General features: G+C 35.1%; 3 protein-coding genes, 3 long non-coding RNA genes and 1 other non-coding gene across 7 annotated transcripts; 4 read left to right on the top strand and 3 right to left on the bottom strand.

Annotated features, from left to right (window-relative positions):
- The first annotated feature begins 22,397 nt into the window (after window positions 1-22,397).
- On the top strand, window positions 22,398-22,501 carry LOC127899478 (small nucleolar RNA R71). Its single transcript, XR_008051355.1, has one exon. It is a non-coding gene; the product is annotated as a small nucleolar RNA R71 (small nucleolar RNA).
- Window positions 22,502-25,549: 3,048 nt separating this feature from the next.
- On the bottom strand, window positions 25,550-27,560 carry LOC112497024 (uncharacterized). Its single transcript, XR_008051165.1, has 2 exons — window positions 26,192-27,560; window positions 25,550-25,785 (listed from the first exon to the last, which is right to left on the bottom strand). It is a non-coding gene; the product is annotated as an uncharacterized LOC112497024 (long non-coding RNA).
- A 36-nt stretch (window positions 27,561-27,596) lies between these two features.
- On the top strand, window positions 27,597-29,877 carry LOC102631286 (geraniol 8-hydroxylase-like). Its single transcript, XM_006487386.3, has 2 exons — window positions 27,597-28,802; window positions 28,874-29,877. The coding sequence occupies exons 1-2, from the start codon at window positions 27,909-27,911 to the stop codon at window positions 29,465-29,467; spliced, it is 1,488 nt and encodes a 495-aa protein (XP_006487449.2). The 5' UTR covers window positions 27,597-27,908; the 3' UTR covers window positions 29,468-29,877.
- Window positions 29,878-44,415: 14,538 nt separating this feature from the next.
- Window positions 44,416-46,488, bottom strand: LOC127899201 (geraniol 8-hydroxylase-like). Its single transcript, XM_052432495.1, has 2 exons — window positions 45,557-46,488; window positions 44,416-45,492 (listed from the first exon to the last, which is right to left on the bottom strand). Exons 1-2 carry the CDS (start codon window positions 46,441-46,443, stop codon window positions 44,886-44,888), a joined length of 1,494 nt encoding a protein of 497 aa, XP_052288455.1. The 5' UTR covers window positions 46,444-46,488; the 3' UTR covers window positions 44,416-44,885.
- Window positions 46,489-50,644: 4,156 nt separating this feature from the next.
- On the bottom strand, window positions 50,645-51,811 carry LOC127899203 (uncharacterized). Its single transcript, XR_008051163.1, has 3 exons — window positions 51,672-51,811; window positions 51,129-51,490; window positions 50,645-50,947 (listed from the first exon to the last, which is right to left on the bottom strand). It is a non-coding gene; the product is annotated as an uncharacterized LOC127899203 (long non-coding RNA).
- A 5,680-nt stretch (window positions 51,812-57,491) lies between these two features.
- Window positions 57,492-58,687, top strand: LOC127899284 (uncharacterized mitochondrial protein AtMg00820-like). The gene is made up of 2 exons (XM_052432632.1): window positions 57,492-57,881; window positions 58,673-58,687. Exons 1-2 carry the CDS (start codon window positions 57,492-57,494, stop codon window positions 58,685-58,687), a joined length of 405 nt encoding a protein of 134 aa, XP_052288592.1.
- A 12,387-nt stretch (window positions 58,688-71,074) lies between these two features.
- Window positions 71,075-71,814, top strand: LOC112496845 (uncharacterized). The gene is made up of 2 exons (XR_008051164.1): window positions 71,075-71,223; window positions 71,363-71,814. It is a non-coding gene; the product is annotated as an uncharacterized LOC112496845 (long non-coding RNA).
- Window positions 71,815-72,089: the final 275 nt, after the last annotated feature.

The raw sequence follows: 72,089 nt of genomic DNA, 5'->3' as shown, positions 1-72,089 counted from the left end.
TGGTTTTTATAGACGTTTTATTAAAGATTTTAGCAAAGTTTCTAGACCCTTATGCAATCTACTTGCTAAGGATGTACCTTTTATCTTTAATAATTCATGTCTTGTGGTATTTGAAAAATTAAAGCAGTTGTTGACATCATCACCCATCATTCAGCCCCCAAATTGGAGCTTACCATTTGAGCTCATGTGTGATGCATCTGATTATGCAGTAGGAGCAGTTTTAGGATAAAGAGTTGATCGAATTCCCCATGTTATTTACTATGCTAGTATGACATTGAATGATGCACAGTTGAACTATTCAATTACTGAAAAAGAAATGTTAGCAGTAGTGTTTGCATTAGAAAAATTTCGATCTTATCTCATTGGTTGTAAAATAATTGTGTTCACAGATCATGCTACTCTTAAATATCTTCTCACAAAAAAATATGCAAAAGTTAGACTAATTCATTGGGTGTTACTTTTGCAGGAATTCGACTTGGAATTTAAAGATAAGAAAGGCATAGAGAATGTTGTGGCTGACCATCTCTCTCGTCTCTATTTTGACACAATTATAGAACCATTAACATTGAATGAGTCATTTCCAGATGAACAATTGATGAGTGTGGAAGTATTACAATGGTATGCTGACATCGTGAATTATCTTGTTACAGGTCAACTTCCATATCATTGGACCAAGGAAAACAAAGCCAAATTTTTTGCAGAAATAAAGAATTTCTTTTTAGATGACCTTTATTTGTTCAAGTATTGTGCATATCAAATTGTTAGACGATGTGTCCTAGAAAATGAAATTCAGAATATTCTTTCATTCTGCCATGAACAAGCTTGTGGAGGTCATTTCAGTGCTAAGAAAACAACGACTAAAGTTTTACAATGTGATTTCTATTGGCCAACTATATTTCGAGACACTTACATTTTCTGTTCTTCATGTGATAGGTGTCAACGAATGGGGAGCATTACACGAAGGAATATGATGCCACTAAATTCAATTTTAGTGGTTGAGATTTTTGATGTATGGGGTATCGACTTCATGGGACCCTTTCCCCATTCTTTTGGCCATCAATACATATTGGTTGCTATTGACTACGTATCGAAATGGGTAGAAGCAATTCCATGCAGAACCAATGATCATAAGGTGGTGATAGGATTTTTGAAAAGCAACATTGTTTCGCACTTTGGATTCCCTCGAGCAATAATCAGTGATGGTGGTGTCCACTTTTGTAACAAAGCATTCAAAGCTCTTTTGACAAAGTATTCCATCACTCACAAAGTGGTGACCCCATATCATCCGCAAACCAGTGGCCAAGTTGAGATCTTCAATCGAGTAATCAAGCACATATTAGAAAAGACGGTGAAGCCGGACAGAAAAGATTGGTCATTAAGACTTGATGATGCATTATGGGCATATAGAACGGCTTTCAAGACTCCGATTGAGATGTCACCCTACAGGCTAGTGTATGGAAAAGCTTGCCACCTACCTGTAGAACTCGAGCATCGTGCATATTGGGCCATCAAGAAATTCAACTTTGACATGCAGCAAGCCAGCTCAGAAAGAATATTACAGCTGGCAGAACTTGAAGAAATTCGCAATGATGCATACGAAAATGCCAAGATTTACAAGCAATGAATGAAAGTCTTTCATGACAAGCAAATTATGAGAAAATCGTTCACTCCAGGTCAGAAAGTGCTTTTATTCAATTCTCGCTTGCACTTATTCCCAGGTAAGTTACGCTCTCGATGGTCTGGTCCCTTTATTGTTCATACTGTTTTTCCACATAGGGCAATTGAAATTAAGGACCCAAAGAATGGTGTCACGTTTAAAGTTAATGGTCAAATATTAAAACCATATCTAGAGTACCAACCACATGGAGAAGACACCGAAATAAATTTGAGTAACCCACCAGATTTGAATTGAGTTTTTTTTCTTTCTTTTGATGGTTTGATTTTTTTTCTTTCTTTTTATTATTCTTTTGCTAATTGAAATTATTTTTGCATAAGTGTGTTTGTTTAACCATTAAGTTCTCTCCTATCATTATTAATCATGAGTACCATAGATAAACAGTTCCTCCCGAACATTCTTAAACCACTTCAATGTGTAAAATCTCATCTCAAAAGACAGATTCGATTTTGTAAAACACATCGTATTTGGGCTCTGCAACCACTAGAGTTAGTATCCTATGTTGAAGATTTAGAAAGTCAACTCAGAGACATTGAGAGAAGTGTCTACAACATCCAGTTGGAGTTTGAGGTAAATTCAATAAGAGGACGATTTTAATTTTCTTTGTGTGTTTTAATTTGTTTTTTTATTTGTGTGCTTTAGTTTGTTACCCCGGTGAAGTGGCAGATAACGGTACTCCGTGACAATCAAGTCGGTTACTTCAGTTTCCCATAATAACTGATATTCTAAGGTGAAGGTATGGACAGAAATAAGATTCTAGAAAAGCTTCACAATCGATTCCCTTCACTTCCTCAGATTGCCGTCTATACAATCTTTAAAGCTCGGTATGAATGCATACGATTGCTCATGAGAAATAACATACCTACTAACATCCATTGGTTAATCGAGGCTAAAGTACGATTGGCAAGTGAGTTACCTCCAAAATTTATTGCATACATGCCTGGTTGTGGTAAAGGAAATTATGCAAGAAAACGAAGAGCTCGAAGGATTTCTGTTGCTTGTCATAAGTGTGCTAGAATGAGATGCAATAAAAACCCATGTTCTTTAGGAATGGTGTCTGATAATAGAGAAGATAAGATTCAATTCATTAGGGATGGCTTGAATAAGGAGTCATTGGATGATATCCTTTTGTCTCTTGAAACGCATCCCAGTGAATATGTGCAAGGAGTAATTCTCCAGTTATGGCCATTATTCCAGAAAGAGCATGCACGATATAGTCTCCGGAATCTGAATATAAACAACCCTGTTTGCCAGTTTATAAGAAAACTGGATGGGAAGCATATATCAACCCATAGAGGGCATTTAAGCCGTTTCTGGACGTAAAACTAGAGGAAGATGTGAGCCACAGTCGCAACTACCTGTAAATATCCTTTTACTTCACTTTTATTTTATTTCACTGTTGTATTATCATTTGCATTATTGTCTTTAATAATTTTATTTTATCATTGTTTCTTTTTTCTTTTTTTACTATTTCCTTTTTGACTCGCGAGCCATGTACTTTACGCGTTATTTGACACTAACATGCTACCCCATACACAACTGTGACCTATTGTCACCAAGATTCTTAAATGTGATTTTTTTTTTCAAGCACTCACAAATTATTTTTGAGAAGTATCCCAATGGCAGCTACTCCCAATAGACAATTTAAGAACATTTGTGTGCTTTCTGGATTTAACTATGGCAAACATAAAGAGTTCGTTAAGGCAGCCGTAGATCTTGGTCGAAGCATAGTAGAGAGAAAATTACACTTGGTGTATGGAGGAGGTAATCGAAGATTATCAAAATTGGTCTCAGAAGCTGCTTTTGTCAGAGGAAGTCAAGTATTAGGCATTATCCCAAGAGCCCTAAAACCTTTGGGCAATTTGTCTGACTCATCGACCGGAGAAGAGTTAGTCATCTCAGGTATGCAAGAAAGAATAACTGAAATGCTTAATCATGCTGGTGCTTTTATTTTCCTTCCAGGAGATCTTGCAACACTAGAGGCACTTATCACACTAGCATCTTAGGCCCATCTGCACATTCACCAAAAACCCATTGGTTTGTTAAATGTCAATAACTTTTATGATGGCTTCATCGCATTTCTTAACCATGCAATAAAAAACTATTTCATTCCTTCCAATGCGAAAAAGCTTTTTATTTGTGCTCACACTGCTAATGAGCTACTTGATCTGTTACAAGCTTATGGACCGGAGCCAAACCCCTGGACCTTTGTGTTGCAGCGTCCAAATAATAATGGTAACAGTAGCCGCAGTAAGAAGTACAAATTAGATTTAACTCTCTACCTGTAAATATTTTCTTCTGTGTTGCACCACCCAGGTGATGTCTTCAAACCTCTACTTATTTCCTTTAAAACATTGAGGACAATGTTTCGTTCTGATTGGGGGGAGGGAATAGTCGACAATTGTGAAATCTTGGTTAAGTTTTTACTGATTTTTTGTTGTAGAAACTAACTGTTGCTAACTTTTTGTGTTGAAGATGGCTGAATATGGAGTGTAGTGACTCTAGAAACAAATCTTCATCGTTTGAAAAAAAAAATTAGACATTTTCTTTTTCTTTTTCTTTATTAAGCTTTGAAATTCATTTTTCTTCCTCTTTTTAATTTCTCCTTTATAAATATATATTTTTAAATTTTTGAGTCGAAGATGGCTGAATATAGAGTGTAGTGCCTCTAGAAACGCATCTTCTTAGTTAAAAAAAAAATCATTTTCTTTTTCTATCATTTTAAGTGTAACTTTTCTAATTAGTTTTTCTGCATCATTTTCACATTTCTGCATGCATATTTTCCTTTCATGTTTAGAATAGGTTGGGGGGTAGGATGTTGTTTAAAAAAAAATTGTGTGATTTGTTTTAACATTTGATGACATGATGAATTTCAAATTTTAGTATATGTATTATCTTTGGTCTTAAGTGATGTAATGCTATGTTTGCTACTCTACATGTTGATGTCGGAGACAATATGAGTTGCTTGAAGGAATGAACATGTCATAATAAGTACCAAATGAGGTCTTGAGCTTATCATTTTTCTTGGAAAGTAACCATTTTGCCCATTCTTTATACAGTTTAGCAGTTTATTATTTTATACAGGATCTCTAGATTTCTTTTGAGTTAACCCTTAAAAAAAGTTGTAAAATTAAAAAAAAAGAAAAAGAAAAAAATGTGTGTTGCTACATTTGGAGGCCCATCTAACTAGTAGATATGGAAGATTATTTAGAGCCCTAAAAGACGATGGAAAGGCCATCTTTGATCTGTTTTAGCCTTTATAGCCATCCCTTTTGTGAAATATCCATAGTTAACCCTTTTGAGCCTTTAAAAAAAAAATTTCTTTGTCACACTTATCATCTTGACCCACTCTAATTTGGAGTATTACTCGATATCTCACAAGTTCCATCACCTATTTATGTTTGAGAAAAATGTAAATAATTATTTTGTTCAGTGAAGTTGTGCCAAACAAAAGCAAAAAAAAAAAAAAAAACAACAACGAAAGACAAAAAGTATTGTTGTTAAAAAAAATAATAATAACAATAATAGGTGAAATCCACCTTGCAACTTCTCAAAAAAAAAAATCTCTGCATTTTTTTTCTCAAAAATACACTTTATTTTCCTTATTTCCCCTCCTTTGTTAGCCATGTCCCTAACTTACATTACGTCCTAATAAAAGTCCTTCTTGATTTTAGAGAATTATAATATGAAGTAGAAGCTAGTTATATGGGCTAAAAAGATATAGTGGTGCATAAAAGAAATTAAAAAAAATTAAAAAAATAAATAAAATAAATTGGGTTGACTAGCATTTTTATTTGACTTGAGATCGTATTATTTCTAAGCTGAGGGCATATTTCTTTCATCTTAGTGAGAGCAGGAGATATCACTTCTTTATTATTTTCTCTCAATTACCATTCATTGGAGTGACTATTTTTTGGGTTTAATTTCTTTGTGAGAGTGTCACTACTTCCAGTGAGATTTTGGGGTTTAACATGTCGTTCTTGAAAGTAGCTATGACAAAGTCTACTGGGCTGATTCATGTGGATGTGATGTTGCTTTAGACTGGAGATAATGCTTATACTTTTATTTGATTACTATCATTAGTCTAATTGAATAAACATGATTGTTAAACAAAAATTATTTTGGATTTAAAATTTGTTTTCGCTTTATTTGCTAGGGACTAGCAATAATCTGGTTGGGGGGTGTGTTGAGTGTTAGACAATGTATATTTATAAAGGAGAAAATCGTCATTTTACACTTCAAGTTTTACTAACTCCCTTACTTTTATGTATTTAACCTTCTTATGATTTAATTAAGAGTGTTTTATTTTAATTAAGTATTTTATGTATTTTAGGGGCATCATAGTCATTTCACAATGAACGAGAGATCAAACGAAAAAACGGACATCACTTTTAAACTCAGGACGATCGAAAACCTTAGGAGGAGCATAAAAGGAAAAATGGCAATGTTCACATGTACGGTTTTGTCTACGTTACTGTTCACGACATTGTTCACATAGATGGATTGATGATGTGGCATTGACCGATGATATGGCATTTATTGATGAGGTGTCACGATCCTGTTGGACTCAAATTCTTATGTACTGTTGATCGATGACGTGGCAGCATATCAGTGGACCAAAAATCTCGCATACGGTACATGCATTACACATGATTATTTTCAACCAAACCGCATCACTGTTCAAGCCGGATCAAACCATATTACTGTTCAAACCGCGTACTGTTGACCGATGACGTGGCGCAATCCTGAGCGTCCGAAATGTTTTTGATCCGATGGCCATGATTTACTAATGTATTTATAAAAAGGGGGCTCTCCCCCCCTAATTTGATATCTATGAATCCATTTTTGGGCTCCATTTTCTGTAATTCCTTCTCCATCTTGTATTTTCTACGTATTTTAATAAATTCTCATTTTGCCCCTAGTTCAATTATGAGTAGCTAATTTTCTTTCAAGCTTGGGTTGAAGGTGAACTCTCAACGTGTGTCATGGGCTTTATTTGGTAAATTTATTTTCGCTTCCCCTCTAGTTTTTGTGGATGTTTTGACTTCTCGTCGACAAATAATAATAATCTTGTCTAGATACCGCCCTGGTTTCACCGGCTCCCTAGTACAAGGTTATTATTGTTTGGCACAATAAGCCCTTAGCACCATATTGATTAGAGTGTGGTTCATGAGGTGTGGATTTCCCCCTCATGATTTAAATTGCACTAATAAGGAATATTTAGCCCATGATGCATGTTGATACGGATCCAGATACCCGAGTGTTTCATTTCAATAGATTTCTCTTCAATTTATTCTCGCCATTTCAATTCCAATTTTAAGATAATCTAAGTCACTTTCACCACAAATCCAACCACCCTCATATAAAATTAATTCTACATATAATTAAAATCCACCTCCTCGTGGGATCGACACACACCATTAATCTATTCTACAATAGATTCGTGCACTTGCGAGTTCAATAAAATTTGCACAACAATGCCCACCACCCACACCACCACTATTACACAAGAAAGGTTGGTACTGTTATACGATATTGTTAGAGGGCTTCCCATAGATGTGGGAAGCATTATCAAAAAAGAAATTCGAGATTGTGCCATGAGAAACCACAAAGTTGCTGCCTTGCTATTTCCTTCACTCATCACCAGCATTTGTGTTGTATCAGGCGTTCGTCTTAATACACATGATGAACATGTCAAGAATGATGATGCCCTTACTACATGCATGATGTAGCGTAAGTTTAAAATTCAAATATTTCGTTGATTCTAGAGAATGCCAGAATAAAAGAACAACTAAACTCACTTTGATTCAAAAGAATGCCGTTAATTTAGGGGTTAAGACTCGTTGATTCCGTAGAATACCGAGAATTAGCCGAACTCAAATACTCACAAAGAGATTTGAAAATTGAAAATATTATTGAAATCGAACATCTGCCTGTAAAAGCTACAAAAGACACTTATTTATACTAACTAAGACTTATCCTAATATAATTAGAAAATCTATTTTAATGAGACTTATACCTAAATTAGGAATATTACCCAAATAAGCAATGCTTAAATAATAAGACTCTAAATAGGAAACCAAATTAAAATAGAATATAAATTAATTAAAATATTCATAAATATTATACATTTAAATCTAATTAGGATTTCTTCAATTTCTTGCTCTACATCAACGCACCATTGAGAGAATTTCTGGTGAAATTGCTGGAGCAACAACTGAACCAACTGCTATAACAGGGGCGAGACGCACTATTGGGCTAGAACAGAGAATACAAGCACTGAGCACCAGCATCACTCAATGTGCTGAGGCTCAGCAGAGGGAAAACGATCAGTTTTGGAGCTACTTACAGCACCTGGAAAGCCACCTACACCAATTTGCTCTTTAAATGAAAAGCACCCACAGGAATTTCCCTGATTCATTACTCCAGTAGTACAATTTTGACACCAACACTACCGATGCTCCAACAGAGGTCAGTGAAGAAGCCACTGACACAGATGAACCAGAAGAAGAAGCTGTAGTAGACCCACAAGCAGAGGCTGACTCAGAAGATGCTGAACCATCTGACCAATCTGAGGAAGAAAGTGACAAGTCTGCAACTAACACTTCACCAACAGAGGCAGAGGAAGAGTCTGAGAAAGAACGTAAGGAACCCCCAGTTAGGACCTTTTCCAAGCTCAGGAAAAAGCACATTATCCAAGAAGAGGAAAAAGATGAACCTGAAGAGGAGCCCCTCATTCCAGTCCTTTCGAGAAAAGGCAAGGAAAAAATAGCTACCCATCTTGCCTCTGAAGATGAAGCCGAGCAAGTTGATGCAGAGCTGGAAGCTGCAGCAACCAGAGTCACTCGTACACCCACAGAAGCTAAGCAGCTGCTTGACATCATTGCTGCCATTACAGTTGAGGGACATGCAGCTGATGCACCAGCTCCAGCTCCTCCACAACAAACTCCTAGCAAACCTGTCCATGCTAGTCCTAAAGGATCCAGCAAAAGAAAGGGCAGCACTTCTGGAGGCACTGCTGCAACAACCTCACCAGAACAAAAAAAGACCAGATCGGTGTCAACCAAGGAAGCTGCCCCAACTGCAACCCCTCCCACCAGCCCATTGAAGAAAAAGAAAAAGACGTTGCCAACCACCTCCCCACAAGAATCCCCAAAGGATAAGCTGCGAAGTGCATCCAAAAAGCGCTGATGTCATTACACCATGTTGCAGTAGTGCCCAAACAACAGAGGAGTATCCCCTTCTTGCTAGTCATTTTATTCAATTCTGAAAATTTTTCTTTCATTATGTTTTCATTTTGTGTGGTTTATTTTCTAAATTCCTCTTCCATGTCCTTGTCGGGTTGTGTGAATTTGTTGTTGTGTGCTTGTGAGGACACAGCACCATTTAAAGTTTGGGGGGAATAGATGTTTCTGGGTATTTTGGATATGTGTTTATGTATGTGTTGTGTGAAGCTCTACTATCTAATATTTGTGTATGGATTTGAAAACCTAATGAAGATAAATTGAGTGTTAATTAGTGATTATAAGAATGCCGAGTAGAGATAGTTATAGATAGATAGTGAAATTCTATCCTGACACCTAAACTTTGGTGGAGTTTTATGAGAATACTGTAGCAGAGCCAAAAGAATAGAAATTATCTTAAGTTTGGGTGAAAATTTTGCTGGACTGTGCTTGCTATGAAATAAATTCTGCTCCAATGGCTCAAGTTGCTAAGTAACAAGAGCCAAAAGAATAGAAATTATCTTAAGTATGTACCCCATATACAGATTTGCGTCCAAAGGCAACAAGAGTTATGAGCAGTGTTGTAGCATCTGCTATATTGATTGCTGTATAAAAAAAGAAAAAAAAGTGAGACAATAATAAGATGAAGTCCTCTGTCTCGGATATTGAGTAGCTAGATCTGTTCATGAGCCACATGTTCAGCCTTGAGTTAAAAGATATCTCTAGATAAAATTATGTTACAGATATTGCTACAACAACTCTGATCTGTGCATGGCTTGAGTAATTGGGTGTCATCATTACAATTGATTGGCATTCACATGAAAAATAAATATTGCAGTAAAGAGGGTTGAGTACTCTTAAATTTTCATTCTTAACGAGAGCACAGTTTGAGTATGTGAGATTTATGCTACCCCATATGTGAATAAAATTGTGCTACCGTTGAATTACATGCAATTTTTTGGTAATGTTGTAGCATTTCTAGAATTCAATCAAAGTAGCACACACACACTTTGGACAAAAGGAAGCTTAAGTCTAGAACTGATTTACTATGGTCATTTTGCATGATTGAGATTGTGATCTGAAGGTGGAAGAATCGTTGCAAATTTGATAACAGTGCTAAGTTGTGTGTTGCATGATTGTGTGCGTGAAGTGTTAGTATATTGTCATTACTTGAGGACAAGTAACGGTTTAAGTTTAGGGGCGTGATAACTCTATAAAATGAGAGTTATTACGGCAATTCTAGACTTAAATCAAGACCACTTAGAGAGTAAATGATGCGTTTTTATTATATTTTGGTTATGTTTTGCATAAACATCCATTTTAGTTTAGTCTTAATAAGTTTTGCTTGATTTAAAGTAATTTCTGCTCAAAACATGTGCATAATTGTAGGTTTTCAGAAGTTTATAATCCATGAAGGGATGCTGAGATATTAGGCTAGCAAGAAGAAGAAAAAATATGGCCGTAAAAGAAATGAAACACAACCGAAAATAATACAGTGTTATAGCCGTTGCTGGAGCGACCATTGCTGGACACCGAGGGAGAAAACTTAGCGCGGATTAGCTGCAGAATTGCAATCTATAGTTTCCTAATTTGACTCATGTACGCCTGAGGGTTTTGTTTGCCCTAGTTTTTAATTATAAAAATAGGCGCGCATCACATAAAACGGCGGCAAGGAATTATCCTTGGGGAAATTGAAGAGAAAAAGTAGAAGAAGATTAGAATTCAAGAGAACGGATACAGCATCATTGAAGAATCCAGCAGAGTTATTTGGATTCACTTTTTTCCATTCTCAACTTATACCTTTCTTCACTCTTTGACTGAAATAATGTATTTCGTGACCAATATGTTGCTGTTTGTTTTTCTCTTTCAGAACATGAACTAAACTTGCTTGTAGTTGAGTGACAAACAATCTAATGGGTTCTTGACTGTTCTTATGAGTTGCTATATAATTTTTGCAGCATTTTACTCTAGTAGCTATTATTATAACTGTTATTTTGGTTGACCACCCATTTAATGGTTCAAGTTAAGATAGAGCCGTAAAATGGCATGCCGTTGTGGATATTATTAGAGTAATACTTGATCTTAATTTAAGTTTACTGGATCAAGTTTATCTTGAATCCCATAAGGGTCATACTTGAAGTTAAGATTTGTCATAAACTAGACATAGGTACTCACCTTATAGGGTGGAGAGAATGGATGTTCATAGTATCATGTTGTAGGTAGAATAGCAACTGGTCATTGCTAAGATAATTAAGAGTATGAAAATTCCAATATGCGATAGCTGATGATGCAAAATAATTCTGCCCAATGCTATAGAAATTACTGTAGCAACTGGTGTTAACTTGATGAAAAGCAGTCAGCCCATAAAGGGAGTTTGATCATTCAACTACCTTATTCTCATTTGATTCTTCGACGCATTTTATTTAATTTATTTCATCACTGCATTGTTTTATTTTATTCTCTCACAATTATCAATTTCAATAGTAACAAACTTTACATTTGTTCATCTCAGAATAAAGTTAGATTGCACTATTGTGATTAATGTAGCATTTCTAGTAACATTAATCCCTATGGAGACGATCTTGAATATTCATCACTTTATTACTTGTGTACACTTACACATTGGCATCAATAGCATTTGTCCTAAAAGAGTCTTTCAAAGAAACCGGATAAAAAGTCTCTTTATAGTCGATGTCTTCTCTCTACGTAAAGCCCTTTGCGACAAACTGCGCCTTGTACCTATCTACATTGCCTTTTGAATCCCTCTTGGTCTTAAATATCCATTTGCAATTAATAAGTTTCGTACCTTTTGGCAATGGGACGAGATCCCATACGTCATTGTCTTCCATGGACTTCATTTCATCATTCATGGCATCAATTCATTTATGAGAGTTAGAACTTTCTATGCCTTGACGAAAATTAATCGAATCATCTTCCATCACATTGATGTCTACCTCATGTTCTTGGAGAAATACAATGTAGCCTTATAGCACTACACTTCTCTTTTCTCTAATGGATCTCCTTAATTGTATAGGTTTTTAAGGTGTTAGAGTTTGTTCTTCCAAAACAACTTCTTGTATGGGGTTTCTTAACATTGTCTTGATTTGTTGTGTCTTCAATAAAGTCAGGAATGAGACCCTAATCAATGCCAATAACACCTATAGGAATATCAACATATTTCTCTTCAAAGACAAAGTCCTTAACCATATCTCCTCCCTACAAGCTCTACATCCTTAAAGAACGATGCATTTCCTGACTCGAAAATCAACTTTGTCCTGGCATCATAAAACTTGTACCCCCTAAATCATTTAGAGTATCCAATAAAATAACAACTTATCGTCCTTGAGTCTAGTTTCTTCTCATTAAGCCTATAAGGCTTGCCTTGTTGTGCAAATTTTAATGTACTCGCAAGCGCACGAATCTATTATAGTATAGATCAATGGTGACGAGTGTCGATCCCATGAGGAGGTGGATTTTAATTGTGTAGAATTAATTTTGTGAATAGGTGATTGGATTTGTGGTGGAAATGATTTGGAATATGCTACAACTTAAATTAAAATGGCGAGAATAAATTTTAAAATTGGTATTGAAATGGCGAGAAGAAATTGAAGAGAATTCTATTGAAATAACGTACTTGGGTATCTGGATCCGTATCAACATGCATCATGGGCTAAATAATCTGTATTAATGCCAATTAAATCATGAGGGGGGAATCCACACCTCATGAACCACGCTCTAATCAATATGGTGCTAAGGGCTTATCGTGCCAAATAATAATAACCTTGTACCAGAGGGCCGGTGAAACCAAGGCGGTACTAGACAAGATTAGTATTATTTGTCGACGAGAAGTCAAAACATCCATAAAAACTAGAGGGGAAGAGAAAATAAATTTACCAAATTAAGCCCATGACACATGTTGAGACTTCACCTTCAACCCAAGCTTGAAAGAAAATTAGCCACTCATAATTGAACTAGGGGCAAAATGGGAATTTATTAAAATACGAAGAAAATACAAGATGGAGAAGGAATTACAGAAAATGGATCCCAAAAATGGATTCAGAGATATCAAATTAGGGGGGAGAGGCCCCCTTTTTATAGATACATGGAGTAAATCATGGCCATCGGATTAAAAACAGTTTGGACGCTCAGGATTGCGCCACGTCATCAGTCAACAGTCCACGGTTTGACCACGCGGATGAACAGTAACACGGTTTGACCCGACTTTGAACAGTAACGCAGTTTGGTTGAAAATAATCTTGTGTGATGCATGCACCGTACGCGAGATTTTTCGTCCACTGATATGCTGCCACGTCACCATCAACAGTACATAAGAATTTTAGTCCAACAGGATCGTGACACCTCATCAGTCAATGCCACATCATCGGTCAATGCCACGTCATCATCCGTCTATGTGAACAGTGTCGTGAACAGTAACGTATACAATACCGTACACGTGAATAGTGCCGTACATGTGAATAGTGCCATTGTTCCTTTTATGCTCCTCCTAAGGTTTTCGACCGTCCTGAGTTCAAAAGTGATGTCCGTTTTGCCGTCTGATCTCTCCTTTATTGTGAAATGACTATAATGCCCCTAAAATACATAAAATACTTAATTAAAATAAAACACATGTAATTAAATCACAAGAAGGTTAAATATATAAAAGTAAGGGTTGTTAGTAAGACTTAAAATGTAAAATGACGGTTTTCTCCTTTATAAATATGCATTTTCTAACACTCAACACACCCCCCAACCAGCTTATTGCTAGTCCCTAGCAAATAAAGCGAAAACAAAATTCAAATTCAAAATAATTTTTCTTTTTGTTTTAATAGAAACACTCGTATTTATTCCATCAGATTAATGATAGCAATCAAATAAAAGTATAAGCATTATCTCTAGTCTAAAGCAACATCACACCCACATCAACCATCCACATGAATTAGCCCAGTAGACTTTGTTTTAGCTACTCTCAAGAATGACATGTCAAACCCCAAAATCTCACTGGAAGTAGTGACACTCTCACAAATAAATTAATCCCAATAAAAATAGTCATTCTAATGAATGGTAATTGAGAGAGAAAATAATAAAGAAGTGATATCACATGCTCTCACCAAGATGAAATAAATATGCCCTCAGCTTAGAAATAATACGATCTCAAGTCAAATAAAATGTTAGTCAACCCACTTTATTTATCTTTTTTTTTTATTACGCATCACTACATCTTTTTAGCCCATATAACTAGCTTCTACTTCAAACTATAGTTCCCTAAAATCAAGAAGGACTTTTATTAGGACGAAACGTAGGCTAGGGACATGGCTAACAAAGAAGGAAAATAAGGAAAACAAAGTGTATGTTTGAGAAAAATGCAGAGAATTTTTTTTTTTTTTGGAAGTTGCAAGGTGGATTTCACCTATTTTTATTCTTTTGAAACAACAACTTTTGTTTTTGTTTTTGTTTTTTTTTTTGCTTTTATTTGACATAACTTCACTGAACAAAATAATTATTTACATTTTCTTAAACATAAATAGGTGATGGAACTTATAAGATATCGGGTAATACTCCAAATCGGAGTGGGTCAAGATGATAAGTTGACAAAGAAAAGGTTTTTTTTTTTTTTTTAAAGGCTCAAAAGGGTTAACTATGGATATTTAATAAAAGGGATGGCTTGAAAGGCTCAAACGGATCAAAGATGGCCTCTCCATCGTCTTTTAGGGCTCTAAATAATCTTCCATATCTACTAGTTAGATGGGCCTCCAAATGTAGCAACACACTCTTTTTTCTTTTTCTTTTTTCTTTTTTTTTTATTTTGTAATTTTTTTTTAAGGGTTAACTCAAAAGTAATTTAGAGATCGTGTATAAAATAATAAACTGCTAAGCTGTATAAAGAGTGGGCAAAAGGGTTATTCTCCAAGAAAAATAATAGGCTCAAAAACTCACTTGGTACTTATTATGACATGTTCATTCCTTCAAGCAACTCACATTTGTCTCCGACATCAACATATAAAGTAGCAAACATAGCGTAACATCACTTAAGACCAAAGATAATACAAATACTAAAATTTGAAATTAATCATGTCATCCAATGTTAAAACAAATCACACATTTTTTTTTTAAACATCATTCTACCCCCCAACCTATTCTAAACATGAAAGGAAAATATGCATGCAGAAATGTGAAAATGATGCATAAAAACTAATTAGAAAAGTTACACGTAAAATGATAGAAAACGAAAATGATTTTTTTTTTTTAAAAGAAGATGCGTTTCTAGAGGAACTACACTCCATATTCAGCCATCTTCGACTCAAAAGTTGGAAAATGTATATTTATAGAGGAGAAATTAAAAAGAAGAAAAATAAACATAAACACATAATAAAGAAAAAGAAAATGTCTGAATTTTTTTTTTTATAAACGATGAAGATGCGTTTCTAGAGTCACTACACTCCATATTCAACCATCTTCAACACAAAAAGTTAGCAACAGTTAGTTTCTACAACAAAAAATTAGTAAAAACTTAACCCAAATTCCACAATTGTCGACTATTCCCTCCCCCCAACCAGAACGAAACATTGTCCTCAATGTTTGAAAGGAAAGAAGTAGAGTTTAGAAGACATCACCTGGGTGGTGCAACACAGAAGAAAATATTTATAGGCGGAGAGTTAAATCTAATTTGTACTTCTTACTGCTGCTACTGTTACCATCATTATTTGGACGCTCCAACACGAAGGTCCAGGGGTCTGGCTCCAGTCTATAAGCTTGTAACAGATCAAATAGCTCATTAGCAGTGTGAGCACAAATAAAAAGTTTTTTCACATTAGCGGGAATGAAATAGTTTTTTATTGCATGGTTAAGAAATGCGATAAAGCCATCATAAAAGTTATTGACATTTAACAAACCGATGGGTTTTTGGTGGATGTGGAGATGGGCCCAAGATGCTAGCGTGATAAGTGCCTCTAGTGTTGCAAGATCTCCTGGAAGGAAAATAAAAGCATAAGCATGATTAAGCATTTCAGTTATTCTTTCCTGCATACCTGAGATGACTAACTCTTCTCCAGTTGATGAGTCAGACGAACTGCCCAATGGTTTTAAGACTCTTGGGATGATGCCTAACACTTGACTTCCTCTGATAAAAGCTGCTTCTGAGACCATTTTTGATAACCCTCGATTGCCTCCTCCATATACCAAGTGTAATTTTCTCGCTGCTATGCTTCGACCAAGATCTATGGCTGCCTCAACGAACTCTTTATGTTTGCCATATGTAAATCCAGAAAGCACACAAATGTTCTTGAATTGTCTATTGGGAGTAGCTGACATTGTGATACTTCTCAAAAATAATTTGTGAGTGCTTGACAAAAAAGAAATCACATTTAAGAGTCTCGGTGATAGTGGGTCATGGTTGTGTATGAGGTAATATGTCAGTGTCAAATAACGCGTAAAGCACGTGGCTCGCAAGTCAAAAAGAAAACATTAAAAAGGAAAAAGTAAACAGTAATAAAATTATTAAAGACAATAATGCAAACAATAAGACAATAGTGAAATAAAATAACAATAAAGTAAAAGGATATTTACAGGTAGTTGCGACTGTGGCTCACATCTTCCTCTGGTTTTACGTCCAGAAACGGCTTGAACGCCCTCTATGGGTCGAGGATATGCTTCCTGTCCAGTTTTCTTATAAACTGGCAAACAGGGTCGTTTATTGTCAGATTCCCGAAACTATATCGTGCATGCTCTTTCTGGAATAATGGCCATAACTGGAGAATCGCTCCTTGCACATATCCACTGGGATGCGTTTCAAGAGACAAAAGGATATCATCCAATGACTCCTTATTCAAGCCATCCCTAATGAATTGAATCTTATCTTCCCTGTTATCAGACATCATTCCTAAAGAACATGGGTTTTTATTGCAACTCATTCTGGCACACTTATGACAAGCAACAGAAATTCTTCGAGCTCGTCGTTTTCTTGCATAATTTCCTTTACCACAACCAGGCATGTATGCAATAAATTTTGGAGGTAACTCACCTGCCGATCGTACTTTAGCCTCGATTAACCAACGGATGTCAGCAGGTATGTTATTCCTCATGAGTAATCGCATGCGTTCGGACCGAGCTTTATAGATTGTAAGGAGGGCATTCTGAGGAAGTGAAGGGAATCGCTTGTGAAGTTTCGCTAGAATCTCGTTTCTGTCCATACCTTCGCCTCAGAATATCAGTTATTATGGGAAACTGAAGTAACCGACTTGATTGTCACGGAGTACCGTTATCCGCCACTTCACCGGGGTAACAAACTAAAGCACTCAAACAGAAAAACAAATTAAAACACACAAAGAAAATTAAAATCGTCCTCTTATTGAATTTACCTCAAGCTCCAACTGGATGTCGTAAACACTTCTCTCAATGTCTTTGAGTTGGCGTTCTAAACCCTCAACATAGGCTACTAACTCTGGTGATTGTAGAGCCCAAATGCGTTGTGTTTTACAAAATTGAATCTGCCTTTTGAGATGAGTTTTGACACGTTGAAGTGGTTTAAGAATGTTCAGGAGGAACGGTCTAAGTATGAGACTCATGATTAAAAATGATAAGAGAAAACTTAATGGTAAAATAAACACACTTATGCAAAAACAATTTCAATTAGCAAAAGAATAATAATAAAAAGAAAGAAAGAAAAATCAAATCAACGAAAAGAAAAAAAAAATCAATTCAAATTTGGTGGGTCACTCAAATTTATTTCGGTGTCTTCTTCATGTGGTTGGTACTCTAGATATGGCTTTAATCTTTGACCATTAACTTTAAACGTGACACCGTTCTTTGGGTCTTTAATTTCAATTGCCCCATGTGGAAAAATAGTATGAACAATAAATGGGCCAGACCAACGAGAGCGTAACTTACCTGGGAATAGGTGCAAGCGAGAATTGAATAAAAGCACTTTCTAACCTGGAGTGAACGATTTTCTCATAATTTGCTTATCATGGAAGACTTTCATTCGTTGCTTGTAAATCTTGGCATTTTCATATGTATCATTGCGAATTTCTTCAAGTTCTGCCAACTGTAATCTTCTTTCTGAGCTGGCTTGCTGCATGTCAAAATTGAATTTCTTGATGGCCCAATACGCACGATGCTCGAGTTCCACAGGTAGGTGGCAAGCTTTTCCATACACTAGCCTGTAGGGTGACATCCCAATCGGGGTCTTGAAAGTCGTTCTATATGCCCATAATGCATCATCAAGTCTTAATGACCAATCTTTCCTGTCTGGCCTCACCGTTTTTTCTAATATGTGCTTTATTTCTCGATTGGATATCTCAACTTGGCCACTGGTTTGCGGATGATACGGGGTCGCCACTTTGTGTGTGATTGAATACTTTGTCAAAAGTGCTTTGAATGCTTTGTTACAAAAGTGGGCACCACCATCACTGATTATTGCTCGAGGGAATCCAAAGCGTGAAACAATGTTGCTTTTCAAAAATGCTATCACCACTTTGTGATCATTAGTTCTGCATGAAATTGCTTCTACCCATTTGGATACGTAGTCAACAGCAACCAATATGTATTGATGACCAAAAGACGGGGGAAAGGGTCCCATGAAGTCGATACCCCATACGTCAAAAATCTCAACCACTAAAATTGGATTTAGTGGCATCATATTCCTTCGCGTAATGCTTCCCATTCGTTGACACCTATCACATGAAGAACAGAAAGTGTAAGCGTCTCGAAATATAGATGGCCAATAGAAACCACATTGTAAAACTTTAGTCGCTGTTTTCTTAGCACTGAAATGGCCTCCACAAGCTTGTTCATGACATAATGAAAGGATATTTTGAATTTCACTTTCTGGGACACATCGTCTAACAATTTGATCCGCACAATACTTGAACAAATACGGGTCATCCCAAAAGAAATTCTTTATCTCTGCAAAGAATTTTGCCTTGTCTTGCTTGGTCCAATGCTCAGGAAGTTTACCTGTAACAAAATAATTAACTATATCAGCATACCAAGGTAATACTTCCACACTCATTAATTGTTCATCTGGAAATGACTCATTCAATATTAATGGCTCTGTAATTGTGTCAAGATGGAGACGAGAGAGATGGTCCGCCACAACATTTTCTGTCCCTTTCTTATCTTTGAATTCCAAGTCAAATTCCTGCAAAAGTAACACCCAACGAATTAGTCTAGCTTTTGCATCTTTCTTTGTGAGAAGATATTTAAGAGCAGCATGATCCGTAAATATAATTATTTTACAACCAATGAGATATGATCGAAATTTTTCCAATGCAAACACTACTGCTAGCATTTCTTTTTCAGTAGTTGAATAGTTCAACTGTGCATCATTTAATGTCATACTAGCATAGTAAATAACGTGGAGAATTCGATCAACTCTTTGTCCTAATACTGCTCCTACTGCATAGTCAGATGCATCACACATGAGCTCAAATGGTAAGCTCCAGTTTGGGGGCTGAATGATGGGTGATGATGTCAACAAATGCTTTAATTTTTCAAATGCCACAAGACATGAATCATTAAAGACAAAAGGTGCATCCTTAGCAAGTAAATTGCATAAGGGTCTAGAAACTTTGCTAAAATCTTTAATGAAACGTCTATAGAAACCAGCATGCCCAAGGAAAGATCTTACTTCTCTGACTGTTTTGGGTGGAGGAAGATTAGAAATGAGATCCACCTTGGCTTTGTCAACCTCAATACATTTGCTCGAAATGATGTGACCGAGAACAATACCTTGTTTTACCATAAAATGGCATTTCTCCCAATTTAAGACCAAGTTCTTCTCGATACATCTCTGCAGAACTAGTGTTAGATGATGTAAACATTGATCAAACGAATCACCAAAGACACAAAAGTCATCCATAAAGACTTCAAGGAATCGTTCAACCATATCAGAAAAAATGCTTAACATGCATCGTTGAAATGTAGTAGGTGCATTACATAATCCAAATGGCATTCTCCTATATGCAAATGTGCCAAAAGGGCAAGTGAAAGTAGTTTTCTCTTGATCTTTTGGTGCTATGGGAATCTGATTATATCCTGAGTAGCCATCTAGAAAGCAATAAAATTCATGGCCTGCTAATCTATCAAGCATTTGATCGATAAATGGTAAAGGAAAATGGTCTTTACTTGTGACAGAATTCAACTTTCTATAATCAATGCATACACGCTATCCTGTAGTTACTCTAGTGGGTATCAATTCATTATCAGCATTCGTAACTACTGTGACTCCTGACTTTTTGGGGACAACTTGTACAGGACTGACCCATGAACTATCAGAAATGGGGTAAATGATACCTGCGTCTAATAGCTTAAGGACTTCTGTTCTAACAACTTCTTTCATGTTAGGATTTAACCGACGTTGCATCTCCCTAGTAGTTTTAGCATTTTCATCAAGGTGAATGTAATGCATGCAGTCTACTGGGTTTATACCTTTAATGTCTGCTATGGTCCATCCTAATGCCCCTTTGTGCTCTTTTAAAACATCCAACAACTTACCTTTTTGTTCATCATTGAGAGATGATGAGATGATTACTGGCAGAGTACTTTCTTTTCCCAAAAATGCATATTCCAAAGTGTTGGGCAATGGTTTGAGCTCGAGTTTCGGTGGTGATTCTGATGATGGGATGAGTTTCTTCTCTGATGGTGCTAGTTGTTCAACTCTTGACTTCCATTTATTAGTATCCATAGATGGTGCTGAGTCAAGCAAGGCGTTGACCTCATCGACTGATCTGTCAATATCAAAATCCAAACCAAAGTGAGTTAAACATGTTTGTAAAGGATCATCACTAAGGTTTGAAAGAAAAGTATCATCAACTAATGCTTCAATTAAATCCACATCCACAATTCCATCACCTGCACTGTGAGGTTGTTTGGCAATGTTGAAAATGTTTAGCTCCATAGTCATGTTGCCGAAGGACAACTGCATATTTCCAGTCCTACATTGAATGTGAGCATCCGCAGTTGCCAAGAAAGATCGGCCTAGAATAATGGGGATGTGCTTCCTTGAATCCTGTATTGGTTGAGTGTCAATTACAATGAAATCAACAGGAAAATAAAACTTGTCTACCTGGATAAGCACGTCCTCCACAATACCACGAGGTATTTTTGTAGACCGATCTGCAAGTTGTAACACCACTGGAGTTGGGTGTAATTCTCCAAGTCCAAGTTTCACGAATACAGAGTAAGGCAAAAGATTTACACTAGCTCCTAAATCCAACAAAGCATTCTCAATTGTGTGGTTCCCTATACTACATGAGATAGTGGGGGAGCCTGGGTCTTTGCATTTTAAAGGAATTTTATGTTGGAGTATAGAACTAACGTTTTCTGTTAAAAATGCCTTCTTTTGAACATGCATATTTCTCTTTTTAGTACAAAGGTCTTTAAGAAACTTGGCATAAGATGGAACTTGTTTAATAGCATCTAGCAAAGGAATGTTAACACTTACCTGTTTGAAGATTTCAAGAATCTCACCTGTGGATTTTCCCTTCTTTCCTTTCGCTAACCTCTGAGGAAATGGAGCTTTAGGAATATATTCTCGTGGGTTGGTTTCTTCTTTTTCCTCCGGTGGTGAGTCCTCAACATTCACAGGTACGATTTGATTTTCTTTTGTCACCGGCATCTCCACTTTGTTGTCGACTTCTTTTCCTTTTCTCAAGGTCATGACTGCTTTGACCTCTCCATGCTGCTGTAGTGAACTGGTACTTGCTTCACGTACTCCTTTAGGATTAGGCACTGGTTGACTTGGAAATTTGCCTTTCTCAACAGTCATTGCCAATGTCTGAACTGAAGAAGCAAGTTGTCCCACCATCTTCTCGAGGCTTGAAACTGATTGAGCTTGTGAGTTGAAGCCTGCTCTCAACTCATTTCGTAGTCCATCAATGGTGCGGTTCTGTTGCTCAATCGTAGAGTGAGTAAGATTCTTGAGATTTTGGAATGAATCCTCCCATGGTCTGAGTTGAGAGTAGTTCTGGTTCTGATTGTATGGTCCAAATGGGGGCTGAGAGGCTTGAGGATTTTGAGAAATTTGTTGCATTGGTGGAGCTGGAGCTGCTGGTCCATTCTGTTGGAATCCTTGAGACCATGAAAAATTGGGGTGGTCTCTCCATCCAGGGTTATATGTGTTGGAGTATGGGTTGTAATTCGATGGTTTTCTCATTACACCTATGGCATTGGCTTGATCTGAGTATGAGTCATGGTCATGTGGCTCTGTTGATTTAACAGTCGATAACGATGCTATTTGTCGAGCAAGACCTTCAACCATCTCCTTGACTTCTTTGATTCCCGAAGTTGACTCGCCAATTTGAACCTCATTTACTCCTTTAATTCTTCTAGTATTCCTAAGTGATCGACTCTGTTGTTGGGAATTATCCGCTTGTCGCTGGAAGAATTCCCAAATCTCGGATGCACTTTTTGACATTAGCTCTCCTCCACTTGTTGCCATTAGCCATTCTTGCATATTTGGCAATAATCCCTCCAAAAAGTATTGGCATTGGTGCCATTTCTCGTACCCATGATGTGGACACTTCAAGAGTAGCCCATTGAATCGCTCCCATGTTTCGAAAAATTGCTCGTCATCTTTCTGGGTAAACTCCGAGATTTCCCTGCGAATAGCATTGGTTTTATGCACTGGGAAATATTTATTTAAAAATTTTGTAACCATTTGTTCCCATGATGCAATGCTATTAGCAGGCAATGTATTAAGCCATGAACGAGCTCTATCCTTTAAAGAAAATGGGAATAGTCTAAGTTTAACATCATCGTTTGAAAATTTTTCATATTTAAAAGTTTGACAAATGGCATGAAAATCATTCAGATGATTATATGGATCCTCATTTTCTAGGCCATAAAATGTGGAGAGACAATTTAGCACACTAGGTTTTAATTCGAAACTCCTAGCAGCTACATTTGGGTATCTTATGCATGATGTACTCAAATTAGCTAAGGGATTGAAGTAGTCCTTAAATGGCCTCTCTTGTGGTTGCAAATCCATTTCAAATTTATTTTTAATGTGCTTTTGTGTGCGAAGTGTTTTTTCTAATTCAAGGTCGATAGGTTCAAGATTAGGTAATAATGACCTACGACCATGCATGCAAAACAAATAAAATAAAAAATAAAGATGGGAACAAAACAAATAAAAATAAAGAAGAGGGAGAAATTACAATACTAACCTTATTGCGCTATTAAAACCTTTCTATAAAAATACACAAAAAAAATACATTAAATAAATTAAATAAAAATTAAATTAATAAAATAAACAAAAATTACAAAGAAAAAAATAACTTGAAAATTAAATAACAGAATTTTAAAGAAGAGAAAAAGAAAAGAAATACTAACCTTTAAATGTAGATTCACTCTTTTTTTTAATAATAAAAAATACAAGAAAACAAATAAAAGAAATTATTCACAAAAATTAATTCTATGAATTAAAATTACTTACCTCCCCGGCAATGGCGCCAAAAACTTGTTGTGCAAATTTTAATATACTCGCAAGCGCACGAATCTATTATAGTATAGATCAATGGTGACGAGTGTCGATCCCACGAGGAGGTGGATTTTAATTGTGTAGAATTAATTTTGTGAATGGGTGATTGGATTTGTGGTGGAAATGGTTTGGAATATGCTACAACTTAAATTAAAATGGCGAGAATAAATTCTAAAATTGGTATTGAAATGGCGAGAAGAAATTGAAGAGAATTCTATTGAAATAACGTACTTGGGTATCTGGATCCGTATGAACATGCATCATGGGCTAAATAATCCGTATTAATGCCAATTAAATCATGAGGGGGGAATCCACACCTCATGAACCACGCTCTAATCAATATGGTGCTAAGGGCTTATCGTGCCAAATAATAATAACCTTGTACCAGAGGGCCGGTGAAACCAAGGCGGTACTAGACAAGATTAGTATTATTTGTCGACGAGAAGTCAAAACATCCACAAAAACTAGAGGGGAAGAGAAAATAAATTTACCAAATTAAGCCCATGACACATGTTGAGACTTCACCTTCAACCCAAGCTTGAAAGAAAATTAGCCACTCATAATTGAACTAGGGGCAAAATGGGAATTTATTAAAATACGAAGAAAATACAAGATGGAGAAGGAATTACAGAAAATGGATCCCAAAAATGGATTCAGAGATATCAAATTAGGGGGGGAGGCCCCCTTTTTATAGATACATGGAGTAAATCATGGCCATCGGATTAAAAACAGTTTGGACGCTCAGGATTGCGCCACGTCATCAGTCAACAGTCCACGGTTTGACCACGCGGATGAACAGTAACACGGTTTGACCCGACTTTGAACAGTAACGCAGTTTGGTTGAAAATAATCCTGTGTGATGCATGCACCGTACGCGGGATTTTTCGTCCACTGATATGCTGCCACGTCACCATCAACAGTACATAAGAATTTTAGTCCAACAGGATCGTGACACCTCATCAGTCAATGCCACATCATCGGTCAATGCCACGTCATCATCCGTCTATGTGAACAGTGTCGTGAACAGTAACGTATACAGTGATGTCCGTTCCGCCGTCTGATCTCTCCTTTATTGTGAAATGACTATAATGCCCCTAAAATACATAAAATACTTAATTAAAATAAAACACATGTAATTAAATCACAAGAAGGTTAAATATATAAAAGTAAGGGTTGTTAGTAAGACTTAAAATGTAAAATGACGGTTTTCTCCTTTATAAATATGCATTTTCTAACACTCAACATGCCTCAGCTAGACATCCCCAAACATGCAAGTGCTTTAGACTAGGCTTCTTACTTGTCCAAAACTCATGAGAGATTTTGGCAGTTGCTTTAGTTTGAACCCTATTAAAGATATACACTTGCGTCTTAAGCACTTCTCCCCATGGTGATTCTAGTAAGGTAGAATGACAAATCATAATCCTCACTATATCCTTAAGCGTCCTATTTCATCTTTTGTCTTCCAACAACACCTTATTATACTCCTCACCGTATCCTTAAGCATCATGTTTTGTCTTTCAATAACACCATTCATACTAGGTGAACTTAACATATTGTACTGTAGGATGATACTGCATTCCTCTATGAATTTAGCAAACGGTCCTAAACGTTGTTCACTTGAACCATCATATCTGCCATAATATTCACCACCACGATCAGAACTGATGCCTTTAATTCTTTGGCTAAGTTGATTCTTAACTTCAACCTTAAAATTTTGGAACATATCCAAGGACTGTGACTTTCCATAAAAGAGACATTTGTAGCCATATCTAGAAAAATTATCTATGACCGTTATTAAATATTGTTGACCATTCCAAGCAACCACAGGGAATGGCCCACAAATGTCCGTATGTATAAGTTCTAAGACATCCAAAGTCCTATCAGCATCAAATCTCCTTTTATTGGTTTTTTTTCCTTGATACAGTTAACACAAATATCAAACTCTGTGAAATCTAAGGGTTCAGGAATTTCGTTTGACACAAGTCTCTCTATTCTCCGTCTAGATATATGACCCAAACTCCTGTGCCATAACACAACTGAATTCTCATTGGTTAATTGTCTCTTTAAACTTAATGTACTAAATTGTAAGGATTCATTAAATGAAGTAATTGTATCAACCAAATAAAGATTATCATTACTTGACAAAGAACCAGAACCAACTAGTTTTGAATCATGAAAGAAACTCAATTTTCTATTTCCGAATAAACAAGAATAACCAGATTTGTCCAAAGCGGAAATGTAAATCAAATTTCATCTAACAGATAGAACAAAAAAGGTTTAATCGAGATCCAAATAAAATCCGGTCTTCAATAATAATCTGAATTTTTCATTTGCTTCAACTTCAACAGTCTTGCATTGCCCACATAGATGTATCTTTCAACATCACCAGGCTTTCGACAATTCAAGCAATCCTGCATAGACATACTGATGTGAGTTGTTGCACTAGAATCTATCCACCATATGTGTCTAAGTACTAAAGTTAAATTAATCTCAGAACAAACCAAACCATAACCTTCAGCTCCATAAAAAAAGTAATTAACAGCTTTTGGATCATCCGATTTCTTTTGCTGTTTCTTTTGAGGTGTTGTATATGCAACTTTCTTATTCTTTTTCTTACTTTTGTCTTTTCTTTTACACCTTATTGAAATTAGGCTTGTTAAGAGTATATCAATTTTAGTCTTTTTGTTCTTAATAAACCTCTGTTCAAGTTTTGCAAGGAACTCCTTAGTTGTAGTTTCTTTTCAAACATTAAACCCCAGAATGCTTCCAGAATATTCTTTTTTATAATCATCACACATGCGATTTGATCTCTCCTACCTTTCAATATCCTTCTTGTTATCAAGGGTACTTTCATCCGCAAGTGGTGGGGGAGAATCAACCCTTAACACAATGTCAAGATCCATGCCTGTGAGAACTATTAAGAGGTTCTCTTGCCATGACTTGAAATTAGAGTCATTTAGCATAGGAATAGAATTAATGTTGGCAGTAATACTAACAACAGACATAACTGAACAGAGAACAACAAACAAACAAAACAATCTCATATTAGTCTTAAAACAAAATTAAATTCAAATAAAGGTAAACTTCATCTCAAGATTATGGACACTCCATTAATATTTCACATTTGGACAAACTATTAACTTGTAAGTGATATCTTGATATAGTAATCAAATACTAATAATAAGAACATGTCAAATAATAAATCTTCTTTTGGGCCAATTTGTTGTTCACATGTAAAACCAAATAATCATCACGTATTTATTACCACTGGTACACATGTAATTATATTAAATATGGACCTTCAATTAATTATTCTAAAAAAATATATAAACATACGAATATTTGAATTTAAGATTGCATAAAAAATTACCAAAAATAAAAAAATTTGGGTTAAAGTCTGGTCAACGGTTAAAGTCAATGGTAAGTGGGAACTGGGAACAATTCCAATTAAAAATATTCTAATTATTTTATTTATAATTTTTAAATTTTAATTTTAATAAAATTAGATTTCAAAATATGAATAAACTTTTAAATATATGTAATTGGTTTCACCAAATATATATAATTATTTTAAATAATGTATATTTTATATATTTTTTTTATAAAATTTGAATTCCAAACCAAATCTAAGCTTGTCAAAGTGAAGCCCAGTCGAAGTATGCCTCATCCGTAGGCTGGTTATTACTGAACCCGCATTGTAGGATGGATATTTTTTACATCCTGGGGATCGGAAACAACTCCAACTCAAATCTCATGCGATCAAAGCTCATTGGACCTTTCTACTCAAAATAAATGCTCGTCTTAAGAAGACCAAATTACCCAAGGAACCAGCAATATGAAAGTGACATGACTCGAAAAACTTTATTTAGTTATGTGTTTGAAATAGTTGTGAAACAATAGTGCAAGTGTTAGGAAATTGGTGGGTGAAGTAGACATACAGCTAAAATAAAATTAGAAGAAAATAAAGAAAAAACACAAAAGAGGACATAAAAAATTACGTGGTTCGACTTTTAGACTACGTCCACGGGCGAAGACAGAAGAAAAATATTTCACTAGTGAAATAAGGATTACAAGTATTGTAATATTTTAGCTTACTACTCAAAACTCTAATACACCCAATCTCTCACTCACTAATTACATAAGAGTATTAAAACTCTTAATCTCTCACACAACTCTTTCTCTTTTACAAAACAGAGAAGAGAAACTTAAGAAAAAATGGAATGAATAAAATGAGGAGGGAGCCTCTCTATTTATAGCCAAAGTTTTGGCTATTAAATTTTTTTTTTCTTCTCACCGCCATTATCTTCTTCACTCTTCTTTTTCCTTATTTTCTTTGGGCGGCACCCATTTTTCTTCCTCTTTCTTCTTTGTCAAAGTTTCCCTTTTTTTTCTTTCCTTGGCCGGCACCTCCCAACCATAACTTTGACAGAAAGCAACTTCCAGAGTCCAGGTACTACTATAAAAGAAAGTGAAGGGACGGTATTGAAGAGACTTTCAAATAAAGAGAAATCAAAATATCAACTTCAATTCAAAGATGGATTTGTTAATTAACTGCATACTGTGGCTTGTATTCACATTGGTTTGGGTGATGGCTTTAAGTTTCGTTTCCAGAGGACGACACAAACAGCTTCCACCGGGACCGAGGCCTTATCCAGTGATCGGAAACCTTCTGGAGCTAGGTGCTAAACCTCACAAGTCACTGGCCAAGCTTGCCAAGATTCATGGGCCCATAATGAGTCTAAGACTTGGCCAGGTGACCACAGTAGTGGTTTCTTCTCCAAGCATGGCCAAAGCCATCCTTCAAAATAATGATTTATCATTCTGTGATCGAATGGTCCCTGAAGCAATCTTGTCACTGCCCTTCCCGCACCATGAATTCAGTTTGGCCTGGCTTCCAGTTTCAACAATGTGGAAAAATCTTCGAAAAATAAGCAACATGCATATTTTCACTAGTCAGAAACTCGATGCCAATCAAGAGCTCCGGCGCAAGAAAATCAAAGACCTTCTTGCTCATGTTGAAGACAATTTCCGTGCGGGTAAAGCAATAGATGTTGGCCAAGCTGCTTTCAATACTTCACTTAATTTATTATCCAACACAATTTTTTCTATTGATTTGGTTAATCCCAATGAGCGAGAGTTTAAGGATACAGTTTCTGGTATCTTGGAAGAAGTAGGAAAGCCTAACTTGTCCGACCATTTTCCTCTTCTCAAAAAGTTTGATCTGCAGGGGATAAAGCGCCGCATCACAGTTTATAGTGCCAAGATGCTCGAGGTGTTTGATCGCTTGGTTGATCAACGATTGAAGCATAGACAAGAACATGGTTGCAGTATTAGCACCGAATGTAAAGATATATTAGATACTCTTCTCAATATTATCCAAGACAAGAGTGTTGAGATTGAAACAAAACATCTCAAGCACTTTTTTGCGGTAATATTTCTTTTCCTTTTTCTTAATTTCTAGTACAAATTACAAGTTAAATAACAGTGTTCGTATACCAGGATTTGTTTATTGCGGGGAATGACACAACTTCAAGTACAATGGAATGGGCAATGGCAGAACTACTCCACAACCCTGAGGCTTTATTGAAAGCAAAATTGGAGCTAGAACAAACAGTTGGCAAGTGTAAACCAATTGAGGAATCTGACATCACTCGGCTACCTTATCTACAAGCTGTTGTTAAAGAAACTTTGAGATTGCACCCTGCAGTTCCCTTATTACTTCCCCGCAAAGCCACAAAAGATGTTGCAATTGCAGGCTTCACAGTGCCAAAAGGTGCACAAGTTTTTGTCAATGTATGGGCTATTGGCAGAGATGAAAGCACATGGGACAACCCACACACTTTTATTCCCGAAAGGTTCTTAGGGTCAAATGCTGATTTCAAAGGCCAGAATTTTGAGCTAATTCCCTTCGGAGCTGGACGACGAATTTGTCCTGGTTTACCATTGGCAATCAGAATGTTACATCTAATGTTGGGTTCACTTATTAACTCTTTTGATTGGAAGCTTGATAACCACAACATGGACATGGAAGATAAATTTGGCCTCACCGTACAAAAGGCTGAACCCCTTCATGCTGTCCCTGTTGCCATCTAGTTCTATACTATAGTTCGTAGCCAATATATAAAGCGCTTGGTGGTAGCCACTATATAAAGCGCTTGGTGGTTAGTTATATGTGTGTAATCATTCTTAAGTGCGGGCGCTTTCATTTTTTTTTTATGTAGACACGTAACTTAACAGAGTTAATCTTTAATAAACTATAAAGTCATGCGATTTAATAGCATTGAAAGCTGACTCTATTAAATTGCACGGCTTAAAAGTTTGTTCACATGAAAAAAAATGAGAGTTCCCGCACTATATTATCTCTTATAATTTATCAGCATCTATCTAATTATTCAGCTTGTTTAATCATTTTTGAGTGGATTAATATTTTAAGCAAAATATGTAAAACTTTGAATATAACAAAGGATCGTTATATATATCTTTTAATAAATCTTATTTAATCAGTACTAGTTTTGCAAGTGAGGATGATTTTTTCCCTATCTCAGCAGTTGAAATTATGCGATTATCCATTAAATGTTTGCGCGATGTTTTTGTCTCTTTCTTGCGTAAAAAAATATGCATGCAGGGTCATATTGAGTTTTTTGCATGGTATATACAATATCAGTCCAAGTCATCAAGCTAGCTAATTTGGCAATTGTATGATTTTGTCCGCACCACCGACATCTTTAAATAATGAATTACTAGAAATGGAAGCAAGATATATTGCAGAAATGTAATTGTCAAAATGTAATTGTCAAATGTAATTTGTCAGATTAAATTAGCTAGCGAAGTTACGTACGGATAGAGAAATTGTTTATCTAAAAAGGCTAAAGTGAGAGCGTAATAATAGTATTGTTTTACTAAAACTTTCTCAAGGTGTAAGAGTCCTAGAGTAAGAGCCTAATAGCTTAATATGAGATTGGCAACTAAAGTTGTGCACAGATAGAGAAACTGCTTGTCTCACAAGCATAAAGTAAGATCCTAATAACAGTATTGTGTAACTAGAACATTCTCAAAGTAAGAGCCTAATAATAGAATCGTCGGACCAGAACATTGAGGAAATCAAACTTTAGACTTTGACTTCCAATTGTATTGGATAAACGGCGTGGCCCAGAAGCTGATAGATAAGTGCCCAATAACAATATTTAAGACAAGTCTTAACATGCACAAATTATAAAGTTGTTCAATTTAGTCAAAAAATTAAATAAATAATTTGGGAGACTGTGTAATATTGTTGTATGATTGAGAATTTTTTTGTATGTAATTGGGATAGAGTAAGGCAAAAAACCATTAGGAGAATGTAGTTTAGTTATAATAATTTTACACATGGTGGATATTATTTAGTCATTCTTGATGGCTATTTTTTTTCTTTGATAGAGAAGTCTTCCACGTAAAATTTTTGTTATGTGATTGATATTATCACTACTAGAAAAATGGTCTTTACTGACTTTAGAATAGTGTCAGAAATTGCTTTCACTGACACTTGTTAATTGTGTAAGTAATCTGGGAGTCAGAAAATAGTGACACTTGTAAGTGGTGTCAGTGATTACTATTACTACAGTATCACCGATATTATGACACCATAGTGTTAGTAGTTATTGATATTTTATTAGTGTCTATGATTATTGTTACCATGGTATCACTAGTTAATTTATTTTTAAAAAATAAAAAATTGAATTGGATCATTGCCTATTGATTTATTGGTAAAATTAAAAGGCACCAAAACATAACAAAAAGAAATTGATTTATATCACAAAATCTTTTATTTCACATTTTAATATTATTAGTATATATTACAAATTCCAAAACTTTAATAACAAAAATATGTTCGAAAGAAAAGGAGCTAAAGTGAGACATAACTAAATATTACAAATATAGGGATGGGAGTGAGACATTATTTATCTCACTTGTATATACGGGACGGGTCTGGGATTGGCAAATCTCATCCGATTCCGTTTCATTGCCAACTAAGAATGATAATTTTTCTAATTGGGATAGGATCCCCTAGGATCCCATCTCTTTTGGGACGAGATTGAGACATATTTTTTTCCAAAAAAAAAAATATAAGGACGGGAGTGAGACATTTTTTCATCTCACTTGCATATACGGGATGAGACTGGGGTTGGTAAATCCCATCCCATCTCTCAATTTAGTTAAAAATTTGAAGAAAGAATTTGTGAGATTGTGGAGTATATGTTGTATGATTGAGAAATTTTTTGTATGTAATTGGGATGATCTAAGAAAAAAAACCATTAGGAGAATGTAGTTTAATTATAACAATTTTACACGTGATGGATATTATTTAGTCATTCTTGATGGCTGCATTTTTTCTTTGATAGTGAAGTTTTCCACATAAAATCTATGTTATGTGATTGATATTATTCTCCTCCTTTATTTTGTTTATATGCTTATTTGACATATTTTGTAGAGAATTTGGGTGGGAACCAAAACTTCCTAGCATTATTTATCACGAAGTTTTAATGTGTGACATATTTTTTGTATGTAATTGGGATACATATCTAATACAATTCGATGCCCAGCCTAGCACGACACGCACAAGGGTTAGGCCAAACTTAGAATTTTAGGCACGTGGACCTTAAAAGCATGGCACAATTAAAGATGGGTTAAGGCACGACACGTGAAAAAGACCGCAATAAGAATGTTTTCTTATTATTAGTATATATTACAAATTCCAAAACTTTAATAACAAAAATATGTTCGAAAGAAAAGGAGCTAAAGTGAGACATAACTAAATATTACAAATATAGGGATGGGAGTGAGACATTATTTATCTCACTTGTATATACGGGACGGGTCTGGGATTGGCAAATCTCATCCGATTCCGTTTCATTGCCAACTAAGAATGATAATTTTTCTAATTGGGATAGGATCCCCTAGGATCCCATCTCTTTTGGGACGAGATTGAGACATATTTTTTTCCAAAAAAAAAAATATAAGGACGGGAGTGAGACATTTTTTCATCTCACTTGCATATACGGGATGAGACTGGGGTTGGTAAATCCCATCCCATCTCTCAATTTAGTTAAAAATTTGAAGAAAGAATTTGTGAGATTGTGGAGTATATGTTGTATGATTGAGAAATTTTTTGTATGTAATTGGGATGATCTAAGAAAAAAACCCATTAGGAGAATGTAGTTTAATTATAACAATTTTACACGTGATGGATATTATTTAGTCATTCTTGATGGCTGCATTTTTTCTTTGATAGTGAAGTTTTCCACATAAAATCTATGTTATGTGATTGATATTATTCTCCTCCTTTATTTTGTTTATATGCTTATTTGACATATTTTGTAGAGAATTTGGGTGGGAACCAAAACTTCCTAGCATTATTTATCACGAAGTTTTAATGTGTGACATATTTTTTGTATGTAATTGGGATACATATCTAATACAATTCGATGCCCAGCCTAGCACGACACGCACAAGGGTTAGGCCAAACTTAGAATTTTAGGCACGTGGACCTTAAAAGCATGGCACAATTAAAGATGGGTTAAGGCACGACACGTGAAAAAGACCGCAATAAGAATGTTTTCTTATTATTAGTATATATTACAAATTCCAAAACTTTAATAACAAAAATATGTTCGAAAGAAAAGGAGCTAAAGTGAGACATAACTAAATATTACAAATATAGGGATGGGAGTGAGACATTATTTATCTCACTTGTATATACGGGACGGGTCTGGGATTGGCAAATCTCATCCGATTCCGTTTCATTGCCAACTAAGAATGATAATTTTTCTAATTGGGATAGGATCCCCTAGGATCCCATCTTTTTTGGGACGAGATTGAGACATATTTTTTTCCAAAAAAAAAAATATAAGGACGGGAGTGAGACATTTTTTCATCTCACTTGCATATACGGGATGAGACTGGGGTTGGTAAATCCCATCCCATCTCTCAATTTAGTTAAAAATTTGAAGAAAGAATTTGTGAGATTGTGGAGTATATGTTGTATGATTGAGAAATTTTTTGTATGTAATTGGGATGATCTAAGAAAAAAAAACCATTAGGAGAATGTAGTTTAATTATAACAATTTTACACGTGATGGATATTATTTAGTCATTCTTGATGGCTGCATTTTTTCTTTGATAGTGAAGTTTTCCACATAAAATCTATGTTATGTGATTGATATTATTCTCCACCTTTATTTTGTTTATATGCTTATTTGACATATTTTGTAGAGAATTTGGGTGGGAACCAAAACTTCCTAGCATTATTTATCACGAAGTTTTAATGTGTGACATATTTTTTGTATGTAATTGGGATACATATCTAATACAATTCGATGCCCAGCCTAGCACGACACGCACAAGGGTTAGGCCAAACTTAGAATTTTAGGCACGTGGACCTTAAAAGCGTGGCACAATTAAAGATGGGTTAAGGCACGACACGTGAAAAAGACCGCAATAAGAATGTTTTCTCTTGTATAATGAAAGTAAACTTAAAATTTTATGATTTTACAAATAACCTGAAATTGAATCTTTTAATATATTTTATTAGCCCGAGTTTTTTAAATTCATTTAATTCTTAGTTTAAAAAAGTACTATAATTGATTTATATTTATAATTTATTAAATAAATAGTTAATATCATGATTTTAATGAATAAAATTATAAATATCATGATTTTATAAATACACATTGATATTATTGTGAACTATGATCTATGACTTTATGTAAGTCTAAGCTAACATTATGTTAACCCTTAAGAAAAAATTATTATTATTGTTGTTGTTAAGAATTAAAAGAAATTCTAATACTATAAAGTCAAACTTAATAATTAATATTATATTTTCTTACTATTATTAGTTTATTATTATTGAATATGAACTTGAATTTTGAATAAGGTAAGGGATAAGTAATATATTTATATGAGCACACTTGCATTTTTTAAAATAGGTGCCCCCAAAAGCCTACTTGAGTGATTTTTAAGTAGTTTTTTTAATTGGCTGTTATGATTTGAATATTGGGGAGATAAGGGTTCCAGATTTGATTTTTGCTTTATTGCCTCCTCCTCTACCTTTTTTTTTTTTTAAATAACTAACACGCATAAATTTAGATTAAAATAAAAATAATGGTTGAGAACTAATGGATTGGATGATATGACATTGATGCTATAATATTTATGCTTCTTTGTTCTCTATCCTGATCAACGTTCCTATCAAATTTTGAATTAAATTTTATAGGTTAACCCAAATAAGAGAAAACAATTGTACTCAACAAAAAAAAAAAATGATGAGCTAAAAAATAGTCTAAATATGACTCTAACAAAATAAAGAATGCTTTCCAAGATAACTAAATTTAATTTTGTCTTACATCAAGGTGACACTAATACAAAATTAATTAACAATGATGGTTTTCAATGGCATAAGATGAGGATTTTAAAACCAACATCTTAGGTAAACATTGAAAGAGATATACTTTTCATGGCGGTTCATTAACCGTCATTAGATGTGTATTTATAATTACGGTTATTTATTACAAGGTCATTATTTGTATTTACATAAATTTTAATGACTTTTTTTACAAAAATTATCATTAAAGTGTCCTTAAAGGTATCTTTAAAGGGATCTTTCAATTTTGTTTTTTAAAAAAGGTCATTTATTAATGCTCATTTATTACATTTCTTTAAAAAAAATTTATAAGAATTTTTGTTTATAACCGTCATTAAATGTATATTTTTGACAACAGTGTTTACATAATAACCGTCGTTTTTTTGTCATTCATTACCAAAAAATAATAAATAATAAGTTGCAATTCAAGCCTATGGTTCCATTGCAATTTCTTATTAATTTCATTTAAATGTCTCATATACAAAAGATAGCTTTACCCAAAACCTTTAACATATATGAAAATCCGATTACCTAAAAATGTATACAAAATGATAAGTATGCATGTGTCATGCTTGTATATTTTCTAATAATAAAAAATTAGAAAAAGAAAAAAAATCTAGTACTGTATCTTCAATTTGCCTTCAATACTTAGCCAAAAATTCTTGATCTTCACAGCCAGCGCCAAAAAAATTTTATCTTCACAGCCCGCATATGAATTCAATTCTTTAAATATGTCCTAAGGAAACTTCCAAGTGCGTTTTTTCTACATAAACAGCAGCTAAACAGTATTTGAAAACTTCCAGATACTCTTTTTACTGGATGACAGCAGTTAAACAGCACCTGAAAGTGTTTTACCACATAAAAGCAGTTCCAGGTGCTGTTTTTGCTGCATAACAACTAAAGAGCACCTGAACACTTTCAGGTGTTGTGTTTCTGCATTAACAACAGTAAACAGTAAAAACAACACCCAGAACTTCTAGGTACTGTTTTGCTGCATAATAGCAGCTAAACAGCAATAAAACAGCCTGTTGTGCTGTTGCATAGCAGCAAAAGCATACTTAACCAAATGTAAATCATCTCAATAAGAGCACAAACAAAAAGAACAAATCACTTCCAAAAGCTTCAATAATCGTTTTATTTTAGATGGAGGAGGAGGAAGAGTTAAAGTGCACGAAGACAATTTCTTTGCTTTACCTAGTCTAGCTAGTAACTCAAGAAATCAACTCATAATAAAATTTTTGCTCTACTTAATTCAGACTAAAAAACATAAATAATTGAATTAATCTTATGGAATTTCATCAAATATCATATGTGCATGAACACATTATTCGAATTCCAAACACAGTCCAACTCTAAATCCATGAGATAAAATCCAAAACACACAATCTCTTATCAATCACACAGTTATCATCACATAAACAATTCTCGTGAACCTTACAAACACAATTCTCATAAGCAAAAGCTCTCCATTAATCCAACCTATAACAAGAAAGGAAGTAACGGACAGAATCAAAAAGCAAACCAAATCCCAAAAGAACTTACAATACCTGACTCCTCAATTAAACTTTCATTGCTGTAACTTCTACCAAAAATTATAATACAACAATTTCTATTACTCAAATTAGAACTATGTGTTCAATATGCATTAAGAACTCAACAGAAGCAAAATCCCACTTCACAAATCAACCGCGAAAGCTCAAAACTCAACAATGTTTAGATTTTAATCACTAAAAACTTAATTCCAAAAACCCATTTAATTGTACAGTCCCAGAATCATGTTTGAATCCACATATTCACCTAACGAATATCGAAACCAGACCAAGAATATATATTTACAAAGAGAAATTGATTTAGATATGAGAAAGGGACCGTCAATGTGAAAATTTAATTTTGATCGATTCCAAGACCATTTTATGATCCCGAACACTTTGAAAAGCCATTTTAATGCATGAATCATGATAATAAACATTCAACGATTATAAATTCAAATATATAATACATTTATCATGCATATACATCACACAGTCATAAAACATGTAAGCATTCAAAGATTAATAATTCAAGCATATCACTCATTTATCATGCATAGGCAATACAAAGTCATCAACAATCATCAATCAATCAATTTTAATAGCCTCCATAACATAATTAGAGATGTTAATGCGAAAAATTTCATCATCCCAAATTCATGCTGAATTTTTTAAAATTGTTCTTCACAAAGGGGTTTTGTATAAATATCGGTAAGTTATTTTTCCGTAGAGATAAATTCTAATGCAATATCTCCCTTTTAAACATAATCTTTTAAGAAGTGATGTCTAATCTCTATATGCTTTGTTCTAGAGCACTGAATGAGATTCTTTGATAGGTTTATAGCACTAGTAGTATCACACATGATAGGAATTTGTTCAAGATTAATGCCATAATCTCTAAGTATTTGTTTCATCCAAAGAGCTTATGCACAACAACTACCTACGGCAATATATTCTGCCTCGATGGTTGAGAGTGCAACCAAATTTTATTTCTTACTAAACTATGAAACAAGTGGATGACCTTGGAAATGACAAGTTCCACTAGTACTCTTCTTATTGACCTTGTGACCGGCAAAATTGGCATCCGAATAACAAGTTAAATCTATATAAGTTCCTCTAGGATACTAAAGACCAAGATCTATGGTTCCACTCAAATAACGAAAAATTCTTTGATAGCAAGCAAATGAGATTCTTTGGGACATGATTGAAATCTTGCACACAAATATACACTAAACATGATATCGGGTCTACTTGCAGTTAAATAAAGTAAAGATCTGATCATACCTCGATATATTTTGATGTCAACTTCTTTACCTTTCTCATCTTTGTTAAGCTTAATTATTGTGCTCATTAGAGTGCTCTTGGTCTTTGTGTCATCAATGCCAAATTTCGTGAGTAGATCTTTGACATATTTAGCTTGGTTGATAAAGATTCCCTCATTGTTTTGTTTGATTTGAAGTCCAAGGAAATACTTTAATTCTCCCATCATGCTCACTTCAAATTCCTTACTCATACAAAAATGAAAACTCCTTGCACATAGACTCATTAGTAGAACTAAAGATAATACCATCAACATAAATTTGAACAGCAAGTATATCTTGGTTCTTGTGCTTAACAAAGAGAGTAGTATATGAATTTCCCATTGAAAAACCATTATCCAACAAGAAATTTTTAAGCCTATCATACCATGCTCTAGGTGTTTGCTTCAATCTATACAATGCTTTTGAAAACTTATAAACATAAATTTTTCATTTTCAAAACCAGGGGGTTGTTTTACATAAACTTCCTCCATAATATAATCATTTAAGAAAGTATTTTTGACATCCATTTGAAATACAATAAAAATCTTTATAACATGAAAATGCTAACAACATCATGGATTCTAATCTAGCTACAGGTGCAAATGTTTCATCAAAATCAATTCCTTCTTCTTGGTTGTATCCTTGAGCCACTAATCTAACTTTATTTCTCATAATCACACCGGATTCATCCATTTTATTTCTAAATACCCATTTAGTACCTATAACAGATTGATGTTCCGATTGGGGAACTAATTCCTGCACATTATTTCTCTCAAATTGATTTAACTCCTCTTACATTGCCATGATCTAAGATTCATCGTTTTCAACATCAGCAAAGGCTTTCAGTTCAATTTGAGATATGAATGCAGCATGCTCACATGTATTCCTAAGTGACGATGTAGTGATTACACCTCGCGAAGGATCTCCTAAGATTAAATCTTTAGGGTGAGAAGAAACATACCTCCACTCCTTGGGGAGTGCTTGAGAAGTATCTTTATTTGGCTCCACATTTGTTTCTTCATGTTGCTCCTCTTGATTTCCAGGTGGTGTATCATTTTGGTTATCATTTGATGAATCTTCTTGTCATTCTTCATCTGCATCATCATCAACAACAACTTTCTTCACAAAAGAGGAGTTAGATTCATCAAACGTAACATGCATAGATTCTTCCACAACTAAAGTTATTTTGTTATAAACTCTATAAGCTTTGCTTGAGTTTGAATACCCAAGAAAGATGCCAACATCAGATTTTGGATCAAATTTTACCAAGATTATATTTTGTGTTCAAAATAAAATATTTTCATCCAAAAACTTTAAAATATCCAATGTTGGGTTTTCTATCTTTCCAAAACTCATAGGGAGTCTTATTGAGATAAAGCTTAATCAACACACGATTTAAAACATAACAAGTGGTGTTGACGACTTCGGCCCAAAAATACTTAGGCAAAGCATTTCATTCAACATAATCCTAGCCATTTCTTGAATAGACATATTCTTTCTCTCAACAACTCCATTTTGTTGTGGAGTCCTAGGTGATGAAAATTGACGCTTAATGCTAAAATATTACCAAAATTCTTAAATGCATGATTTTCAAAAAAGTCATTCCCTTTTCATTTTGAATCTTTTTACAGAAAACCCTAAATGCATCAAAGGCATCACCCTAAATGAACCGGCTAACCGATAAATTTTAGAGATGAGTATTTTCTTAAACTTGAACTGATTAGTAAAAATGGGCAACACAAGTGTGCAGGAAAGGTTATTGGAATTAAACGGCTAACCGTTTATATCAAACAGTGAACCGATAATTTCCAAAATGGAAATAGGTGCTAACCTTGAACCGTTGAAGACAAACGGATAAGCCTATTCTATTTTGCGTGTTGCTGGAAATAACCGGCGAACCATTAACGTCAAACAGCTAACCGATAATTTTCAGAATGTCATTCCATGCTAACCTTTAACCATTTAGTAAGAACGAATAGCATAAATTTGTTTTGCAGGTCTCTAGAAATTAACGGCAAACCGATAATGGCAAATGGTCAACTGTTTATTTAAATTTCAGCTCAACGGTCGCTTGGACAAGTAAAAACGGTTAACCGTTAATGGTTAACGGCGATTCGATTTCGCGCAGAAAGTCAACAACGGCTATATTTCATCTCCAACTATAAATAGGCTCATTCAAATTCAAACAAGGGTTGATCACAACGTTATCATTGAGCTTATAATCAAGAATACAATCTTCATTGAGTCAAAAACACATTCATGTTCCACTTATTCTTACATTTGGGCATTGATTTGTAATCATATACTTTGTGTGAGAGAAAACTAAATTTGTAATATTTGTTTGAGTGATTGTAAGTGTTGGGATACACTTGGGTTAAGAGATTGGGGATAATCTCTTCATGTAAAGGTTGATTGACACCTTATAAGTCAATTATAAGTGTTCTTGAAGCCTTGAAGGCTTAACTAGTGGAATCCTCAAGCCTGGTGTGCTTGGAGGCGTGGACGTAGGCGAGGTTGGACGAACTATGTAAAAATCTCCGTGTTTGAATCTCTTTTCCCTTATCTTTTTATATTTTGATTGATTTACCCTAAAACTGAGAAGATTGTTATGAAAATGGTGAGGAGCTTCAATAAAGTTAAATATTCTTTAATTAGTTTAGCCTTAGTATATTACAACTGTATGCTATTTCTAATTTATTTCTGATGATGATAGGAAAAGCTAAAAAAAGAGGCTGAGAAAGACTCCTTGAAGTCAGATGGAAGAAACGACATACTTGCACTGTGAGGTTCAATTCTCTCACTTAAATATAATTTAAACAAAATATGATCACACCTACTATAGATTTTGTTCCCTTCACCTATGAAGAGGCAATGGAGTCTCAAGATGTTGCCTTCTGGAAAGAGGTCATTAATGATGAAATTGACTCTATTATGGGTAATAAGACTTGGAAACTAGTTGATTTACCACCTAGCTCTAATCATATAGGTTGTAAATGGATTTTCAAAATGAAGAAGAAAGTTGATGGAACATTGAAAGATTTAAAGCAAGACTAGTAGCGAAAGGCTTTACACAAAAAGAAGACCTTGATTATTTCGATACTTATGCACCTGTTGCAAGAATTGCTACTATTCGAGTCTTGATTGCTTTGGCTTCACTTTATCATTTTGAAAATCCATCAAATTGATGTAAAACCAACTTTCTTAAATGGAGAATTAGATGAAGAAATTCACATGAAACAACCAGAAGGGTTTGTTATGTCAGGACAAGAACATAAAGTTTGTAAACTAGTCAAGTCATTATATGGTCTTAAACAGGCTCCAAAGCAACGGCATGAAAAGTTTGACAAAGTGATTGTTTCAAATGGATTTAATATTCTTGAATCTAATAAATGTGTATATAGCATATTCAATGGAAACAAATGTGTGATTATTTACTTATATGTAGATGACATGTTAATTTTTGTTATTGATAGTGAGAGCATTAAACTCACTAAATCATTATTGTCATTTAATTTTGATATGGAAGACATGGGGCTAGCGGATGTGATTTTGGGGATTAAAATTATAACAAAATGAGCATGGCCTAGTATTGACCTAATCATATTATATTAAGAAAATTTTAAAGAAATTTAATTATTATAATTGTAAGCATGTGTCAACATCTTTTGATTCAAACATAAGATTGTACCCTAACACTGGAAGAGCAGTATCCTAATTAGAATATGCATGTGTTATTGGGTGTCTTATGTATGCGATGACTTGCACTAGACCTAGCATTGCTTTCGTTGTGGGAAAGCTGAGTAGATATACTAGTAATCCAAGCCATAGAATTCTAAACTATTTAAAACATACAATGGATTATGGTATATATTACACTGGATATCCTTCGATTTTGGAAGGATTTTGGGATGTTGTTATGAAAAAATTTAATATACTTGCAAGAGTACGAATCTAAAAATAGAATAGTGATAATAAGGTCGAACCCACAGAGATTGTTATAAATTAAAAAGTCTAATTTAAATCTAAAATTAATATTAATTCTAACCTAGTTGAGCAAATCGAGTTTTCAAGAGAAATAAAACTAATTAAACTAAGAGAACAATTAAAGCAAATGAGAATTCAGTAAGATAAAAGTTACCAAGGTTTCAGAATCCACCACTATTCAATTAGTAATTACCTAATTATCAATTAATCCCAAATTTTAGAGTGACAACTCAAAATCAATCTATGTCATCTCATGAATATAACAATTAAACTCAAATAAAATTAATCTTGCTTTTTCTTCTTAATAGTATGATATCTAAGCATCCCATGTAAACATATTGAATAACAAAGAGTCAAAGTTTCCCTAAGCATTATGTGTAAACAGTTTAATGAAAGACACAGGATCAAATATAATCATGTATAGACTTTATAGATCCAAACTTAGATTTAATCAAATATTAATCAAGAACCATAAATATTAAAGCACACATACAGGGAATTAATTAAATAAAAAGATAATTATTTCATTGAATAGGGTTTCATCATTTACCTCAGTATAAGAAAATTAGCTAGATATACTTGAATTGGGAGAAACAAATAAAATAAAATCAGCCATGAAAATTGAACTGCTACTACCGGTTTTCTTCTCTCTGCCTTGCGTCTCCATTTGCTTCCTCCGGCAGCTGTTCCTTTCAAAAGCCAAAGTTCGACTTTTATAGTTAGTTGAATCCTTTCAAATTTTGATTGCAAATAAACTGCCTCACACAAGTTAACGATCGGCCCACTTATGCAAAGCCCAATTAAGCTTCATTTAATCCTCATGTGCTAGCCACTTTTAAAGCTAACATCACTTTCTCTTCTTTGTCCGCATGTGCATGATGAAAGAATTTGTTGAATTCGGTTTCCTCGGCTTGAATTAACATACATATATGCATAACTGCTCCCAAAATCAATTAATTGATGCTTCCGAAATTGAGCTCCTTTATGTCTTTTTTTTTTTATCTATAATCTCCAATTAATTCCCTATTCAACAAAATAATTTAATTAATTAAAGATAACAAATATAAATAATTAACAATTATATAATTAAGGGTAAAATATGTATTTATTATATGCTTATCAGATGGTAGTTGGATTACTGATCGAGATGATCAACATCCACAAGCGGTTGGATTTTTAATCTTGGTGGAGGAGTTATTTCATGGGGCTCAAAGAAGCAAACTTGTATAGCAGACTCCACCATGGCTGCAGAATTTATAGCTTTGACTTCTTGTTGCAAGGAAGCAGAATGGTTAAGGAATTTGCTTATAGAAATTCCTATTTGGCCTAAACCAATGCCTCATGTATCCATTCACTGTGATAGAGGCAACTTTGTCAAGGGCATACAGTCAAATCCATAATGGAAAGTTTAGGCACATTGGTCTAAGACATAGTTATGTGAGACAATTACTTACAAATGAGTAATCACAATTGACTTTGTGAAATAATACCAAAATTTGGCAGACCCCTTAACTAAAGATCTTGCATGGGATATTGTATTGAAAACTTCTAAAGGAATGGGACTGAAGCCAGCATCATCTTATCACCAATGATGGAAACTCAACCCAACACTTGAAGCATCAATATCTTGGGTTCAATGAGCAAAGTACATCATATGTTGTGATAACAAGCACTATAATATTTTAAGACGCGTCCCAAAAGTCAGTGCTTGATACCTCTAACATATGGGAAATGTTAAGCTACTTAGCTTTTAATAGACTAATAAATGTTTTAGTTACATGGATATTTTAGATAAGTCTACCTATGTGAGTGTAGGAGGTGGTACCGCTTCCTATGTAACTTGGCCAGTTACTAAAGCGCTCATGAAAACAGGATATAAACACAAGGCCAATCCACATGTCGGCTAAACAATACTTGAGAATTTGAAAACTTATGTGTGAGATATATCTGGTTAGTCAAATAAGGTCGTTGGTTCAAAGCTTGTCTACCATGCCACCTTGATTAACTTGGTGTGTTGTCACTAAGTGAAGTTTCAAGTCCAAAAGACACATTCATCTATACATAAGTTTTCCAAGCTTGTGCAAGATAATTTTTCAAAATTCATTTATTTTGAAAATGGTGGGGGATTATTGGAAAATTTTCAAAATAAATGGTATCTTATTCTAAAAACATGTCTAAATAAATGGTGTCTTATTATAAAGACATATCCAATTAATTGTGCCTTATAGAAAAAGTATCTTTTCACTTAAGGATATAAGTTTTCATGGTGACATGTCACTTGGAGATGCATCATTTCATGGTGATATTTCATTTGAAATGGTTATGGTTCAATTTGGATCATTGATTAAAATTAAATCTTGATCCAATGGCCATGAATGAAGGGGTATCATGAAAGATGACAACCTAAACGAAGGGGCACAAGTTTATCTATAAATAGAGGTCATGTTTAAGACATTTAATGATGAAAATAATGATCCCACACCACTTTTTTCTCAACACTCTTTCCAAAAACGAGTTTCATCACAAAACACTCATTTTTTTGTGCATTAAAAAATCCAATATTTTGTTTTCTGTAGGAACAATATATTGTTCTTGGCAGGCTTGCAACATTTAAGAGTATTCTGGTTTGTTTTCGCCGATGCACAATACAAACAAACAAACAAGTGCTTCACTGTATCCTAGAGGTGTATTTGTTTAACCCATGTGCATCACTCAATTGGTGGGGGCAAATAACGTCTTAAGGAAAGCGACATTTGTAACGTCCCTTGAAGTACACATTATTTTCTGCAGTTTACCTATTACTATTATTTTCTTCCACATACAAAGTTATAAATACATTACTTTACACAATAAAGTTCCACCATTATTATTGTAATTCTTTACATTTGCCATTCCTCACAAGTACATACCACCAACAGTTTTTGTGGCTAAAACAAGCATCTGCTAAAGAAAAACAAGCTTTGGCCTAAAGAAATCATTGGTCATGAAATTTTCCCGTTGGCTGTCCAACTTTGTTTAAGTAAACTGAACATTTTTCATAACAATCTCTCTTGGCTTACGTGGCTAAAAAAATCGTGGCCAAAAACATGTCTCCTTTGTCATTCAAAGTTCTACATCGTATTTGCTTACAATAATGATTCACTCAAAAAAGCGGATTTAGGTGATCGATCAGATAGTTGCCAATAAATAATAAGAAAAATAGATAAACAACAACGATGAATACATAGCAACAACATAGTGCTTTATTTGCTAAAACTAAATTCACTCCACCAGAACAAAAAGCTAACTATAGAATGGGACTAAATGGCAATAGGGATAGTACGAAGGGGTTGAGCCTTCTTTATGGTGAGGCCAAATTTTTCCTCCATGTCCGTGTTCTCATCTTCAAGCTTCCAATCAAAAGAATTAATAAGTGAACCCAACATTAGATATAACATTCTGATTGCTAATGGCAAACCAGGACAAATTCGCCGCCCAGCTCCGAAGGGGATTAGCTCAAAATTCTGGCCTTTAAAATCAACATCTGACCCCAAGAACCTCTCGGGCATAAAAGAATGAGGGTTGTCCCATATGCTTTCATCTCTGCCAATAGCCCATACATTGACAAATACTTGTGCGCCTTTTGGCACTATGAAGCCTTCAATTTCTATGTCTTCTGAGACTTTACGAGGGACTAGTAAGGGAACTGTCGGATGCAACCTAAAAGTTTCTTTAATAACTGCTTGTAGATAAGGTAAACGAGTGATGTCAGATTCCTCAATTGGGTTGCCTTTACCAACGGTTTGTTCTAACTCCAATTTTACTTTCGATAGAGCCTCAGGGTTGTGGAGTAATTCTGCCATTGCCCATTCCATTGTAATTGAAGCTGTGTCATTCCCCGCAATAAGCAAATCCGGTATATGAACTCTGTTAATTCACTTGCCATTTTCACGAGAAATTAAGAAAAAGAAAAAGAAACATTACCGCAAACAAGTGCTTGATATGTTTTGTGTCAATCATTTCACTCTTGTCTTGGATAATATCGAGGACAGTGTCTAACATATCTTTAGATTCGGTGCTAATACTGCAACCATGTTCTTGTCTTTTCTTCAATCGTTGATCAATCAAGCGATCCAACACCTCGAACATCTTGCCAGCATAAAGTGTGTTGCGGCGTCTTATACCCTGCAGATCAAGCTTTTTGAGGAGAGGAAAATGGTCGGACAAGTTAGGCTTTCCTGCTTCTTCCATCATACCCCAAACTGTATCCTTAAACTTCCTCTCATTGGGATGAACCAAATCAATAGAAAATATTGTGTTGGATAACAAATTAATTGACGTATTGAAAGCAGCTTGGCCAAAATCTATTGCCTTACCCGCAAGGCAATTTTCTTCAACATAGGCAAGAAGGTCTTTCATTTTCTTGCGCCGAAGGTCTTGACTGGCATCGAGTTTCTGACTAGTGAAAATATGCATGTTGCACATTTTTCGATAACTTCTCCACAGTGTTGAGACTGGCAGCCAGACCAAACTGAATTCATGGTGCCGGTATGGCTGGGACAAGATTGATTCAGGGACCTTTCGATCACAGGATAATGAGTCATGTTCTTTGAGGATAGCTTTGGCCGTGCTTGGAGAAGAAACCACTACTGTGGTCACCAGGCCAAGTCTTAGACTCATTATAGGGCCATGAGTCTTGGCAAGCTTGGCCAGTGACTTGTGAGGTTTAACACCCAGTTCCAGCAGGTTTCCGATCACCGGATAAGGCCTTGGTCCCGGTGGAAGATGCTTGCGTCGTCCACCGGAATTGAAACTTAAAGCCATCACGCAAAACAATGTGAATACAAGCCATAGTACGCAGCAAATATCCAAATCCATCTTTGAATTGAAGCTAATATTTTGATTTCTCTTTATTTGAAACTCAACACCATCCCTCCCTTCACTTTCTTTTATAGTAGCTGGATACTGGAAGTTGCTTTCACTGCCATTTCAAGGTCAAATGAAATGGATTTGGATTGGAGTTGAGCTGGAGTTGTTCCTACTTAGGGATGGCAAAATTCGGGTCCGGGTCCGGGTCCGGCCTTCCCGGTTCCGGACCCGGATATTATTTTTGTAATCCGGATCCGGATATAAACCCGGATTTTTTGTATCCGGGTCCGGTCCGGGTTCAACCCGGTAAAATCCGGGTTTCTGAATTACGGGTTTTGAACCCGGATCAGTAAATAAAAAAATTAAAAAATTAAAACAGCATATCCAGATTCCAGAACATTCAAAACAAATACCTGCCCTAAATTTTAATGGTTCTGAACAATAAAACATCCACAAATATAAATCTATAACATAAGTTTACAATTCAAAGTTCAAATGTTGAAGATATTATTTCGAATCTATTATCAGCAAGAATCAAAAACATTTCGAAGCATAAATCACATAACAATGCCGAAACTCACGATTCATGAACTTCAACTTCAAGAATCGGCGTCCGACAAAGGCCGCTGGTTTCTAATCGTAAACTTCTGACTGTATCGGAGCTAGTGCTGGTCGCAACGACGGCTGATGATGATGAACACAACGTTTGATGATGATGGTGGTGGCGTTTGATGATGCCGCTGATGATGACGACGGTGGCGTTTCATGGTGATGATGATGATGAAGAATAGATCCGCGAAGGCGAAGCACGATGATGAGGAGACGAGCACGAGCTGAAGAGAAAGGAAATGTTTGGCGCTTTTGGCTTCGGTTTTCAGCAGCAGCAGCTGTGAAAGTGATGAAACTAGGGTTTCTTTTAATGTTTCTATTTATATTAAACATAATTAAAGAAATAGTATAAAATAATATATCCGGGTTTGGGTTTCGGATTTACGGGTTCAGTCAAAACCGGACCCGGAACCGAAAATATCTGGGTTAGTAATTTTACATCTGGATAAAAATCCGGTACGGATTGAACCCGGACCGGATTATCCGGGTTCATCCGGGTCCGGTCCGGATCCGGGTTAAATTGTCATCCCTACTCCTACTTCCCACCTTATCTACATGTAATTTACTCCTCGTCCAAGATACGTCCGACGGGTGTGGAAAAATTAAATAAGGTCAAAATGGCAATTTTACGAGTGAATTAGCAAAATCGTAATTTTACGAGTCAATTAACAGTAACGTAGTGAAATACATACATTTTTCATACTTGATTTTTTTCAATTGAATAAGCTGTAACACTTAAAAGTTTTATTTTCATAGTATAAAAGTTTCTTTCCTATTAAAAAAAATGATAATACTAATGTAAATAAAAGAAGAAGTCTATAAAATATCAACAAAAAAAAAAAGTAGCTCACTTTTTTTGGCAAAGGAAAGATAAAAGAATTTGTTAAAAAATATATCAATAATTGTAAAGGTACAAGTTATTATCAGAATTAATGTTTGTCGGATCATATAAATTAAACAACATTTTTCTTTAAAGTTTAAAATTTATGAGAGAATGTGCAGTCTTGCAAGGACCAAAATGAAGATTTACACCAAAAACTCTTGATATTATCATATTTTATTTGGGATTAAGTTTTCAAAATTATTCAGGTGCGTTGGCACCTTTTGGTCTGAATGGGGCTCCGCCCCTTACCTTGACATAGTTGGAGTAATAGAAAGATAATAATCATTAATTTTACATCAGCTGAGATTTGAATTTAGAGCCATGCTTGTATTCATTATCTCAAGTTTTAAATAAATTAAATAATTTTGACATTTTTATCTTTATAATTTCATTGATACAACAGGAGTAATATAGGTTTGTCCTACAATAAGGTTAAAATTTTGTGTTTTACGGAAATAAATTTTACATGAATTGAAATGGCCGTTTGTTTGTTTGTCTGTTTGTTTTTACTTATCTAATACTTTAAACTTATTTTAATTTCAGTAATTTAGCTACTTCATGCGCGTTGGTTTTAACTTAAACATTAAGAATTTATCAAATATTAATGTTTGAATAAAATTAGGCAAAAAAGTTTCATTCAACACTTAATGCTAAATGCTCAATAAATTATTTAATTGCAACGTTCAAAACAACCCTTACCGACATATTTTTTTTCCTACGATACACAAGATTAATTTTTTTGTTTTACAAAATTCTTAAATTATGATAAACATTTATCATCAAAATTTTAGAATAAATCACACTTACTACTATCAAAGAACTTTATAGTTTACTTACATAAAACAAATTATATTTCAATACTATTTTTTTCAAATGATTCTGTATTTCAGTTTGGTCTTCATTTCAATAAGAGAATGACTTCCTCATTAGAAGAGAATTCACTGTATAAATTTGTATTTATATATTGACAATTATATTATTTTAATTTGTATTTAAATAAATTGTAATAAAAATAGATCTCTAGTGAGTAGATTCTCATTTTCTCAAAGTGTGAATATCACTAAATTATTAAAAAAAGTAAATAAAAACATGCACTACTAAAATGAAAAATATGTGTATTGAAATCTATTTCATTTATTTTTTTCTTTTTTTTCCTTTTTTCCTCGTTTTGGGTCCAACGACTTCTCTAGTTCCCGTCTCATTCTTTGTCTCCTCTATATCTCATCATGTCCATTAACATCTTTTCCTTTGCCGTGTAGATGCAGGCAAAGAAAACTAAGCATCTGATTTCAATTGAAAATAAATTTCTTTTGGTTTTGAGTCGCACATGTCGATGAGGAAAATTAATCAAATCGTTTAATTTCAAGCTTAATTGTTTTGACCATGGAACTCAAAAGCATGAACTTGACTTAATTAGTCTTTGATGGACAAATTGTAGAAGAAATGTTGAAGAAACGACGAAAAATAATTCTTTAGTTGGGGATATAGAGAGAAATTTGCACAACAAGACTATTTGGAGTGTAACGCAAAATTCTACTAAACAATAATAAAAATATTACTGATTTTGTAATTAGTGGTTGATTCAAAAATGAAAGTTACATATTTCAACAATCAATTGGATGTTTTATTTTATTCCCTGCGCCCCCCCCCCCCTCCCCCTGCCGGGCCCTTCACTGGGTCTTAACTTACTTTGCGCAATAGCGCAAGTGAAAATCTTTTCAATAGTTGATGATAAGAAAAACTGAAAAAATTTGAGTGGAAGGAGAAATAGAAAAAAATAACTATGAAAGGGAGTGTAGATTCTTGGTAAATAGAGAGAGAAAACAATGAAGGAAATGAAGAAAATGAAGAATGCTGACGAAAAGGGGAGAGGATAAAGAAAAATAAATGTCACAACATCAATGGGTTGAAATTAATGTATCATATCATCATAATCTATCATATCTCGATCATTAATTTTTTTTAATCCAAATTTATTTGTGTATTAGTTACTTTTAAAAAAATAGAAGGGTGGGCAAAATGTGCATATCAATTTTTTAACCCATATCAATCAATTATTAGTTAAATAAAACTATTTAAAAATTACTCAATAAGACTCATGAGGACATAAATATTAAAATATACAAAATTGTTCATATATAAATATTTCATATCATTCACCTCATCATATCCCAACTTCAAAATTTTCAATGTATTTTCTGGTATTTTAAAATCCTATTCCATTTTGTTCATTACTTTCTCCGTCAAAGCCCAACCATATGAGCTATCCTGTATATTGTCTTATGGTGGACAAAATTACAATTCAATTTTCTGAGAAAGCACTCTTTGTTTTGTTTGGGTTATATTTAAATGATTATTTAATTCATTACACTACAACATAAGAGACTTTTAACGGCCTCTAAAAAATGCCGTTTTATGATTAAGATGGAATAAACTATCATGTCATTGATTCATGAGCCATAAAAAGGAAAAAAAGGATTGTGAACCCCCTAACGTTTGGAAAAAGGGACATAAAGTCTTTAAATGTTTCAAAAAAGACATATAACCTCATTTTTTTTTGTAAATTCAGGCCATTCCGAGCCCGGCGGACGAACTTCGCCCACGCCCCCCACCAAGGCTATAGTCCACCTGTTTTTTGGCCATTTTTCCGCTGGGGGGTTTTGGCACCCCGACTTTTGGGAACGGCTGTGCCCGTGGCCTATTTTTGGCACACGGAGGCCGCCCGCAAAGTCTGGGGCCATTCCGAGTCCGGCGGACGAACTTCGCCCGCGCCCCCCACCAAGGCTATAGCCCACCCGTTTTTTGGCCATTTTTCCGCTGGGGGGTGTTGTTACCCCGACCTTCGGGCGCTCATTTTTGGGCGCGGCTGTGCCCGTGGCCTATTTTTGGCACACGGAGGCCGCCCGCAAAGTCTGGGGCCATTCCGAGTCCGGCGGACGAACTTCGCCCACGCCCCCCACCAAGGCTATAGCCCACCCGTTTTTTGGCCATTTTTCCGCTGGGGGGTGTTGGCGCCCCGACCTTCGGGCGCTCATTTTTGGGCGTGGCTGTGCCCGTGGCCTATTTCTGGCACACGGAGGCCGCCCGCAAAGTCTGGGGCCATTCCGAGTCCGGCGGACGAACTTCGCCCACGCCCCCCACCAAGGCTATAGCCCACCCGTTTTTTGGCCATTTTTCCGCTGGGGGGTGTTGTTACCCCGACCTTCGGGCGCTCATTTTTGGGCGCGGCTGTGCCCGTGGCCTATTTTTGGCACACGGAGGCAGCCCGCAAAGTATGGGGCCATTCCGAGTCCGGCGGACGAACTTCGCCCACGCCCCCCGCCAAGGCTATAGCCCACCCGTTTTTTGGCCATTTTTCCGCTGGGGGGTGTTGTTACCCCGACCTTCGGGCGCTCATTTTTGGGCACGGCTGTGCCCGTGGCCTATTTTTGGCACACGGAGGCAGCCCGCAAAGTATGGGGCCATTCCGAGTCCGGCGGACGAACTTCGCCCACGCCCCCCGCCAAGGCTATAGCCCACCCGTTTTTTGGCCATTTTTCCGCTGGGGGGTGTTGGCGCCCCGACCTTCGGGCGCTAATTTTTGGGCGCGGCTGTGCCCGTGGCCTATTTTTGGCACACGGAGGCCGCCCGCAAAGTCAGGGGCCATTCTGAGTCCGGCGGACGAACTTCGCCCGCGCCCCCCACCAAGGCTATAGCCCACCCGTTTTTTGGCCATTTTTCCGCTGGGGGGTTTTGGCACCCCGACCTTCGGGCGCTAATTTTTGGGCGCGGCTGTGCCCGTGGCCTATTTTTGGCACACGGAGGCCGCCCGCAAAGTCTCGGGCCATTCCGAGTCCGGCGGACGAACTTCGCCCACGCCCCCCACCAAGGCTATAGCCCACCCGTTTTTTGGCCATTTTATAAATTTAGTTTTAATTTAAAATTAATTTTATGTCCCTATAATGAATAAATCAATATATTGATCTAAGACATGTCGTTGATGATGTGTATAATGAAATGATTAACGTTTTTACGTAAAAATTAAAATTGAAATATAATTACCTTTTGCCCAAATTATCCACTCTAAATTATCAATATACCCTTCCCAATAAGAAATGATAAGTAATGGATAAAATTAAAATTCACTCTAAAAATAATGAATAATTTGGGTAAAAGGTAACTATATCTTAATTTTAAGTTTTAAATAAAAAGTTGTGATTTCATTGTACACATGACATGTCTTAAGCCAATATATTAATTTAGTTATTATGGAGACATAATAATAATTTTAAATTAAAAATAAATTTACTATTAAAACAAACAGAATCTACATATTTATATAAAGTTGGGACTACTAGAAGTGATGTGACATCACTATTTCTCATATTTGTATATTCTCTATTATCTAATAAATAGAGAAATTTTCTTTTAGATTTGGCTTTTCAACTTCTCATAACTAATTTGTCTGTTATTACACAATCAATATGTAACAGTTCATCAAAAGACCCACTATCTTCTCTAATTGAAATCTTCTTGATCATAAATTAAACAATAATTTATAAACATTTTTAACCACTCTTCTCCTCTGCCTCACCTTAATTTATAAATTGCAATGCTCACCTCTCTCGGATTCACTGCCGAAGAAGGGAACATACTGAGAGGCTAATATTAATATTCTATTAATTTATATTAATATTTTTAAAAATAATATTAAAACTAGTATAAAATTATGTAAATTAATATTATTAATAATTGTTCAAAGCCATGTGAAGCGCAATTCTATTTCTTAGTTTATTAATAAAAAGATGGTTATATGTCTTTTTTGAAACGTTAATGGGTTTATATCTTTTTCTCCAAACGTTAGGAGACCCACTGCCCTTTTTCCCCATAGAAAGTGATGTACTTTCAATGGCATAATTTCAGTGTCGTTGATGTTGTCGTTAAAAATGATGTAAGGCAAGAAAAACATGTCATTATTAATTAGTTTAACGACATTTATACCCTTCCATTATACTAAACTTTATGATTACTTTGGAAATGGCCGTAGTGTGAAGCTGATTTTTTATTTTTTTTATGAAGCGATATATTCTCAATTAATTTTTTTTTTTTTTTTTGCTTACCTTCACATACATATAATTAAAAAGTACATACAATTACACGACACATAATCTCATCCATCATCAATTAGTTTGACAAAAAAGAAAAATTGTACAATGAATTCTAAATAGACAATTTCGCAATACCTCTTATTTCAACTTGTTAAAGTCAACATAGGGAAAAAATAATAATAAAGTTATGACATTTGATACAATAATATTTACAAAGACTTGAAGTTCACTATGCTAGAAAAACATATTATTGTTTAACAATAGTTCACCATCCTTGATTTGAAGTTCCTTTTCCTCTGAAAATGATTAATTTTTTTCTGTCCAAAGACCTGCAATAACATTAAATAAAACCTTTACATACCAAAAAATATAATCAGACTAATACATGATAATAATATAACCTTCAACTTAAAATTTTTATAAAAATTAGTGCCAATGCTATAAGTACATATTGTAAGATGATACCTTTTTCAAGATTTCATTTCATCAATTAATTCACAATGGACACTTGACGACACAAATCCCTCAACTAATCTTCTTGTTAATTGTTCTTTAGCCATAAATGTAGTATATAATAATAGAAAACAGAAAAATTTGCAAAACAAGGTGCTTAAAAAAAATTATACATAATATTCTTAATGGTAAAATAATAAAAATACAGGGTTTAAAAAAAATTAAAAAGTTAAATTGATTGATTTACCTTCATCAAATGAAATTAAGAAAAAAATTAACTACCTATCGAGGATTTTGGACGATTGATGTTTCAAGTAATTGATAAACAAGTTTAAGCAAATTGATGATTGATTAAAAAAAATATGTTGTTGATTGAAGTACAGAGCGTCAAGCGTATCAAGGTAGAGAGAAAGAGCTCATTTTGACATGGGAACCATAAGAATTGAAAAGGGAAGATGAGATTTTTTATATGTGAGTGAAATAGAAAAATAAGGAATTTCCTATCGTTAGAGATTAACTTGCAAAGAGAGAGAGATCTCATCTAATTGGGAGTAAACACAAAAAATTATTTAATTCCCTAATTTTTAGGATTTTGATTTAATGGCATATGAAATATGGCATATAAAACTGAATATTAATGGCACCTAAATTATGCTTTCAAAAAGTGTTATCACAGCATTCCAAAACTATATGTTGTTATTAAACAATAAAATAATGTTTATCTACGGCATGCTTTTAATATATGCCATGTTATTATCTTTATCTTTATGATAACAACGTTTATAATAGACATACCATCTTTAATTATTTACAACAGCAGTTAATTATTGTTGGATCATAAACTTTATCCAAGATAAATAAATTCAAGCCCAACTCATGGAAGGTTCCATGAGTAGGTATAGTTTGTGAGATTTGAATTACTTGTAGTGGGTGTGGTAGATGTCGTTGGTGAAGTAGGTAAGCCGTAGGTTTTGATGGATGGTGAGGATTTGTGTATTCGTTGAATAAATAAATGGTTGTGATTAGTTTGTTTCATGTATAAATACCCCCTCTCCCCTTTGGTTTAAGCATCAAGTGAAGTAACAAAATCTCTAAGGTGTAGAGAGTGAAAAATAAGAGTTGTAATTGGTGAGGAGTGTTGTTGAAGAAATAAAATAGTATTTTTGTGTGTGTTTTATTTATTAATTATCCAACAAAGTGGTATCAGAGCTAGTGTTCGATGCTATATATTGTCATATATCATATCAAATCGAAGATCTCGACGAGAGGAACGTGACGCAGCAAAAATCATCCCAATACAAGACTGGATGCGCCCACACTCGCCACCGGAAATTTTCTGTCTTGAAGCTGAGTCGACTCACCGAGTTGAACCAAGCTGAGCTGAGCCGAACCGAACCAAGCCGAGCCGAGCTGAACCGAATCAAGTCGAACCGAGCCAACTCCATCCAAACCAAGCTGGACCGAACCAAGACTACTAAGCCGACGTTGATCGTTGACCGACATTGACCGTTTACTGATGTTGACCATTGATCGAAAGTTGACTCGGGTCCTTCCCAAGGTTTTTTGACGTGCTGGATCCATTCGTGCATTCAGAATATCAAAAATCTCACTCAATTTGTGAGTTATGGCAAATGGTGGTATGATGTCGTTTCAAGTTCCACAATTAAAAGGAAGTAAGTTTAACAATTGGAGTATTAAAATGAAGGCTCTATTGGGTGCACATGATGTATGGGATGTTGTGGAGAAAGGCTTTATTGTGCCAGAAAATGAAGCCACTTTAACTGCGGCACAAAAGGAGAATTTAAAAGACTTGAAGAAAAAAGAGAATAAAGCAAAGTATCTCATCTTTCAATCATTAGATGAAGATTCTTTTGAAAAGATTGCTAGTACAACCTCCTCAAAAGAAGCATGGGAGAAACTAGAGACCTCCTACAAATGAGCGGAGCAAGTTAAGAAGGTTCATCTCCAAACATTACGAGGAGAATTTGAGTCCTTACACATGAAGGCGTCGGAGTCAATTTCTGACTACTTCACTCGGGTTGTGACCGTTTCTAATGAATTAAAAAGAAATGACAAGTAGTTAAAAGAGGTAAGGATCATTGAAAAGATACTTCGATCAGTAGACTCGAAGTTTGACCATATTGTTGTGACAATTGAGAAAACAAGAGATCTAAAGGATATGATGATCGAGCAACTTCAAGGAAGGTTGAAGCCTATGAAGAAAAACTAAAAAAGAAGTAAGGAATCGAAGAACAACTTCTCAAGATAGAAGTCAATCCAAAGAAAAGAGAAGATAGCTTCGACAATGAGAGAAGGCACTATGTCCGAGGTAGAGGTCGAGGACGAGGTAGAAGTCGTGGTCATGGACGAGGTTGGAATTTCAATAACAACAACAACCCCAATTATGCCAAAAGAGAAAGCTCAACCAGAGGACGAGGTAGAAGTAATCCAAGATCGAGGTGTGACAAATTCCAAGTACAATGCTATAATTGTCAAAAGTTTGGGCATTATGCTTCAGAATGTAGAGCTCCAAGTACCAGAGTTGATAAGAGAGTGAATTATGTTGAAGAGAAAAATGGTAAAAATGGCACCCTTTTACTAGCACGCAATGACACAAGTGGAGGTCAAGAAAATACATGGTATCTTGACATAGGTGCTAGCAATCATATGAGTGGAAACAAAAGCATGTTCGTGCAACTAAGTGAATCTGTGAATGGCAGTGTTGCTTTTGGAGATGATTCAAAAGTACCAGTGAAGGGTAGAGGTAACATTCTTTTTCGTATAAAAGATGGTAGTCACCAAATAATTTTGAATGTTTACTATGTGCCCAATATGAAAGGCAACATCCTTAGTTTGGGTCAACTTTTAGAAAAAGGCTATGATATTCACTTAAAAGATTATAGTCTTTTCCTAAAAGATGACAAAGGAAATCTAATTACAAAGGTGAAAATGTCGAAGAATAGAATGTTTCCTTTAAATATTCAAAATGATGTTAGAAAATGTCTCAAAGCCTTTCACAAAGATCCATCCTGGATTTGGCATCTTCGATATGGGCATCTCAACTTTGGAGGATTGGATCTACTATTCAAGAAGAACATGATGAAAGGCTTAACATACATCAATCACCCTGATCAACTTTGTGAAGGATGTTTACTTGGCAAGCAGTTCAGAAAGAGCTTTCCAAACAGAAAGAGCTTTCCAAAGGAGTCAAACTCAAGAGCTTAGAAGCCACTCGAGCTCATTCATACTGATGTGTGCGGTCCATTCAAGCCAAACTCCCTTGGTAAAAGTAACTATTTCCTTCTCTTCATAGATGATTTTTCAAGAAAAACTTGGGTGTATTTTTTAAAGTAGAAATCGGAAGGCTTTGAAGCTTTCAAGAAATTTAAAGCTGCAATGGAAAAGGAAAGTGGATACCTAATTAAAGCCATGAGATCTAATCGAGGTGGAGAGTTCACTTCCAAAGAATGTTTAGAGTTTTGTGAAGCAAATGGAATTCGACACCCTTTGACAGTTCCAAGATCCCCTCAACAAAATGGTGTTGCAGAAAGGAAAAACAGAACCATCCTCAATATGGCAAGAAGCATGCTCAAGAGTAAGAGGCTATCTAAAGAATATGGGCTGAAGCTATTGCATGTGCAGTCTAGTTATCCAATCGATCTCCAACAAGAAGCATGTGGGGCAAGATGCCACAAGAAGCTTGGAGTGGAAGAAAACCCGGCATCACCCATCTAAGAGTTTTCGGAAGCATTGCCCATGTACATGTACCGGACGAGAGTAGAGCCAAGCTGGATGAAAAAAGTGGGAAGTTCATCGTCATCGGCTACGACAACAACTCTAAAGGATACAAACTTTACAATTCAAACAACAGGAAGATCATGATCAGTCGAGATGTAGTTTTTGATGAAAAAGGAGAATGAGATTTTGGCTCTGGTATGGATGACTTCAACTTCTTTCCCATTGAAGAAGATGATCATACACAGATAAAATGAGTAGAAGAACAACAAGAGCCAACTACTCCACCTATGTCACCAGCATTAAACACATGTGGAGATTCACCACCATCTTTTTTAAATGAAAGAACTGAAGAACGTACAAGGAGTCTTCAAGATCTCAATGAGGTAACTGAGAGACATGATAATCTCACTCTCTTTTGCCTCTTTGTTGATTGTGAGCCAGTCGACTTCCAAGAAACTGCACTAGATGAGAAGTGGAGAATTGCAATGGATGAGGAAATCAAAGTCATTGTGAAGAATGATACTTGGGAGCTTACTACTCTTCCTAAAGGTCACAAGGCGATTGGTGTCAAATGGGTGTACAAAACAAAAAGAAATGCGAATAGAGAAATTGAAAGGCACAAGGCGAGGCTAGTTGCAAAAGGCTATAGTCAAAAGGCTGGCATAGACTACGATGAGGTATTTGCTCCTGTAGCCAGACTTGAAACTATTAGACTTATTATTTCTTTGGCTGCTCAGAATAAATGGAGGATTTTTCAAATGGATGTAAAGTCTGAAATTCTAGTTTTGCAACCCAAGAGGGGGGGTGAATTGGAATTCTAAAAATTATTCAATTTATAAAGAAAAACTTAATGCAAATATAAACCAAATTCAAAGCAATAATAAATAAGTTGATCACAATATAAAAAGATAAGGGAAGAGAGATTCAAACACAGAGATTTTTACGTGGTTCGGCCAACCTCGCCTACGTCCACGCTTCCAAGCTTTCCGGGCTTGAGGATTTCACTAAGCAAGCCTCCAAGGCTTTAAATGCTTACACTTGACTTCCAAGGTGTCAATAACCTTTACAACAAGAGATTATCCCAATCTCTTAACCCAAGTGTATCCCAACACTTACAATCACTCAAAAACAAAAGATTACAAATTTGTTTTGCCTCTCACAATATTTAAGATTACAAAATGATGTCCAATATGTGAATAGATGAAGCAAGAATGTGTTCAAAGCTCTATGAAGATTGTATTCTCGAGTATAAGCTCAATAGTCGTGTTGTGATCAGCTTTGTTTGAATTTGAATGAGCTTATTTATAGTTGGAGCTGAAAAACTAGCCGTTACAAAATGTCTGCCAGAAAACGGTTCGCCGTTAACCATTTACGATTAACCGTTTAGGCTGGTCAAAAGTTACCGTTGGGCTAAGTTTCAAATAAACGGTTTGTCGTTTAGGCTTACCCTTTCACCATTAAATTCCAGAGACCTGCAAGATGAACATCAATTATCCGTTTACATTAAACGGTTAAGGATTTGCATGAAGTGACCTCTCTGGATAGTATCGGTTAACCGTTTGTAATAAACGGTTCGCCGTTTGTTTCCAGTAACCTGCAAAACAATTTAGCCTTATCCGGTTTTGTTAAACGGTGCCAGAAGAGTACAACCTTCTATTCTGGATGTTATCGGTTAACCGTTTAAATAAACGGTTCACTATTAAATTCCAGTAGCCTTCCCAGTTTTTTGTGTTTTCCGTTTTTCTTAATCGATTAGAGCTTAAGCAATATGTAGCTCTCTGGTTTTAATCGGTTAACCATTTGAAAGAAAACGGTTCACCGTTTATTTCCAGAATCACATTTTAAACCAAATTTTGCAAAGAATCATTTTCTAATTTGAAATTCCATCTTTTATGAATATGATTGGAATGATTATAAGGCTTTCGTTTATTAAGGAATAGCTCCAACATTTTAATCAAAAACCATTTAAAGTTTGTTATCATCAAAATCAATATTATTAACATATTCATGTTAACAATCTCCTCCTTTTTGATGATGACAAACTTTATTCAATATTTTGCTCCCCCTTAATATATGCTCCCCCTAAATGTATGGCCAAATTAAAAAATGTCCAATAAAAAGATTTTTGCTCAAGAAAATATTTTTAAATTCATTTTAAATCTCCCCATAATTATCTCCCCCTTCATCATCAAAAAGAAAAGAGAGAAAGGAAAACCGCAAATCCGTTAAAGAAGTTACCCGGTTTTGGCGAGCGAAAATTTTGGCAGAGTTTCCCCTTAAAATGGAGCAAAACCACTAATACAAAATGAGATTAAAACACTTCCAAAATATATTAACAACAACTCCATCATCCAACAAACCAACAACACCATGAATAAACAAACCAACAACTCCATTAACCAATAAACCAACAATTTCATCAACCAATATCAAGTCATCCAATATCAAGAACATCACACAAACATATAATCAAAATCCATAAAGAGCATATAGAGGTGGCAGTGTATATAAAAATATAAATGGCAACACACAAACAACCAAAATATGAAATGTATGTGCGAAAATAAAACTCAGAAACTATGGAGGTGGAGAAGATGTGCTCCCCAGATCATAGTCGAAATAGCGGAGAAGAGTGCGTTGTCCAGCGATAAGCTCAAGCTGCTGATCAATTCTCTGCTGCTGGAAGGTCTGAAAGTCAGAACGTAGCTGCTGGTGGTCACGGGAAAAAGTGTCCACCCGATCAAGAATCAGCTACTGGCGCTCCGAAATCCGGTGAACATCAGCAATCAACTGCTGCACAACGTCTGAAGCAGGGGGCTGAACTGGAGCTGGAGGTGGCTCAGGGGCAGATGGCTGCTCAAGAACAGCAGATAGCTCAGGAGCAGGAGGCTGCTCGGGAGCTAGAGGCAGCTCGGAAGAGGAGGGAATGTCAGGATCCATCGTATGCTCCTCAGAGTCAGAGTCAGCTGGAGGCCGAGGGACAAAACGGCGACGCAGAGGATGAGGATGAGCTCCTAATCTAAAATCTGGAAGCTTATCGGGAGGATAGACATCGTTGAGCATCCGATCGTCCTCTAGAGCAATCAAGGTATCCCGGTTTTTGGAGTTGTTTGTCTTTATCCACTCACCATTCTTCCTAGTAAAATCGATACTAGTCATGGCCTCGGGACCAATCCGTCTAGTCTCCATATAACTAGTATCAAGAAGAGGCACCTCAAAGCGTCGCAGTATCTTAGTAATGATACTACCATATGGAAGCCAGTGGTGGTTAACCGGGGGAGTACTCAACATGTGCCGCACAATAACATAGCCGAGGTTAATGGGACGACTTGAAATGAGGCTATCTAATAGGCCAACGTCCAACCTCGTAACCTCATCCGAGTGACCCTTCCTAGGTGTCACTATGTGCTGTAAAATAGTGTGAAGAATGCAAACTTGGAGAGGTAAAAGTTGAGACTGAAAAGGTAGGAGACAGATCTCATCAGACAAGTCTCGACGACGACAAATGTTACGGACTCCATCAGTATGACAAAAACTGTCAAAGAAAAGGGCTTTCCTAGAGGTGTAAATATCATGACCCTCACTAGAGATACCAAGAAAGTCAGCTAGATCCGCATCATCAAATTCAATAAGCACACCGCTGACTTGAGTAACTATCCTTTTTAGGCGAGTTGCGGAGATTTCCATGTTCGAATAAAAGACTCGCACTAAGTTGGGATAAACTCGGTCATCAAAGTCAATGGCAGACTCTTAAGGCTGAAGCATATCCCTAATGCTTCTGCCACATACAACTAAGGTACTGAAATCATCTATATCAACATAAGAAGAGTCAAGTACCTTTTGACCATTGAAGCGATCCTCGAACTGCTTGGCCAAGGAAGGCATGGGGAAATGAATTCTTACAAATTCAAAGACTTCCCGTGGTGGTATAGGGTTCCTTGGAGGCACAGATTTTCGCCTGAGATTTCTCCGAGGGGGTGCAGCCATGGTGAAGAACAAAGGATTTTGAAAAATTACGGGAGAGATGTGATGAGAAGAAGATGAACCGATTATTTTCTTAGGAATGAGTAAAAGATGTGATTTAGATGCTCAATTTGGTTGAAGAAGGGGAAGAATCGGGTTAAAAATGAAGAAACCTGAACGGCTGCAGTTAGGGTTTAGATTTGGGATTTTTCAATTTTGGGCTTGATTTGAGGATTTGGATCGGTGAAAGTATTCTAAAGGTGATAAGAAATGATGTTATAGGTTTGATTTGGCAAGAAAAACAAGAAAAATGAAGGTTTGAGGGCAGAGGAGGTTTCGGCTGCGCAACAATGGCCGAAACAGTGAAGGGGCAACTGGAGAAGGAGAAGAAAAAACCTTTGAACAATTTTATAATCACGAAAACGGTTAACCGTTTATTTAAACAGTCAAGGGGTAACTTCCAGAGGCTAAAGAATGGGAAACGGTTAAAGGTTAAACTCTTAACGGCTGAGGAGTAACTGCTAACGAGCTCTCTGATTTTAAATGGTTTACCGATTGCATCAAACGGTAAAAGGGTTAAAAGGCAGTGAACATAATCGAGTTTCTGGAATAAAACGGTACACCTTTTATTGGAAACGGTTAGCCGTTTATTTTATCAATAATTTCGCACATTTGATTTAATTTTTGGCCAGCAAATAATACATTCCAAGATCATTTAATTGATCTAAAAATGTTTCATGAGCCATTTTAATGCATGATTCATGAACATGTATTCAAGCAATTAATTCATATAATCAATCAAGAATTAACAAAGCAAGCACATCATTTTGAATATCAAGCTTAAGCATTTAAATCATCAATTCACCAATAAGTCAATCAATTTAATACACTCAGTAGCATGAATAGTAACGTTAATGTGAAAATTTCATTATTCCAAGTTCATGCCGAATCTTTAAAAATTGTTCTTTGCCAAGAGGTTTGGTAAAAATATCGGCGAGTTGCTTTTCTATAGAAATAAACTCTAATGCAATATCCCCCTTTTGAACATGATCTCTCAAGAAATGATGTCTTATTTCTATATGCTTGGTTCGAGAGTGTTGAATGGGATTCTTTGAAAGATTTATAGCACTAGTATTATCACACTTAATAGGAATTTGTTCTAGGTTAATACCGTAGTCTCTAAGTGTTTGTTTCATCCAAAAAGCTTGTGCACAACAACTTCCTGCAGCTATATATTCGGCCTCGGTAGTTGAGAGTGCAACAGAATTTTGTTTCTTGCTAAACCATAAAACAAGTGAGTGACCTAGGATATAGCATGTTCCACTAGTGCTTTTCCTATCAACTTTATAACCGGCAAAATCTGCATCCAAATAACATGTTAAATCTATATGAGTTCCCCTAGGAAACCAAAGGCCAATATTTATGATTCCACTCAAATAACGGAAAATTCTTTTAATAGCAAGCAAATGAGATTCCTTGGGACAAGATTGAAATCTTGCGCACAAGCAAACACTAAACATGATATCGGGTCTACTGCAGTTAAATAAAGTAAAGATCCGATCATACCTCGATACATTTTGATATCCACTTCCTTGCCTTTTTCATCTTTGTCAAGTTTGGTAGTTGTGCTCGTTGGAGTGTTTTTGGTCTTTGAGTCATCAACGCCGAATCTTTTGAGTAGATCTTTTACATACTTGGCTTGATTTATGAAAATTCCTTCCTCATTTTGTTTTATTTGCAGCCCAAGGAAGTACTTCAACTCTCCCATCATATTCATTTCAAATTCGTTACTCATGCAAGATGAAAATTCTTTACACAACAATTCATTAGTTGAACCAAAAATAATATCATCAACATAAATTTGAACAGCAAGTATGTCTTCGTCCTTATGTTTGACAAATAGAGTAGTATCCGCTTTACCCATTGAAAAATCATTTTCTAACAAGAAATTCTTAAGTCTATCATACCATGCTCTAGGTGCTTGTTTTAAGCCATACAAAGCTTTAAATAACTTATAAACATGATTTGGAAATCTTTCATTTTCAAAACCAGAGGGTTGTTTTACATACACTTCTTCCACTATAAAACCATTCAAAAAGGCACTTTTCACATCCATTTGAAATAAAATGAAATCTTTATGACATGCAAATACCAACAACATTCTAATTGATTCTAGTCTAGCTACGGGTGCAAATGTTTCATCAAAATCAATTCCTTCTTCTTGGTTGTAACCTTGAGCCACTAATCTAGCTTTATTCCTTACAACCACACCGGATTAATCCATCTTATTTCTAAATATCCATTTAGTACCTATGACGGATTGATGTTCCGGTTTAGGAACTAATTCCCATACATTGTTTCTTTCAAATTGATTTAACTCCTCTTACATTGCCATAATCCAAGATTCATCATTTTCCGCATCCGCAAAGGATTTGGGTTCAATTTGAGAAATAAATGCATTATGCTCACAAGTATTTCTAAGTGATGATCTGGTTGTAACACCTCGTGAGCGATCTCCTAAAATTACATCCTTAGGGTGAGAAGAAACATACCTCCACTCCTTGGGGAGTGATTGAGATACACTTTCATTTTGCTCTACATTCATTTCTTCATGTTGCTCATCTTGATTCCCATGAGACGCATCCTTTTGGTTATCTTTTGATGATTCTTTTTGTAAGTCTTCATCTACATCGTTATCAACAACAACTTTCTCCGTAGAGGAGGGGTTAGACTCATCAAAAGTAACATGCATAGATTCTTCTACAACTAATGTATTTTTGTTATAAGCTCTATAAGTTTTGCTTGAGTTTGAATATCCAAGAAAAATACCAACATTAGATTTTGGATCAAATTTGCCAAGATTGTCTTTTGTGTTCAAAATAAAACATTTGCATCCAAACACTTTGAAATAACCAATGTTGGGTTTTCTATGTTTCCAAAGCTCATATGGAGTTTTGTTAAGGTTAGGTCTAATCAACACACGATTTAAAATATAACAAGCGGTGTTGACGGCCTCGGCCCAAAAATACTTAGGCAATGAATTTTTAGTCAACATAGTCCTAGCCATTTCTTGAATGGATCTATTCTTTCTCTCAACAACTTCATTTTGTTGTGGAGTTCTAGGTGATGAAAATTGATGCTCAATGCCAAAATCATTACAAAAAATCTCAAATGCATGATTTTCAAACTCTCCTCCATGATCACTCCTAATGCATGCAATACCATACCCTTTTTCATTTTGTATTTTCTTACAAAGCACTTTAAAGGCATCAAGAGCATCATCCTTATTGGCTAAGAATAATACCCAAGTATATCTAGAATAATCATCCACTATCATAAATGCATAATATTTTCCATTTAAACTAGCATATCTAGAGGGCCCAAATAAATCTATATGAAGAAGTTGAAGTGGTTTTGAAGTAGAAATATGATTTTTATTTTTGAAAGATGTTTTGATTTGTTTTCCAAATTGACAAGCTTCACAGATCTTATCTTTTTGAAAATCAATTTTTGGAAGACCTTTAACTAAATCATTTTTCAAAATTTTTGAAATCAAATCCATACTTGCATGTCCTAACCTTCTATGCCATAACCAACTATCATCATGCAATGCCGAAAAATATTTATCAAGAGTAGATGCACATTCTATGTCAATGATATAAGCATTACCACATCTATTCCCAACAAATAAGATCTTGCCATCGCATGAATTCTCAATAACACAACTAAATTTATCAAAGATAACTTTATAACCTTTGTCACATAGTTGACTAATACTAATTAAGTTGTGTTTCAAGTTCTCAACCAAACATACATTCTCAATTACAGTTGAAGAAACTTTACCAACATTTCCAATTCCAAGAATTTTTCCTTTTGAGTTGTCTCTAAAAGATACGTCTCCACCATTTTCAATTTTGGTGAAGCTTGAGAACCATGCATAATTTCCGGTCATGTGCCTTGAACAACCACTGTCCAAGTACCATTTATTTTTCTTCTTCTTTAAGCCCTACAAGGAAAATCTCAAGTTTTAGGTACCTAAAGCTTTTTGGGTTCTTGAGAGTTAGCAACGGTTCCTTTTGGAACCCAAATATATTTGACACCATAATATGCATTCCTTTTCATGGGACATCTATATTTCATGTGACTATTTTGATTACAATAATGGCAAACAATCTTATGATCACTTGTGGAGGTAGCTTTAACAAAATAATTCTTATAATACTTTTGCTTCAAGTTAGGCTTATACCCAAGTCCTCCTTTATCAAAAACACATTTTTGTGAGTTAAGCATATTATCCAACATCTTTTGCCCATTTGTAAATTTCAAAACAATCTCATTCAACTCATTGCTCTTTTTCTTAAGCATTTGGTTTTCATTTTTCAAATCATCTATGTGTGATTCTAAATGCTCATGTGAGATGCTAGGTTTCTCATTTGATAATGCAATTTCATCATGCAATGTTTTGTTATCTACTTCTAGGCATGCAATTCTTTCATTTACAGATTCATTTTCATTTTTAAGCTTTGCCATTTCTTTTTTAAGACATACATTCTTTTTACCAATCTTTATCAACTCATTATGCAATTCTTTAAAAGCATCATACAATTCATCATAGGTGGGATCACTTACCTCATTGAGATCATCATCCCCTCCTATTGCCATAAGTGCTAGGTTTGATACTTCTTGCGATCCTTCTTCATCACTTGAATCTTCTTCGCTATCATCCCAAGTTGCAACCATTGCTTTCTTCTTGAGTTTGTTGATAAGTGGGCACTCCGATCTTATATGGCCAGGCTTCTTGCATTCATAGCATGTGATTACCTCTTTCTTCTCCCTTTGGTTCTTGAAGTTTCTGAAATTTCTTCGCTCTCCGATTTTCTTAAAGAATCTTCTGAACTTCCTTGCTAGCATGGCTAACTCTTCATCATCCGGTTCACTCTCCCCATCACTCTTATATTTTGAAGCTTTGAGAGTAATGCTTTTCTTCTTCTCCTCATGCCCTTTTTTTGCTGCCAAATCTTCTTCATATGAAATGAGAGAACCAATTAAATCATCAAGAGGTAAAGTATTTAAATCTTTGGCCTCTTCAATAGCGGTTCTTTTGGGTCTCCATTCTTTTGAAAGTGACCTAATGATTTTCTTAATTTTTTCACTATTTGAGAAGGTCTTTCCTAGGGCTCCTAGGGTGTTTACTATGTCCGTAAATCTCGTATACATAGAGTACACACTCTCATTTTGTTCCATTTAGAACAACTCATATTGTCGAGTGTACCTACTAATTTTTTACTCTTTCACTTGATTTGTGCCTTCATAAACTACTTCAAGTTTGTGCCAAATTTCATTTGCACTTTCACAACTACATACTCGATGAAATTCTTTCTTATCAATTGCACAAAATAAAGCATTCATAGCTTTGGAATTTAGAGAAGCTTTTCTCTTTCGAATTCATTCCATTCCCTTAAAGGTTTTGGAATATCTTCCCCGAATTCATTTTTAGTTAGGGGCAAGAATGGACCATCACATGCAACTTTCCAAATTTTATAATCTAGTGCTTGTAAATAAATTCTCATCCTAGTTTTCCAATATGGATAGTCATTTCCGTCAAAAAACGGTGGTCTAGTTGTGGACTGTCCTTCCCTAAAGGTTGAGTCATTTGGGTTGCCATGGATCTCTTACTCTAGACGGTTAAGTCCTAACAAGAGAACTAAGCTCTGATACCAAATGAAATTCTAGTTATGCAACCCAAGAGGGGGGTGAATTGGAATTCTAAAAATTATTCAATTTATAAAGAAAAACTTAATGCAAATATAAACCAAATTCAAAGTAATAATAAATAAGTTGATCACAATATAAAAAGATAAGGGAAGAGAGATTCAAACACAGAGATTTTTACGTGGTTCGGCCAACCTCGCCTACGTCCACGCCTCCAAGCTTTCCGAGCTTGAGGATTCCACTAAGCAAGCCTCCAAGGCTTCAAATGCTTACACTTGACTTCCAAGGTGTCAATAACCTTTACAACAAGAGATTATCCCAATCTCTTAACCCAAGTGTATCCCAACACTTACAATCACTCAAAAACAAAAGATTACAAATTTGTTTTGCCTCTCACAATATTTAAGATTACAAAATGATGTCCAATATGTGAATAGATGAAGCAAGAATGTGTTCAAAGCTCTATGAAGATTGTATTCTCGAGTATAAGCTCAATAGTCGTGTTGTGATCAGCTTTGTTTGAATTTGAATGAGCTTATTTATAGTTGGAGCTGAAAAACTAGCCGTTACAAAATGTCTGCCAGAAAACGGTTCGCCATTAACCATTAACGGTTAATTATTTAGGTTGGTCAAAAGTTACTGTTGGGCCAAGTTTCAAATAAACGGTTTGCCGTTTAGGCTTACCCTTTCACCGTTAAATTCCAGAAACCTGCAAGATGAACATCAATTATCCGTTTACATTAAACGGTTAAGGATTTGCATGAAGTGACCTCTCTGGATAGTATCGGTTAACTGTTTGTAATAAACGGTTCGCCGTTTGTTTCCAGTAACCTGCAAAACAATTTAGCCTTATCCAGTTTTGTTAAACGGTGCCAGAGGAGTACAACCTTCTATTCTGGATGTTATCGGTTAACCATTTAAATAAACGGTTCACCGTTAAATTCCAGTAGCCTTCCCAGCATTTTGTGTTTTCCATTTTTCTTAATCGGTTAGAGCTTAGGCAATATGTAGCTCTCTGGTTTTAATCGGTTAACCGTTTGAAAGAAAACGGTTCACCGTTTATTTCCAGAATCACATTTTAAACCAAATTTTGCAGAGAATCATTTTCTAATTTGAAAGTCCATATTTTATGAATATGATTGGAATGATTATAAGGCTTTTGTTTATTAAGGAATAGCTCCAACATTTTAATCAAAAACCATTTAAAGTTTGTTATCATCAAAATCAATATTATTAAGATATTCATGTTAACAAAGTCTGTTTTCTTGAATGGATTCCTTGAAGAAGAATTTTACATCAAACAACCATTAGACTATGTGGTGAAAGGACATGAAGACAAAGTTTTGAGATTGAAGAAAGCTCTTTACGGGTTAAAGCAAGCACCAAGGGAATGGAATAGAAGAATTGACAAGTATTTTCAAGAGAAAGGCTTCATCAAATGCCCATATGAACATGCTCTCTACGTCAAAGAAAATGATGGAGACATTTTAATTGTGTGCTTGTATGTGGATGATCTCATCTTCACTGGAAGTAATCCAAGCTTGTTTGAAGAGTTCAAGAGAGTGATGATCAAAGAGTTCGAGATGACTGAGATTGGACTGATGGCATATTACCTCGGCATTGAAGTCAAGCAAAATGAAGAAGGCATATTTATCTCCCAAGAAAGCTATGCAAAAGAGATTCTTAAAAGGTTCAAGATGAATGATTGCAAGCCTATAAGCACGCCAGTGGAATGCAGAGTCAAGTTATCGAAACATGATGAAGGCGAAGATATAGATCCAACATTCTTTAAAAGTTTGGTTGGAAGCCTACGTTATTTGACATGCACGAGACCAGATATCCTTTATGCTATTGGACTTGTGAGTCGATACATGGAGAATCCAAAGACCACTCAATTTAAAGCTGCAAAAAGAATCCTTCGCTACATCAAAGGTACAATTAATTTCGGCTTGTTATACTCATTTTCTAATGACTACAAGCTTGTGTGATATAGCGATAGTGATTGGGGTAGAGATGTAGATGATCGAAAAAGCACCACAAGATTTTTGTTCTTCATGGGAGATACTGCTTTCACATGGATGTCAAAGAAGCAACCTATTGTCACACTATCCACTTGTGAAGCTAAGTATGTAGCTGCCACATCAAGTGTTTGTCATGCAATTTGGCTCAGAAATTTACTGAAGGAGTTGGGCTTGCCACAAGAAGAGCCAATCGAGATTTGTGTTAATAACAAATCAGCAATTGCCCTATCCAAGAATCCAGTCTTTTATGATTGAAGCAAACACATAGACCCTCGCTGTCATTTCATAAGAGAGTATATTGCAAGAAAAAAAAGTGCAAATCAAGTATGTAAAATCTCAAGATCAAGCAGCTGATATCTTCACCAAGCCGCTCAAGAAAGAAGACTTTGTAAAATTCAGAAGTTTGCTTGGTGTCATAGGATCAAGTTTAGGGGGGGGTGTTGGATCATAAACTTGATCCAAGATAAATAAATTCAAGCCCAACTCATGGAAGGTTCCATGAGTAGGTATGGTTGGTGAGATTTGAATTACTTGTAGTAGGTGTGGTAGGTGTGGTTGGTGAAGTAGTTGAGTGGTAGGTTTTGATGGATGGTGAGGATTTGTGTATTAGTTGAATAAATGAATGGTTGTGATTAGTTTGTTTCATGTATAAATACCCCCTCTCCCCTTTGGTTTAAGCATCAAGTGAAGTAACAAAATCTCTAAGGTGTAGAGAGTGAAAAATAAGAGTTGTAATTGGTGAGGAGTGTTGTTGAAGAAATAAAATAGTATTTTTTTGTGTGTGTTTTATTTATTAATTCTCCAACAATTATATCATGTGGTCGATATTGTGCCATAGAAAGCCAATTTTATTGTATTATTATTATTTTTTGTTGAGTATGATTGTGTTTACCTATTTAGGCTAACTTAAAAAATTTAACTCAAAATTTTACAAGAATGTTGATAAGGAGAAGAGAGGATAGTGAAAATCAAATATTATAGCTTTAATGTATTAAAATTAGTGTGTGATATCATCTAATCTATTAGATCTTAATAGTCCTTTTTTTTAATCTTTTTTTTGTGTATGTTATTTTTTTTAAAAAGGTAAATTAATTTCTTAATTCTTATGTCCTCACATACGAGCTAGGATATAATTAGCATTTAATTATCTTAGAAAGCGTTCATATTCTTTACTTTGTTAGAGTTGTATTTAGATTATTATTTTTAATTCTTTTTTTTAGTAGGATTGTTTTGTCTTATTTGAGTTAGCTTACAAAATTTTAACTCAAAATTTTATAAGAACGATGATGAGGAGAGAGGGTTAAAAACAAATAAATGTTATAGTATCAATGTATGGAAATTAATGTGTCATATTATCTAATCCATTAGAACTAAGCCATTAATTTTGTTTCAATATAAATATAAGTGTGTCTTAGTTCCTTTTTTTTTCTTCTTTTAAGTAAAGGAAGGACAAAAGCACAAATCAATTTTTTAACCCCTAACTCCCTAGAATTCTAATAATGGTGGCCAAATAAATAAAACTACTTAAAAATCACTCAACTAAATTTTTGGAGGCACATATATTAAAATATGTAAAAGTGCTCATATACAACTATTTCTTATCATTTACCTCGTTCTATCCCACCTCAAATTTTAATGTATTCCTTTGGATTTTTAAACTCTTAACCTATGAATTATTTCCTTTGTAAAAGTTCAAACACGTGAGCTATCCCATCTGCTTCATGTAAGATAAAATTAGAATTTCATTAACTTAGAAAGCGTTTGTTATTTTGTTATTGTCATATTTAGATAATTATTTAATTCATTATTTTCTCTTATTTGAGTTAACTCACAAAATTTATAGATTGCTCCCGTATTTTGTTAATTATTTTGCTTGTCTTTAAAACTTTGTATTTCATTATTTTTATAACAAATCTATTCTCTCTCTCTCTCTAGAGAAAAAGTATAATTAAGGGTACGTTTAGAGTTGGCAGCAATACCCGCGGGCCCCAATTAATTTGGGGCAGGTATGGGGCCCTAGAAAAATGTGAAAATAAATTCAGGTCAGTTTCGGGTATGGGTCTTAGCCCCAAACAAAATTCGAGTTTGGATTTGGGGATTTTATCGGGTCCCCTAACCTGACCAAAAATAAAATCTAAAAAGAAAAAAAATATTACTTAATATTTTAAATTTGTAAATTAAAAATTCTAACACCCATCCTTTGCATTGAATCGATCGTTATTTCCCAAAAGAAACCCTAACAGCTCGTCAGTCACCACCGTTGCTAACAGCTGGTCAGCCGCTACCATTCGTCGTCTCCGACCAACACTCAGTCACGCTATCGGTTCTTCTGCTGCAAGCTTTTTGCTTTTTCTATTTTTCTTTCTTTATTTATTTATTTCAAATTGCATCTGGTTTCATTGATTTGAGTCAATTTTACATTTTGTGTGTTTTCATTCATCTTCTTCTGATTTCATTCTCAGTCACATAGCCTGAAGTACAAACTGCAGCCATGGAGAGCTCACAGAAACAGAGGTTGCAGCCATGATTTGAGTTACTGACAGCCATGCTTTGGGTAAGTTATGTTTTGATTCTCTTGATTCCCCTCCTCCTATCAGGATCCCTCTCTCTATCCCTTCTTCCGTACACTTTACGACGCTGCTGTTGCCTCCTTCCTAAGTTGTATGAGAATGATAAGCTTTGTTGTGATGCCATTTGATGGGCTTTATTATCATGTACACTTTACATTATAAGCTTTTTTTTTAATCAGTTTAAGAAACACGATGGGTTTGATGAATGCAGCTGAGATTTAGCCGCCATTTATAAAATACCGGCAGAGCTCTAGAGAGAGAAGAGAATAAAGATAGATTGAGTTTTTTTGTTTCAGGAGGTTTTCTTTGAATAATAAATAATGGATTTTTATTGCTGGTGAGAACACTTAATCAAGTCTTTATTAATGAAAAGTTTATGTTGAAAATGTAAAATTATTTTGATTTGTGATATAAAATTTGATCATTTGTAATTATGTTGAAAACTTAGAATTATTTTGTTTTTATTTTTGTGGAGGTTGTTAAAATTTGATCACTCATAATTTTATTTTTAATATGGAATTTGATCATTTGTAATTTTATTTCTAAATATGGAGGTTGTTAGAATTATTTTTTTTTTAAAAAAGAAACTAAAATATTCAGAAATTATTATTTAAAAAAA

Source organism: Citrus sinensis, chromosome 8, assembly GCF_022201045.2.
Source record: "Citrus sinensis cultivar Valencia sweet orange chromosome 8, DVS_A1.0, whole genome shotgun sequence".
NCBI classification, from domain to species: Eukaryota; Viridiplantae; Streptophyta; class Magnoliopsida; order Sapindales; family Rutaceae; genus Citrus; species Citrus sinensis.
The sequence above is the reverse complement of the archived record's forward strand: the minus strand, read 5'-3'. Positions and strand labels throughout refer to the sequence as shown.

Coding starts and splice junctions, on each gene's coding strand:
- LOC102631286 (XM_006487386.3), top strand. CDS start 27,909: ATGGATTTGTTAATTAACTGCATACTGTGGCTTGTATTCACATTGGTT. Junction 28,803..28,873: donor ATCTCAAGCACTTTTTTGCG/GTAATATTTCTT, acceptor TTCGTATACCAG/GATTTGTTTATTGCGGGGAA.
- LOC127899284 (XM_052432632.1), top strand. CDS start 57,492: ATGTCACCAGCATTAAACACATGTGGAGATTCACCACCATCTTTTTTA.
- LOC127899201 (XM_052432495.1), bottom strand. CDS start 46,443: ATGGATTTGGATATTTGCTGCGTACTATGGCTTGTATTCACATTGTTT. Junction 45,493..45,556: donor ACAAAACATATCAAGCACTT/GTTTGCGGTAAT, acceptor GTGAATTAACAG/AGTTCATATACCGGATTTGC.